General features: G+C 36.8%; 1 protein-coding gene and 1 long non-coding RNA gene across 5 annotated transcripts; one reads left to right on the plus strand and one right to left on the minus strand.

Annotated features, from left to right (window-relative positions):
* Nucleotides 1-3,984: 3,984 nt before the first annotated feature.
* Nucleotides 3,985-53,494, plus strand: MDFIC (MyoD family inhibitor domain containing). Of its 4 annotated transcripts, none has more exons than XM_048301203.1 (5): nucleotides 3,985-4,085; nucleotides 6,185-6,340; nucleotides 17,617-17,748; nucleotides 39,787-40,062; nucleotides 52,407-53,494. In XM_048301203.1, the coding sequence occupies exons 2-5, from the start codon at nucleotides 6,250-6,252 to the stop codon at nucleotides 52,652-52,654; spliced, it is 747 nt and encodes a 248-aa protein (XP_048157160.1). In that variant the 5' UTR covers nucleotides 3,985-4,085; nucleotides 6,185-6,249; the 3' UTR covers nucleotides 52,655-53,494. The 4 variants fall into 4 exon arrangements, with proteins under 4 accessions (XP_048157160.1, XP_048157161.1, XP_048157162.1 ...); XM_048301204.1 differs by lacking the exon at nucleotides 3,985-4,085 and adding an exon at nucleotides 5,603-5,748; XM_048301205.1 differs by lacking the exon at nucleotides 3,985-4,085 and adding an exon at nucleotides 5,603-5,737.
* Nucleotides 31,325-34,969, minus strand: LOC125324813. The gene is made up of 3 exons (XR_007203133.1): nucleotides 34,905-34,969; nucleotides 34,533-34,696; nucleotides 31,325-32,326 (listed from the first exon to the last, which is right to left on the minus strand). It is a non-coding gene; the product is annotated as an uncharacterized LOC125324813 (long non-coding RNA).
* Nucleotides 53,495-72,089: the final 18,595 nt, after the last annotated feature.

The following is a 72,089-nucleotide window of genomic DNA, read 5'->3' on the forward strand; positions in this document are numbered from 1 at the left end:
AGGAGTAATACACAATATGTAAGAGCATTCTATATTATGAAAATATAAGATAGAATGCACAATATTTTTAATACCCATTCACAGAGTACTCTCTTGCAGCTCAAAACGAGCATCTGTAGTCCGTATTATGAACTCCTATTAAAGATGTCCAGAATTAACTAAATTTTTATAGAATGTGTTATTGTGATCTCAAACAGCAATATAACATACACTATTCTGTTCCACTGCATTATTTATTCTATTTGTAAAACATATTTGATTTAGTATTTTCAGTTTTTAAATTTTTGGGAACAGATGATTAGATATTCTTTTCACATGGAAATACTTTTGGTTTCGTAGAATTCTAGAAAAGGTATTTTTTTAAACATCATTTGATATTGGCGATTAGTTTGATACTGCTGAGAAAAGGTAATGTAAATTTCATGAATACTCACAATTGTAAGGAATGTGCATGAAATACTAATGTAGAATATTGCCAGATCCAGATACTTCTTGGGCTGCAAAAGCATAAGGAGCCTCATTAACCTGAAAAGCATCAGAAATATTTGAATTTTTTTTTTGGATGCTATAAATACAGCCTCTAGGATTATTAGGACTAAATGTTTCAGGTAAATTCATTATGTGATTATAAATTTACTAAGTCTCTATATAGCTCCTATTACAATATTCTGTGTTAAGATAGCTACACTTTTTAATCACTATTCCCTTAAAATTCCTGCCTGGTTAACTCAAAAGATGCTGCTGTCCATCACTTGCCTTTGCTGCGATGATCTTTTATGTCAAGACAAGTTCCAAATAACCTTCAATGCCTTAAAAATCAGTGCAGAATTTGAAAAATTAATTTTTTTTGAATTTTAAGTTTCTTCTGATGCCCTAAATAAGTTTTTTATTAATGCAGGTGCAATTATTAACTGTAAAGTGAAAAGCTGAATAACTGAAGGAATATATGCAAATTAATTTAACTGTTGCAATCCTGTACAGCTGTAATTGTATACCGAACACTTCTTGACTTATTTGTAGGAATGTAGTGAATGACTAGTTGACATTTTGTTGTGATAAAACATCATTTTGCATGCCTCAATATATTATCTCTTATTTTTCATGAGATCTATTACCTGCTTGAGTGAGCTACTTGCTTGAGCTTGCTAAGGAATAGCTGAAACTACCATAAGCCAGGCCATGTGACGTGCTTCGCCCTAAGCAGGACAAAGCTTGTTCAGCTGAATTCATCTCCATGCAACTCCTTGAACTTCATTAGAGTTACATCAGAACTAATTAACCACAGAGAATCTTCTTTGTTTTAGTTATTAATTTATCAATTTTACTGAAATCTTTACCACCTGTGTAGACAACTTTTTACAGAAACAAACTATTTCTTATACTAGTATATTTCTTATATTTAGTATAAACAGAAAAACAAAATGGAGAAAAATACCTCGAGCCAGCAGAAAGCATTAAGCCTCATATTCCCTTTCCCCCCACTGTGGAGTCCATCCCATGGTAGAAAAACATCAAACCTGGATAAGGATTGTTTATGGTAGAAAAACACCTTGCTGCCAGGTACAGTATTACTGGAATGAGTTGCTTCTCTAAAAAATAATGGATATCTTTATTCCAGTTATGGTTACGGAAGGAGTTAAACCGGCATGTCTCTAGTTTCATTTTAGACATTCAACTGTTTATTTGTTTCTATGTTAGTGCTCTTTCGAGGTGGATTTCCTTGGCCTAAAAGGGGTTGGTTGCCCTGTTAGGACCATCTGGTGTCTAAGGCACCATCAATCCCACAGCACTTCATGCTTTATGAAGTACAAATCCTTATCTACAACACAGCTGCAACCAGCTTTGCCCCGGCACCTGACAATTTACATGGCTTTATACAGGGTGCTTTGCAGAGGGGTAATGTACAAGCTAGGTCGTGAACACCAGAGACCGAAAGTACTCCAAACCAAGCAAGACAGTGATTTTCAAGTTCTCTTTTACTGTCCTTTTATACATACATTGTGGGTATTTCTGCTTTTAATCTATATTAAAAAAAAAAAGTTAAAACCCCCCAAATTGTGTCACTTGTAATTGTTATTTTACAATATAATTTGGTTTTAACTCCAAATTTAGTTTATTATTATTTAGTCCTTTATACTATAACTGTCTTTCCATTTCAGCATTGCTGCACTATAAAATATTTAGGACAGAGATCCTGCCATGATCCTAATACTGGAAAGACTGGTGAAGTTTAGATTAATACATATATGTAGAATTACATATCACAAAGTTCATGTTGTCAGACACAGAAGAAGAATAACTTGAACTCACAGGTACTAAGGTACAAGCAATCAATCACAAAAAGATTCAATAACATTATTGTCCATTATTCAGAGCTATTTAAGGGTGTTAAGAGGGAAGTAAAATGTTTTCATGACAGAAGGAAATCAGCATCAGTAAAAAATAGCCTGGGGAAGGAAAGGGTAGTGTTAGGGTGTAGGAAAATTTGACTACCTAAACTTTAATTGATCCTTAAATAATAGCTACTGACTATATTTTTAATTTGAAGAGTTATGCACAATTTACTACAGCATTTCTGAGATGGGCATCTCTGCTATCCACAACTTCCTCCAACACAAACTATCTGAAATTCAAAAACCTACAAACACTAAAAGTTTGCCTTGGAAAATTCAAGCTAGAAATATAGCTCCAGTTTTTAATAATGTGAGCAAACAACCTCTGCAGCTGTTAATTTTGGAATGATGTGGGTTTACTTTATAAAAACAACTTGCATCTTTCTAGAACACTTTATTTTGTTCAGTGACAAGTCTATTTTGACTGCAGGTAATATCTTTTGTATGGCTTGCATAGGAGCTCAGTCTAGGAAATGATGATAAACAATTCTGTCCTGAAGAAATATGATTATATTCTACATTTTGTGCACTTTTAATATAAGTGTGCTTTAAAGAATCTTTTTTAATAGAGAAAGAAACTTGGAGGGCTTTTTCATGGTGACAGTGGTGTATGGGTTTTTTTACGGGGTGTGGTTTTGTGTCTTTGTTTTGTGTTTTTTTTTTTTTTTTTTTTGGTTGGGTTTTTTGTGGATTTTTTTTTTAGGTTGTTTTAGTTAAGGCTTTTTTGGTGATTTTTTTCTTCCATGAAATTTTAACTTGCCTACAAACTGTATTTATTTTCTATTTACAAGGCTTTTGAATTTCTCTTCACATCAATCCCAAAATCTGCCATTAATTGCCTACAAGACCTGAATTTTATGGTTTAGCAATGGAAGACTATATTGGAACACATATCTGCAACAGTCTGTAACTCAGTTGCGATAGTAAGATACAGTATATCTCAAATTTGAAGCCTACTTGAAAGGCTGCTGGTGTTAGTATCTGAACTGCCCACTTCCTAAGAATTTTTAATAATATTTTAGAATGACACGTATTTTACAGAAAAGTAATACAACATTTATTTTAGATTTGCTGAGTATTTGTTAGAAGTATGTTGTACTGTCAGAAGTGCTTATGCCAATGAGCTTTGCCTATCTGTGGTATCTCATTAAGAGGCACCGCATCTGGACTCATCTTTTTACAATCACAGCCTTTGGTAGGCAATGTGTTGTGCATTGCACAGTATTTTTAATGTACTGTTTCATGGAATTGTGTTTTTGGTGTATTGAATTCTCTTACCTTTTCTTAATCTGATTTTGTTTAGGACTACCTCTGACTGCATCAGTTGTAATATCTGCTGAAGATCCTGTAAACTCACTTAGTTGCTTTTAACTCTACAACTCAGGCATGTCAGGGTGAGCTCATCCCATCATCTTTTTAAAGAAGATAAACTGAGCGTCATGGAGGTTACCATGTGGGTTTCACAGATAAGGTTAAAAAAACCCACCAAAATACCAACCCTGGGTGGTATTAACTCTTCATAGGCATTTATTATCCAATGAAATATTTTGGAAGCAGGGTGTGGTTGGCTAAATTATCGCTCCTCCCACAGCTCTCTGCTGTGTTTCCAGTTTCAGAGGGAAAAATACAAGCTTGTACGTTGAGAGTGAGTCACAACCTTTCTTCTGCCACTGACTCACTTGGGAGTTTGAGGTAAGTCATGCTACCTTATGTCTTGATCACTCTGCTCCCAGGACAGCAAGGAGGGGACTATGGAAAGTTATGCAATGTTTGCACAGATGAAAAGTGTAGATATTGAGAACAATATTATTATTACACAGTAAAATAATAGCTTTGTGTGCCCCAAATGGATTTTTTTTTATACAGCTGCTTTCCTACATAAAACATCTTTTTTTTTCCCATTTTCCCATATACATGTTTAAAGAAAGACTATGCTGCATCAAAGAACACCTTAGGTTACTAAAATACTTTAAAATTATAGTATTTTTCAGAGTAAAGCATATGCACCTTTCACCACACTTCTCTTCTGCACCACCAATGACAACAATAAAGCTGTACATTGGTGCAAAATTACTGATGACTTCTGAAATAAGTTAGCCCTGAAGGGTGTGGAGTTCACACAGAACTGGCTCCTAGTCAGGTATTTACACTTTATCCTGGTTGTTTTGCAGGCATGTCAGGGAAAGGCTAAACTTTAAAAAGTTAACTTTTAATACCTGAGCATATTCCTTAGCATGTGTGATATCAAAATGAATATCTATCAATTATAGTCTCTTATGCTAGGATGCTGATAGTCTGCAAGTTGCATATTTTATCTTCCTACTTTTGTTTCCCAAAAAATATATCTAAATATCTCACTGTAATGAGACGTACCAGTAAAGCTGGCATATTTACTAAACCATAATAAAAAAATCTGCTTGTAAATTTTAAGGAAAATGCATTTTAAGCCTGGGCACACTTCAGTCGAGAAAGGTGACATACTGTGATAGCGTAAGCAAGGCAAAGCATGTAGCTTATGGACACCAGCACATGTGCAAGCAATAACTGCAGTACCCCATGTCGTGGGCAAGAACAGCGCATGAGACTGATGATCACATCAGACTGTGCCATGGGAAAGAAATGTATTTCCTATATGGAGAAAGTCCAGGTAACACTGCTTGGCGGACGGTAGCAGAGGAAGTAGTTTGCACTTTAGGGTTCTACTTTTAAAAACTGCTTGTTCTATTATTCTTCGTGTTCTTTGAGTATTTCTATGTGCCGGCTGTGAAGCCCTTTTAATGGATATATCTGCATGTTACCAGCCAGGGGCAGGGGTAGCAAGGTCGGCCGCGCCAGCAGGGCCCGGCGGAGCGTGCAAAGGCCGGAGGGCAGCGGGGCCTGCGGCGCTCCACGTGCCGCTCCGCACTCCGAGGCGCAACTGGTGGCGGCCGATCCAGAACACCCCGGCCAACTTGGGAGCCGGCGGCTGCGCCATGCAGCGTGCCCCGCACCGCTGCCAGCGCTGCGGCTGCAAACCCTGCCCAGGCGGGAAAGCCTCACTTTCACATCCTCCAGGGTTTTTTTCCCCTTCTTGCCTACTTCTGTCTGACTGGTTACGATCTCCTGGGGGAATTTCCATGGCTGGAGGCCCGGCTGCGGGCAGCGAGGCGTCCCGCGGCCGGCCGACCCCGCAGACCCGGCCCCACGCAGCCCAGCCCTGCCCAGCCCGCGGGCCCGTCGCTGGCGGGCGGCAGGACCTGCACAACCGCCGCCCCGAGCCGCAGCCGCCGCCAGCCGGAGTGGGACGTTTCGTCGTCCGGAAATGATGGAGAAGGAGTGACTGTGGCGGCGGTGGGACAGCGGGTGTGAGTGCCAGGTTGTGCGCGCCACTGCCGGGGGAAGGCCCGCGGGCGCGGGGCGGGCGGCGCGGCCCGAGAGGAGGCGGCTGCCGGGACAGGCGGCGCGGCGGCGGCAGAGCGGGAGCGGCGCGAAGGCTCCCGCGGCCGGGGCGCGGCGCAGGGCCGGACGGCGCGGCGGAGCGGGAGGAAATGCGGAGGTAGGCGCGCCGCGCTGCCAGCCGGCTCCGCCGCGGCGGCCGGGCCCCCCCGGACACCCCCCGCGGCCGTTCCCGCCCCGCGGCCGCCGCCCCCCGGCCCCGCGGGTGCTCGCTGCAGGGGGCGGGGGGCGCGCCCGCCGCCGCGCCGCAAAGTTGCCGCCGCTTCCCTACCGTCCCTCTTCAGTCCCTCGCCCCGAGCCGTGAGTTTTCTGCTTAAAATACATTAACGAGTCCTTTCGTTTGCTTGTTCCTTCAGGGTCGCGTGTTAGTTTTGTTGGAGGGGGGTGCAGGCACTCTGTTACTCGGGGAGAGAGCTGGCAGATGTCCCAAGTGAGAGAGCCTCTTCCTCCGGGGCCTGGAGGGCCAGAGCAAGCTCCGACTGAAAACAGCTCTTTGATCTCGCTCCCTCGAGGTAAGTTGCTTTAAAGTTTCTCTGTAATTGTTACGCCTTATATTTGAATGATACATTTACTGATTTGATTTGTGGGTTTTAACCCCTCTTTTCTTTCCCCTCCCCTCTTTAGGGTATCTCTGTAGCACTTTCACTTCACCACTTTATTGTTTTAATCTGAAATTCCCATAAAAAAATGAAAAAGCAAAACAAAACAAAACAAAAAAAAAACAACAACCAAAAAAAAAAAACCAAAAAAAGAAGGAAGAAATGCGCTACTCTCAGCACTGATTTTCAGTACTTGAAAAACTGCAGTGATTCAGAGGCAGATGTTGCTCCTTAAAAATTGCTTTTGTTTTTCTCAGCTTTTGTTTGTGTTTAGAAATTCTTTCCTGTGAAGCTGTCCTTCCAGGTCTTGAAGTAAATTATGGAGGCTTGATCCAATAGCAAGAGCATTGTTGAGGTTGGAGGTCACTTTGCTGGTTTTTTCTTAGATTACTCTGTGACGCTGCAGCTAAAACCAGTTTCTCAGAATATAACTTGTTTCCTATCAGCTGTTCAGAAGGTTGTTTAAGAGTACTTTCATCTTAAAAGTAAATTATTTAAGTTATGTCTTATTTGAACAAAATACATTGATACCCTGGTCACCTTCATGTAGGGAAGTTTGACAAGGTATATTGCAGATTATCCTCAAAACTGAGAAGTCTGTTTGCCTGTCAAGTCCTGGTCTGTGAATATGAGACTTTTTTTGTTTATTCATTTACAGCTATGGTTTTCCAGAATTCTCACAGGAGTTTGAACAGTCTCTGAAAAACAGACAAATAATCTTGTTCAAGAACTGTAACTTTATTCATAACTGGTTAACTGGAGCAGAGCCTGGTAACACAGTTGTGCAACTGTGGATTAAAGATGCAGCCTTGTTTTTGTAACTAGGAAAATCAATAGCTATGTGTAATCAGAGTTGAAGACTCCTTTCAGAAACCAGAAAGTATCTGTAGCTAAGTAAAAAATGTTTTGGCAGGGAGATACAGCAAGTTGGCTTATAGTTATCTTATTGTTGGATGGTTTTTTTGTCCTAGAGAATGACTCATTACTTCTAAACAGTAAAAAATAATAATAAAAAAGATTAAATGCAGAAGATCAAGCATGCGGAACTGAACTGCTGGAATCACATTTTTGCCAGAACCATCAGTACCTGTGATATGTGTTTATTTTCAGTGTGGTGTTTTTACCTTTTAGGTGGTCAGCTGGCCACACTGGTTAAATTCTGCATGTAGGCCATACATCAAAGTTGCTGAAGTTATAAGTCAGTGAACTAATAGCATGGAAAGGGGTCTCGTTCTCACCGTGCCACTTCAAACTGAATTTTCACTGTAAAGTGAAAGTCCTATGTATGATTGTAAATACATGCCCTTTTTTTTAATGAAAAGCAGAGAAATACTGATCTGTCCCTGACAAGTAATGCACAGAAAATCCGAATGACACAATTAAACCTCACAGCTTTCTTAGGGATCAGTAAGGTACAAACAAGCATTATGATTATAGTTTGCGCGCTGGCCACACCTATCAAGGCACATGGTTTTAAAGCTTATATACAGTCCACATATAGACAAAGCTGGTTTGTAACAGAATTCAGCATCCAAATACATAAATTTATTCTAATGAACTTAGATTTAAGGATAATATGGATTCTTAATGTGGATATTTGTTGCTTTTTTCTAGTCTAAGTCTGTTGGGGAAGTGGGGGTGGAAAGAGGAAAAGGTGAGTTCATAACATTTCCAGTCTATATTCCAGCATTTCTGTTGTCAGCTTTGCAGTGTGTGGTTACAGGGTAAGGTAATTCAGATATTCCAGGGCTGAGGAACTAAGACAGTATGTCTGGGACTTTCAACAGCCCCTATCCTTCTATTCTACCCCCAGGACATCCAAAATGACATTGACTTCTCTAGAATTTGGTGATAATTTTAAAAGCTTTGATTGAAGTTCATATTATTGACCTATAAATGACTTCATCTATTTACAGTGAGATACTTGAAATCTGGGTTGACCTAGAATTAAAGATTCCTTAATCAGGAAAAGATGGCTTATCTTCTATGTATAATAAAGTATTAAGTGCAGCCTAATGAGAAGGAATTTCTCATTTTTAACAACATACTTTAATGTGCTTTGTATATTTGTTTAACTGATACAGATACCTTATACCCTGGGAACAAACTTTCACTCTTCTGTAGTTCTGTGAGGTACCATCAAGAAATCCAGATATACAAAGTGCTCCTTTTGCTTGCTGTCATATACATGCAGATGCTGAAGATTAATTGTATTTTTCCATGAAAGGAAAAGAAATTTCAGTTGAATTTTGCATATTCAAAAATGGCTATCCTACAACTTAGTTAAAGACCAGACAAACTCAATAAAGCTTAGGCAGTATGCAGGGATATTCATCAGTTGTGGACATGGTGAAAACTGGGTTGAGGCATAATTTGGCCTACAGATGTTGTGTGCTCTGGCTTTCATGATTTAAAAGAATTTTTCTGTGTTACTTTGACCAATATGTTCTCTCAACATCTCCCCCATCACTGTTCTTCCTTGTTAGTTCATTTTTGAATAAATGCATAAATATTAGTGAGAATCTGGACACCACCCCTATACAATTAGTGTGCTGTGAGAAGAGAGCAGATGAAATCCTAGCATTTTCTTTTTTGACAATGTCAAAATTCAACTTCAGTCTTTAAACCATTATCTGTGTCAGTGGGGTCTGCTGCTCTAAGAGACGCTGCAGGGTGGAAGGTTTAACCATTTCTGTGATCATGTTAATTTCTGCCACATCCTTCCAAAAGTGTAGCTCTACTTGTGCAGCCTTGTTCAAGATCCTGGTGATGCCCTCTTTCTTGTCCTATAGCTCATGGACCTTGGAACCAAATTATGATTACATCTAGTTGTATTATGTAGTCAGTAAATAGTGTCATGCCTCTGCTCAGACCACTTTAATTTGGTTGTGATCAGGTATTTCTCAACTCGTAGCTACCAAAATAATGTCCCTGAGGAAGGAATGTGTCAATTCATGACCATTGGACTGTTTGCTTTAAGGAAAATATTTCATATATCAGAGGCTATGGTGTGATTAGTGCCTGGACTATGGGTAGACTTTTTTGATTAAATCCTCTGCATTTGAATAAACTATGGAATACAAGAGAGAAATTCAGTGGACATGGAACTACATTTAGAGAATCAGGCCACATTTTAGAAAATGCAGGACTGTCATCTATAAATTATTTGGAATGCTTTTATCTTTGCTTTTTGGTAACTAACTGTAACCTAGAATAACAAAGGAATAATGTTTAGCTTTCTCAATTAAGAAAGAAAATCAAAACAATAATTATTATGATAATTAACTTATTATGAAATTGAGACTGATAATTTCACTATGATTACTCTTTACATGATGGAAATCCACATTAATTTTTTATTTTAGTGGGGTGGGGAGGATGGAGAAATCTAGTAGAAATATCAAGGGTCAGATTCCATAAGTGTTCTCTCTGGTGCAAATCATCTCACTGTTGCTGGATGGAGATGCAGTTCTGATTTGCTATCTCAAGAAACCATATGCAGCAACTAATACTTCCATTCAGAAAATGTACAAAGTACTCCTCTTCAAGAATGTGATTCTAATCTCATCATGTTTTCTGTGCTTAACTGTTTTCATGATGAGGAGCACTATAGGAATCTGATGGCTACATGAGATTGGGTGACAAAAGACTTAATGCAGGGAATGTTTGGACGTTCTTGGGGCAACAATGATTGCTATCACAATAATTATTCCACTTTACCAGCAACGCCTCAGTGTTATGAGTAATGTATTTTTATTTTAGTGTTTAACCAGTGTGCTCAGATTGCTCAAACTTACCAAATATTTCCTCTGTAATTGTGTTGTCTCTTGCTATTTGACAAGAGTTGAGAGAATCTGTGTTGTTTCATTGCTGTGTGGCAGTACTGAGGCATTTATTTAATATTACTGGCTAAAATATCTAAGACTTTGGTAAATAGGTGTCTGACTCTAGTTGTCATGAAAGTATATGTCTGCTTTCAGTTTCACGTGCATACCGTTCCAGTGAAGTGATTCATGCCCACATGGGTGTGATAGACTTGTATTTCATAGAGTTGACTGTAAAGGTCTTGTGTCGAGTTTGAAATATTTTTGTTCCATCTTGTATCACAGGTTTATTTTATATCACAGTTCAGCTGTGATTCTTCTTCAGTTCAGCTCTGGGCTCTCAGAAGTTAGATTTCTCTTTGCTTCATAACGCTTCTTTTTTTTTTCCTAATAAGTAACATCCAGCAATGAGTGTGTTGTCCTTCTGTTTTTATTTGGATCAGCCATGCAGTTTTGAAGTAAATCTGTTCGCCTCTACTTTGATTTGCGTTGTGGAGTGATCCTAGGGCGTGACCTGGATGGGATTCCTTTTGCACAAAATAATCTGAAAGCTGCAGGAATGTGCCCAGTACACTCCAGCCACTAGTAAGCCTTCAATCTTTGAGATTAAATCTGAGAACTAGTTCAAAGTAGAAAGCCCCTGGAACATGTATAATATGGAATATCCTTAAAGTTAACTCTTGCTGTACAGGCCCAGTTTTATTGGCCCATGCTTTTACTAATACAGCCGCAGCTGCCAAGTGTTGCTTAGCACTTCCATGAAACTGGTTTTGTATACATGTGAAACTTCTTTGGATGAATGGCATACATTCATAACTGACTGCATAATTAGTGTGATTATTTTTGAAAAGTTTTCACTTATGTGTTTGACCTTCATAACACTTAAAATAATGCAGAATACCTATTTTCACATTGCTGTTCATTTTTACTTTATCATGACTCAAATTTGTTCAGAGCTGTCGAACTTCTAGTACTTTCATAGTTATACCATAGCTTGCACCTGCAAAATTCTTTGTAAGTTTCCCAAAAAACTGCTCAGTTAAATTGCTCTAATTTTGAGAAACTAATTTTTTCTGTGGCACTTCTGAAGCCATTGAAAGTTGCAACAAGACATTTAAGGGAAAGCCACTGAAATTAAATTGAATCCAAATAATTTTTTTTTTAGTTTTAAAACAATCAAACATCTAATTGGATGCAAATCCATAATTTGTGGATTATCAGTGTTTATTAGATGTTCTTAATGAAGTGAGATTGTTTCAGGCAAATGCTGGAATAGGCATTCTGTTACACAAACTGTTGAACTTATTTGTTATGTAAAATGCCTAAAACTTTTAGGCATTTCATGAAGTAGATGGTAGGTGTTACTGTTAACAATTACATTGTAAAATGTGGTATTATTAGGATTTCTTTGTGTTATTGTTGTGAACAGTGGAATTTTCAGCAGGAAGTAGCATTCCTTGCCAGCAAGGTTATTAATGAACAGAGGAAGTGTTAGAAGTGCAGTGTTTGCCACATGCTCTTCAATCCCTCCCAACAACTGTAGGCTTCAGACAGAGAACTGATTGTTACATTTCCTTTTGGAAACATTCTTTGACTTTTTTATTCCTCATAGATCTTCTTATGCGTTTGTGTTTATGTTTTGTGACAATTGTTTTTCTTTTGTAATTTTTCTCTTCTTTGAAGGACAAAATTTCATTTGGGATGATTTGAACTTTGCACATGTATTTTTAAATCTGCATCTGCTTGTTATAGGATAAACGCAGGCCTTCTGAGGATTCATCCCAACAACTGGGTCAACTTTAGGTGCCTAAGTAAACTTTGCCCCATGCTTCCAAATTTTTCCTCCGCCCCTAAGCCATAAACTGTCGAACTGTTTGTGAGTGCAGTTTTCGAGATCACAGTGACCACCGTGTCAGTGCATTTTGCTTATTTCTCTCTCCTTGATGGGAATGATGCACTCAGGTTTCCAGAAACCTTTCTCAGCAGTTGTTTTTTCTTTACTATTTGGAGTCCAAATGCAGTCCACCACATTGCTGGTGAACAGAAAATGGATGTGTCATAGCAGCAAAGCCTTCAGTTGTTGCAACAGAATTCATTAAATTCATTTTATGTACAAACTCGTACATTTTATAGACAAGCTCTAAACCTGTTTCTCAAGTCCAGTTTGTCATTTTGCTAGTCATGCACTCTTATGATTCACATTCTTGGAAGTGATGACTGAGTCAATGTGTAGGGTTATATGTCATCTAAAGAACAGAAATCAGCTGCCAATCACATTCTGGGGACATGCAATCCACTTATTGTGGGAACTTGTTTGCATTTTTGTTTTGTGTATGTTACTTACTTCATGATACATGATACCATCTGTATGAACACACAGAGACCCATTTCTGAATAAGAAGATGTGGTGGAGCTCTTGGGGGCAGCTGGAGTATGGATGTACAAATGGATGAGCACTTGAAGAAGAGGAGTTGGTTATTTGTCAAATACTTGAGCTCTTTGAAGTGTGTCTTGCAAATACGCATCCATTACTTATCTTTTTTGTACTTTCTATCAGTTTTGTATATTAATTTCACCTCCACTTTATATCCTCTACATTATAGAGAAAGATACATAAATATAGCTGTGAAAAGAGAGATAAGTCACTGGGATGGTCTAAGAATTTTTCAGGAATTAGTTTGACGTATGTTCCAGCAACTTCCCAAAGACATAGAATTGGAAGAAATTGGGGGAGATTGCCCAGTATACCCTTTTTGCCTAATTTACAGAGGTCTTTCTTGACAGCTTTGACTACTTGTTAAGTTTTCTTTTTGGTAGGGCTGTTGTAATAGTAGCCTTGTTGCTAATCCAGACTGCTGACATTCAGTTGGTGGAGTCCTGCAGAATGTATTTGTCACGTTGCAAAGAAGTGTGTGTAACCAGAGGCATATTATCCAAACTCAAACAAAAGTTAACTTTCAATATTACAATAGTCTCAAAGGTGAAAACAAGTCTCTACTCTATGGAATATATATATATTGCTGTGTATTTAAAAAATAAATATAACACGATTATGGTAAAATGAATGTATGTACTATAAAAATGATTTATGTATACTTAAGTAATTCTGTAGAGAAAAAGCAATAATTCACTTTATTCACTTATTTAATGAAGCAATAATTTTGAGATGTGATTAAAATTTTAATTTTTTTTCACTAAGTGGCTTACCAGTTGTCTGTATCATAGATATTATTTGGCTGTTAGTCATCTCAATTCTATACTTTGTTAGCATGTCATATCTCTTACTTATTTAAATCTTAAACTTGCATTAATCTCTGGACAAGTAGAGTTTCTGTCTATGCTTACCTTCAGGATAAACCACAGGGTGTTTTGTGTGGGTGTCACTCCCTGGGGCTTTTGACTAGAAGCTCTTCAGTCCTGGCACTGCTGTTAGTTTAGGGGAAGTGCAGAGCCACACAAGTTGCTGATTTGGGGCTGAACTGTGGTAGGTAAGAAGTCTGTGTTTCTTTTGTGGCATGACCTAGAGTAACTTACTGTGGTTTTGAAGAGAGATTGGATTTATACTTTAGCACTGCCAGACTCAGAACATAATGAGTCTTTTCTTTCCATTATTTGAACTGTTAAGAGGAGCATCTCTTTTTCTTCTTGGCTGTCAGTATTGGAGGTTAGCCACATGAGAGTGGAAGGGTGTGCTAAAGGAAGCAGAAGCTGAAATACTAAGGAAGTTTTACAAAAAGAATTCTTAAAGGTAAGCTTGATTGAAACAGAAAAGTGTTACAAATTTACTTGAAGATGCAGTGGAAAAAAGTCATACTTGTCTATGGCCAGATCCATTAGTATTTCTGTCAGACTAAGGTCTTTGTGTTGATTCTTCATAAACTACTGTTGTGACTATTCTTAGGCACCTAATGTAAAAGTAATGGCATCAACAAAAGATGGGAATGTTCTTGAGGCTGTCTTCGTGTGTGACTGGGTGTAATTGGTATGTTTTAGGGGGACCTCTAGTATTAAAGAAAATACGATCCCATTATCAACTGTGTATTATAAGGGAATAATCAGTTAATTCCTTTGTACAAAAACTGAGATGTGGTACGTATTCAAGAAAAAGCAACTGAATCAAGACACCAGTGTTTGTCTGTTTTCAGTGGTCTGATGCATCAGAAACGATTTATGAAAAAATGGTCAAATAAAGAGATCGTAAGATCTACTATTTCTAAAGCCCCATTGTACTAAGTCTGGGTGTGATGGGTTTAATTTTCTTCAGTGCAACCTCTGTGGTGCTGTGTTTGGGATCAGTGAGTCAAACAGGCTTGATAGCACACCAGTGGGTTGGCTATTGCTGAGCAGCAGTTGCACAGCATCAGTCAAGGTTCTCTCTTTTCCCACTTTTCTCTACAGTGACTAGACTGTGGGTAGGCATGGGGTTGGGAGGGGACATAATCCAGGCAGCTGGCTCAGGTTGACAAGAGGGCTATTCCATGCCATAGAATGTCATGCTCTGCAATAAAATCAGAGGGGGAGGTTTATGGGGAGGTAGCCATTGCTTAGAGACTGGCTTGGGCATCGGTCTACTTGTGGGAGATGGTGGGTGATTGCCTTTGCATCTCCTGTTCTACTTTTCCTTCCTCTTTTCTTCACTTACAAACTGTATCTTGACGCATGAGTTTCCTCCCTTGGGTCTTTCTGTTCTCTCCCTTTGTCCTGCTGGGGGCTGGGGAAGGAAGGAGAGGCTGGGTGGTCCTTAGCTGGTGCCCAGGGTGAGCTCACCGCACCACAGAGCAGCTTCTACCAGGATCAGCTGCTCCAGTGGGCAATTCTGGCATGCAAAGAAGGATACCAAACACATGATTAATGGTGCAGGTTTCTGTTGTGCACATTTACAGGGAAGTCTTCATGTGAATTCAATAGATCAAAGAAGAGATAATTAATGTTGTTTCGAACGTCCTATAAAAATTGTTTGGTGTTTAATTGCAACATTGTTTCTTTTAAACTTTTTAATATTACTTCTTCTTTCTTGTTAACTGCTACTATTGTTTACATGGTCTTGACTGGCCGTTTACTATATCCAGTTAGAATAATAGAAGTGCACATGAAAAATACACATACAGCCTACATAGTGAGAAAAAAATAAAAAAATACTCAACTGAAAACAAGCAGAGGGATGAAAAATAAATTTGTATGAATAATGATGACTGATTGTATTCTGCACTCCTTCAGATTTCTTAGATAAAAATGTAATCTGGAACACTGAGGGCCCCATAATATTAGCATTATTGTTTCCTTACAGCCGTTCGTTGTTTACTACATGAAATAATAGGGTTCTGCAAAGTCATATCCTATACAAGAGAATTCTATACAGCTACTCTGCGGGTCTGTACTAGCACTGCTGGGTACATATTATAATTTTGGTGTCATTGCTGTAGTAAAGTAATTTAAGAGCAAAATCTCCTAAAATAGGTCATTTAAGCTTAGTGTTTGTGGAAAGTAGACTGCTTTTACACTAGCTCTGTCAGGACACAACTTATTTTTATTCAGTCCCTTCCAGAACACTTTTCAAACCCTTTTGAAACACATTTGCACCTAATACTTAACTGCAGAGGCTAAATCATCATACTTCAATATGGTCAATTTGTATTTGATAGATACCAGGCAGAAATGATTTGTATCTGATGTCTGTCAAAGAGGTTGAAAAACTCTGTGTTTTGGTTTGGTTTTGTTGTTGTTTTTGGTTTGGTTTGGTGTTGTTTTTTTGAGGGTTTTTTTGGGGGAGGGGTTGGTTTTTTTTGTCGGGGGTTTTGTGGTTTTGGTTTTGTTTTCTTAATGTTAATAGGATGAGTATCTAGGTAAGATTAAGTCATCAGTGCAAGGGGCAAAACTCATTAAAGTCAATATCTTCCCATTCATTTCAATAACTATGCCAATCCCAGAGAAACAGTTCCTCTCAGGATGGGCTTGAGGAAATATGGACAAGTGGTTGGGAGGGAGGACTGAGGACGACGTACCATGGAGGTAGCTAGGTCAGACATTTCAGAGGTAGAAACTGATAGAAGGGGAGCAGCAGCGCTTGAAGGCATATGCTACTATGCACACAAGATGGCATATATTATTTTGAGTGATGTTCAGTGCCTCAGTTTAATAGGGTGGATAACAAAGGCAGAAAGTTAGGATTTAAAATCAAAGTGCTGTGGGTTACATGAAAAACTAACCTTTACTATGTCATAGTAGCAAAAAGTGATTTTTCTGTGTCTCAGGACTGGAATAATTGCTTTACTGGAGGATACAGTATGATTCATTGTAATATGGGATTTATAAACATGTTCTTGTTTGAAACAAATAAATAGAGCTAACAGACTTTTCAGCAGTTGCTCATTTAGATTTACTGTAAATAATAAATGTAGGTATACTAAAAAGAAATACATGAGACTGAAAACATTTAGTGTTTTACAGATCCCTTGAGTAAGATAATATAAACTGATAATCTGTTGCTGTGAATAATGAACAAAGTAATGCCAGATTTGAAAATGTTTCCTTGAATGCCACTAGGAAAAATCTGTGGCAATCAAGAACAAAAAGATCTCTGTGTGTGGCTTTGATTATTAAAACATTAATGACAGTGAAGATGTAAACTGTCACTTACCTTGGTTTGAGGAAATTCTGGTCTGCTTGTGATAACTGGCAAAATCATCAAAACAACAATATCTGTTACATTGTGAAATAAGCTGAAGAATCTCTCAAATAACCTTACTATGGAATTTTCCTTGCATCTTATGTATACTTGGAGAGAAGAAATACTTTTCATTAATGGCTAAATGTTGACTTTTAATCAGCAGTGGCTTTTAAAAACTATTTTTTAAAATGAAAAATAGGTAATTGTGTTATAATAATTTTTTCTGATTTTTTGTACTAATCACTTTTGAAATTCCAACTATATTTGTCTTTGATTATGTGTATAATTATAAAAAAATAGAGAACAAAATTTTGTAAAATTACTATGTGGGTAAAAAATAATGGTTTTTTTGTGTGTGACAAAGCTATTCAAATTTTTATATGAAAATTTCGTGGAAGCTAACTAAATAAGAAAACACCCCCCCCCCCCCACTATAATTCCTTACAGAAGCTGCTATTATTTTGCACAGTTGGGTACAATATGACTAAAAGTCTTTCTTAAAGAGAAATTATATTGATCTAGGCCAGAAAACAAATGGAAAATCAACTTTATTGTAAGTTAATTCTAAGGAAACAAAAGGGGATGCTAGGACAAGTTATATTTTATGCCCTCTTACTTTTAATTTTCAAAAATTCATTTTGCTGACATAGAGAAAAAGTACTGTAGAAACTAATATCTTGACATTTCTTTTGACTTAGGAAAAACTGACCAAGAGACTACTGTGACAGGAGATAAAGACATAAACCAGCCTTGCAGTAATCAAAGTATACAAGCAGAGATACAAGAGCAGTCCATCTGGGGAAATCGCACTGATGGTGACCTCATCAGAAGTAAGTATTTCCAGAGCAAATTGCTGCCATTGAGGCTTGCTTTCACAGTGTAATGGGATACTGCCTGTTGACTCTGTTAAATGTGTGTCAAATGCAATTGTGTTGCAACCGTAATGCACATCTACTGAATTTATTTCCCAGATTGACTCCTGTCAGGATGCACAAGCAACGAGTATAAAGAAAGGTGTGATTCGAGTGGTGCAGTGTGGTAAAGACCTCTGTAGCATCTACGCTTTCAAAGCCTTAGTGTTGCATTCTTCTCTTATCATTAATAGTACTATAGTTAGTACTGCATGCATGCAGCTGTGCTAGGTGTCATCACCCTCAATTTCCCAGGTTATACATAGATGTAAGCAGTAGAGTAAACTATGCTGAAAGCAGTTGCTTCCAGATGCACTGAGTACTGGTCAGCTGTAGGTTTTTTAAGAGTTTTGAATCCTAAAGTAGTTATTCTTTTCAAAACTAGAAGAATGCTGTAAGATAAGGTTTTAGACCTATGCTGTAAAACTGTGGAGTTTTTAAATTAGTTTTTATGGGTCCACATTTCTAGTGTATGTCCTGTATGCTTTAAAACATAAAAAGGTATGCAAGATTATTCCTATTGTCCTGTGTTGGACTGAAGATCATATGCTATCCATTGAACTCTCCTAAGGCAAAAATATTTCTGTCCACTGCCTGAGGTATTATTGCTCTAAAATTCTGTGAGTGCGTGAACGTTAGTTGCTCAAGGGAGGGGCAGCATGAGGAACTGTTCTCTAATTATAGGGTGTATTCAGAAAGAAAATGGACTAAATGCAGAGTGGTGCTCCAGCTCTCTTGAGGGCATCTGATCACACATTTCAGGGTTAGTCTCTCTTTACAGTGCACACTATACTGTAGAAAGTGGGGTAAATTCATATTTCTGAGCCTGCTGTTGTCAAAACTGGTGATTTTTGGCTGCAGTTATCTGTTTCTTTTTAGGTTGTTTTTTCGTTAGTTTTATTAGTTTACATAGTTGTTTTTTAGTCTTATCTTTACATTCAACTTCTCTGGAACTTTGTGTTAGCATTTAAAATTCTTTCCAAATCTTCATTAATCCTTTTTTTTCTAAGTAATTAATCCCAGTAAATACTTACACCTCTAATGTATTGAATAGTTACCTAGATCCTTACCAGATATTTATCTGACAATTTAAAATAATTTTTAAAGGACCACAAACAGGGAGAATTGTCCTGCACACCTTGAGAGTTTACTTAGTTCCAAAAGATTATTATTTTAGACCTAACTGTCCCTCGACAAACAATTGCTTTGTGGTTATGTTGAGGATATGGAAAGGTGTGTGTGGCATCTTCTGCTTCTGGAATGGCCTCCTTCTCATTCCTTCTTCCTATAGAAGCTTCTTTATTCCCAAACCCATGAGAAAGCAGATTTATTTCATAGCAGTTAGCAGCATGCCTGAGCTATGGAGGGAAGGACCAAGGACTGCAGAGTGATGCTGTACATCCTCTAATCTGTTCCTCACCAAGACATACTGCAGTGGCTGCACTGGGGAGTGTGAGGAAATGATATCTTTTTTTCAACATATAGTAGAAATTGCAGCAGATAGTGGAAACCCCTGGTAAAGTGACTTGATGATTATATGCAGTTATATCTCTGTGATGGGAGGGTTATTTGCTGCTGAATTATATATAAAAAAAGGAACAGGGAGCAGGGCAAAGATCGGATAAAATGTAGAGGTAAAAGGTACTGTTCCAGTGTGCATGACCGTCCTTAGCCTGGAGCCACGAGTAGCTTTACCTCTGAGTTTGTGAAAAGCAAGTTTAGCTGAAAGCTGTAAGTTTCTTAAACACTTAGTCTTAATAAGTGTGTAGTAGAGGCTTTATTAGGAGTCATATTTGATTAGATGCTATGATGCAAACCTCTCTTTGCTTCAGGTAACTTTTACATATATATATATAGTATAAAGTCTTCCAGATGGAAGAAACAAAAATTATGAAATCAAAAATCAAAGTGGGTTTTTTTGGTGTTTTTTTTTTTGGGGGGGGAGGGACTTATGAGTAGGGAAGTTTGTTCTTTTAAAAATTGAGGAACAGTGCTTGACTCAGTTATACGTCTTGTAGTTTGCAGACGTTTTACAACACAATATACCTAGTAATGTAAGTTTGAAAACTAGAACAAGTGCAGCAAAGAGAAGCTTTCTTATCAGAAACATTACTTAGGTATTTCATGTAAAAAATAAGTATTGTAGCTCAGAATGGTCTTGATTCAACCAGATCTGTTACCCCACCAAACTAAAGTTTGCAGACTGTTGCATAGTGAAAGAAGTTTGAGGTTGGAATAAACAGTGTTTTGATTATTACACTATATTTTAAAACTCTTTCTTAAAATTGTTTTAGACAGCGTGTACTTCACAACTGTTCACCACTATCTTAGTGATTCAGTTTCCTTTTTTCCCATACAGATTGTTTTCCATCCCCACAGCTGATACATACTCCATTTGTCTTACCATTAGCTTTTACTTTATAAATGTTTCCAGCATTTAATTTCCAAGGTTTTCCTTGTTTGCAGCTGTTTTATCCTGCTGTTATATGGAATTAGATTAATCAGTCAGTTCTACTGGCACACTAACAACGAAGTCCACTGTTAGAGCCCCTGGTAATGACTTCATTATGTATGATTTCTCATTTGCACTTGTGAACTCAGTTTACCAGGCAACATCAATAAACTAAAACACTGCCCCCGTTTTCCACAGTAAGATGTTTTACATTCACCTTGCTTTGCCCTTTCAGTCCTTTTTGCAAGCTCCCTTTTTTAACCTCCAGAGATTTTCTCCGAATTAGCCTTTTCCCCACCTCCTTTGGAGCATCCCTTCTCCCCATTAATGAAAATGTTCATAATATCCTGGCTAAGTGGTTAATCTTACGGGAAGCCTCAACCAAGGAATTTATTGTTTTTGAAGACAGCTTGAGAATCAAAAGATTACTGTATACTGACATACAAACAAAGAAGGGCTATAGAAGAAGAAAGCAGTTGTATTACCTTTCTGTCGTAATTGTGAATACACTTGCATAACTGTTAACTGGAAGACTGTTCAGTTGGAGAAGGGTCAGGGGAGAACCACAAATATCTCAGGAATGACTGGAGTAGTTGAAAACATGCCTTATTGTGGAAAACCTCCTGGAATTCAATCTGTTTAGTGTTAACAAGGGGAGTAAAGAGGGGCTTTGCCTAGTCCCTAAGAAGCATACCACAACAAACAGAAATTTGGTAAGACAGTTCTTCAACTATAGCAAGACAAAGGGAGAACTCAATATAATGTCCAGAAGTTCAGTTAGACTAGGAATAAGGTGTACATTTTTTAACAGAGTATTTGAGAACAGGAAAAACTGCCAATTACTTGCTGATTTTATGTGTGTTAAATTGGTTTTAGTCATCACAAGGTGGCAACTGCTATCCATATCCTTCAGTTTTAGGATCTGAGTGAGAGTCTTTCCATAGTGGTTCCCCCAGTTGGAAATACATCTATTTTTCAGTACAGTTATTCTTCAAGAAAATATTGAGACCTGTTCCCTTCCCTTCACAGATGCACACATATTTTTTATTTTATTTCTGACTGCAGAGGTTCTGCTTTTCAAAAGAGCTTTAGAATAACCCCATCTGCTGTCTTTTTTGGCAGTGCATTTTAAATAGCTGCAAACACCTTCTGCTTATTTTCATTGTATGGTCTGGTGGCTCATAATGGAGTGGTTCTGCTTCTGTTATCACTCACTGTTGGCAAGTGAGGAGGAGTGCATGTTAAAACATGCATCAGGGTAACCTGTAGCTGTGGGAATGAAGCCATAGCAGTTTTTGCTGCTCTGTGTTACTACAATGCTCTGCTTTGTTCTCTGGAAGAGGTATGGGATATTTTTTGCCTCTTAGAGAAAAAAAGGCTGTAAAGATGGATTTTAGAATATTTAGGCAGGATTTTTGCAGGGGGTACTAGGTTATCTTCAATGTGTGTTGCTATGCAGGGAAAGGAATGTTTAGGAGGGAATAAAATGCCAGTCTTCAACACTATTTGCTTGTGAGGATTTAATCTCCTTTCTGGTTCTCAAGCAGAACCTTAGCTATGTGATATTTAAGAAAACAAAAAACATCTACCATAGATTCAAATTGTCATGAATAATTGATTAATAATAATCCAATTCTCAAGATTAAATACCTAAAATATGCCCATGTTTTACAGATAGAAAGGTCATTGCTATCCATCATTTTCTAGCTTCAATTGCCTCTTTCTTGTCCATGGAACACCCTCCTGATAAGAGTGGTTCTTCAGAGAAAGGGATGCTTCTTTCAGCTCTGTGGGGATCAAACAATTTTATGTGTTCTTGTGGCAACTATTTTATTTACTATATTCTTCTGAAATATAAACCTAGATTTTTTATCTTTTTGTTTTCTATATTTTTATGTTGACCTTTTCACTTTACATTATTATTTATTTAATTTTAAGGTTTGGAGATTCCTTTCTTTGTCTGGCTAAGTGAGTGATTTCTATAGTTTAAGTTACGCTGTTTGTGTTTGGAACTGGTTTTTTTTTTTCCAACAAGAAGTAGATAATCTGCTGTTAGAATTCTTTGTTTTGTTTTATATTAATCCAGATACCTTTTCTTGTCTGTTCTATGATGCACAGTCATCTTACAATTGCTGTGATTTCAAATGGTCCTGTTTATTCTGTCTATAAAATAGTGCAAAGTGCTTGAGTTAACTGCAATGGTTCTTTTCAAAGCTAGAAAGTATGACAAATACAGTCTTCTTGCAGCATAACAATGTGTGACTACAGAAATTGTGCAGAATAGATTAATGGAAATTATGCAAAATATATTACTGAGTTTGAAAAGTGTATTCTATTAGTTAAAGAAGTGATTTATGCACAGTGTTCCAAACACACCCAAGTATAAAAATCTGTTAACCTATGAATGAACAAAACTTAATCAGTTCAATATTTATACAGCAGCACAGTATTTGATATTTAGAACCTTCTTTTAAAAAAGATTAATCTTTGAGAAATCTGGCTAGTAGAAGTAATAGAGGAGTAGAGGTCTTCCCTGAGAACTCTTGTCCCAGAGATTTTCTAATCCTCTCCCCAGCAGAGAACTAGCCTGTGTTGCTTCGGTTTCTCCCCTGACCTGGCAGTTCTCTTACTACAGCTGCTCCAAAAGTCTTTGAAAAATTTCTCAGGCCTGTTTAGGGGCCTGGTGAGTTGCACAACCAAAGCCTTTCCCTTTGATTTTCATTTTACCCTCTCCTGGGCAGAGAGGGATTTTCACAGATACCTGTACCATTACAGTTACGGTCTTCGGAGTCTGACTGAGTCTTTGGTGTTAGCCTGGAGAAAAGGAGGCTCAGGGGAGACCTTATCACTCTCTGCAACTACCTGAAAGGAGGTGGTGGCCAAGTGGGGGTTGGTCTCTTCTCCCACGATAACAGGACAGAGTCTCAAGCTGCACCAGGGCAGGTTTAGATTGGTCATCAGGAAGAATTTCTTCACAGAAACTATGATCAGATGTTGGAATGGACTGCCCAGGGAGGTGGTGGAATCACCATCCCTGGAGATGTTTAAGGAAAGACTGGACATGGCACTTAGTGCCATGATCTAGTTGATATAGTGGTGTTCTGTCATATGTTGGACTCAATGATCTCAGAAGTCTTTTCCAACCTAATTGGTCCTGTGAATTCTGTGTTTACAGATGTCACTGTGAAATGATGCGAGTGTTGCTGAAATTAGTAGTCCCTTGTAAACAGAGCTGGTGCGAGGTGCAAGTGTTTTCTGTGTAGCGTCTTCCCTTCAACTCTACGTTGATTGCTCTAAGGAAATACAGCTAATGATGGACTGAGATAGATCAGGAATTTTTATATTCTGTTGTCACTCCATGTCAAGAAATGAACTTCTTGCTGCTGTTGATCCATTTACAGTACAGTAGTCAAACTTCAGTGAGAACTTTAAACTATTCCAGATGGCCGTAAGATAGGTGTATGTATTCTGCGTATCACTAATAGCCAGAATTACTTGCAGCCTTTTAGTTTCTGTTTTATTTTACTTCTGACTCTCAAAACATTATCTGAATTTATGGTCTGAGGCTGAGGAAGTTTGGATGGCAGTAATCATCAGTACCAGACAAAGGTGAAATTCTTTAAGTAATGTGAAGATTGCTCTGCTTGCTGTGTTTGGGCCTGAAGTAAATTGTATCTTAATTTCAGAATATTTTCCTGTGTTGTATTGGTACTGTCTCAGAATTAATCATGCTGTTATGCCTATATGGGAAAGAACAGTTACATTCTTTTTCTGATTAGTTCCTCATATAGGGGAAAAAGTAGAATATGCTTGTAGTAGTTCCTTAAAGAGGAAGAATAATAAAACTCGACTGCATTGTATGTGAAATACTATACTACCAAACCAATGAGTCAGTATTGTTTCAGTCTTCTGTTTTCAGTACTAACAGGATTTAGTTAGCCATATTTAGCAAAGAAAACACTAAATTACAAAGTGTGAGAAAGTATCATCATCTAAGACATACTTTTAGGAACCTGTCCGCTGGCAAAAATGTCATGAACTTAAACCATGGCAAAAGTTCTCTTTTTCCCATTTTAGATTTAATTTTGTATTTATTGTCATGGGTGTGAAAAGCACGGAGTAGGTTTATAGAGCTCAAAAGTAGTACTGTATATTGTGTTTACATCAAAACAATTAAATGAATTCTTCAAAATTTAAGAGTCAAAATAGTTTTAAAATCTTTTTGAATTTTTTATTTACTGATAAAAAAGTGAAAGAGGAGGAGGGACTCATGGTCACAGGAGCAGCCTTAGCTAAGTAATCATGGTTAAACATTTTTCTTCTTTATATAGCTACACAGGAGGAAAGAGAGGTCTGAATACTGCTTCCTTCTTATGCATTCTGACAATATGATATCTATAGTGCAAAAGTACCCACAAGTACCTTTCCCTGAAGGAATTTTTATAAAAGACAAGGAAAGACAGGAGCTTATGACCTATTGGTATGTTGCGTAGTGTGGTTTGCTGTTTTCCCCTAAAAAATTATTCATAATCCAAACCCAGAGGACCCTTTTGAAAAACATTAAAATGTCAAACAGCTGTGGTCACTCAGGCTATTTCTAATACCAATTTTGTTAAATCATTTTACTGATGAAGTAGGCCTCCAGATATATTGAAGCTTGATTTAAGAGAATGATTAATTATTTACTACCTGAGCCTTAACTCTTTTTGAATGAACTGTAGTGTTCTGGCATGTGAGAAACATATTTTTGGGTGGAGACTGCTCTTGAAGTTTGTGATTATAAAATGCAAACTCATGCATTCTAACCCAACAACTTTTGAAATTCTGAGTTTGTCTGGACCCATGAATTTTAGAGGCTTAAATTTTGCTTCTAAACTATCTTCCCTCAAGTGCTATGCAGTATCTCAATTATCATGTTTTCGCTTTGAACTATAAATATTATGACACTTGTTTGGAGAAAATTTAGCAATGCTAATGTTAGTTACAGAAGAATTTCAACTAAGAGGCTATTTCCTCTTGCAGAGGTTCCTCAAGTTTAAGTGAGTTTTATTGATTTATAGCTCAGACTTAAGGTTGTATAATGTTTGCATAAAATGTTAAGAAGTTTGCTTTTGAGACAAGCCAAGTAGAGCAAACTGTTAGGCAAACCTGTAAAAAATGGCCTATGAGTCAGATTTGACCTTCAGGGCAAGTTTTTGCTACTGAGAGACAGCATAAACTATTTGCCCATTCTTTGACAGATCACGGGCAAGCCTGTCTTCAGGTATGGGTAACTCTGAAATACAGCTTCAAAAATCAAACCTCTTAGCCAGTTAGAAGATATCTACATTTTCCCATCTCCTTTTGTAGGACAGGTGCATATTTTGACCGTATTCCATAAGTTGCGAGTTGAAATAAAATGCACGTTTTGACAGAAGAGCAGTGAAAGATTATTATGCTGACCAGAATTGTCTGTAAGGGCAGTGTCAAACCAGAATGGAACATCTTTTAGGTCTGTACAATTCAGGAATACAGGAGATCAGTGAACAATGCTCTTTTTGCTAAAATTTCAAAATGAAGGAAATCAAGTTTTGGTGGAAAATTTGGATTAACCTGCCTGGAAAAGCTTGTCTGAGGGATCAAACTCAGTTTTTCACAGAGGTGATGCAGAAAAGTATTTGGATGGTGAGGTGGGATACAGAGCTAGCTTTGAATAATGTACATTTAGTTTTCTTACAGGTGATTTTATCAAATTACACCATCTCATTTAGTATTTCCCATGTCACTTTGTAACTATTACTTTGTGAAGTACTTCCCTACCTCAATATATATTCTTTTTAATGTGTGATGACTTTTTAGTGATGAGTCACTATCATATTTATAATGTAAAATCAGTATTGGTAAATATTTTTGTATAGTAATAGATCATTCAGCTAATCACACTATGAAGTAACTGGCAGTGTACATTAAGGCAGCTGAAGTAGCTGTAAAGATCTCCGTGCTTCATGAGACTCTTCTGTACAGCCCTTCTGTAAGCTGTTCTGTGCTGGATCAAATCCTGGAAACTTGCAACTAGTGTGAGTTTTGTATTTACAACAAATAAGACAGTGTTTAACTTTGGAAATATGGAAGGGGAAAAAAGACAACACTTCTTAAAGGAGGAATTCTAGTAAAAGGTACCTTTTTTTATCTGTTACTTCTCTTGTTCCACTCCTTTGACTGTTACTTGATGTACTTCTTCTTGATGTACTTCTGACTGTCTTCTTGATGTCCCTGTCTCTGTCCACTTGATTTTCTGATTCTCATTTGTAGCATAGTGTTTTGCCTGAGGAATCTTTTACTTACAATTTAGTTGACAGACTCAATTTTAAGTAAATCACTATTTGGTTTTGACTGTTTGCATTATTACAGAGCATCTGCTACTCTAACATTTTGAGAAGAACAGCAAGATCCCATTTGCTGTGCTATGCTCCCTCCTTGAACAAGAGAAAACAGCCTGGCAAAAGCTTTTGTTTGTTATCACATCTGCATCCACACCAGGGATTCTGCTGTGATAGCTGGAATAGGGCAAGAAGTTCAGGTCTCATTATTAATATTTGGTTGAGTATTTCTGGAACAGGTCCTTATGGAAAAGGAGAGAAGGCATGTTTGATAGAATAGGGAGGGTTTTGATAGAATAATACACTTTGCTTTCAAAACTTAGAAGTGCATTTCATGATGGCTATAATGGAATGGCACTTCAAAGTATTGATTTAAAAAAAATTCTTTAGAATTTAGGGTACTTTTGGAAGAAAGTAAAGGGTGTGTATCAGTGATATGGTGGAGTCAAAGTTGGAAGAATGCTGACGGTTTGTTCCCATTTTTAATAAATTATTCTGTATCCTCTTTCCCATATTTGTCTTATAAAGCAAAAGACTGACTAAAGAAAAGACTGACCCATCCCTATAATAATTCTGACGCCAAGCCATTTTTATTTTTTCTGTTAGCATCATTTTCTCTGGTGCCCCCTTTTCCTATTTTTCTTATGTTTGTTGAACAGTCCTTTTTTTCCCTGCTTCTTTCTCCATTACAATGACATACCTGTAAGCAATGAGTAAGGTTGTGCTTAGAGGCTGACTGGAAATATTTTAAAGTGCTTCAGTACAAAAGCCTGTTTCAGCATCCATGTGTTAACATCAACATTTAAGCTGGTTTTTAAGTAGCAATGAACCTTCTTGTTAGCATGAGTAATCTGACTATTGGAGAATTAACAGTGAATTAAACATTTTGTAAAGATGCTGTGCAATTCAGGCAAAAACCCCAGCTGTTAAATTTTACAACACACTATGAAAATCAGCTTCTAGAGCCACGTGATTATGTGATTTAAATTTTCATAAAATAAAAAAAATTAACCTGTGTTAGTTTGTAGCTACCGACAAAAGCAAAAAGTTAAAGACTGAAAATTGGGAATGCCAATAAAAAGGATGTATTTAAAAATAAAATATTGATGATTTTCAAGTAGTCTGGCTACTCAGTACCTCACTGTACAGAAACAGGGAATTCTGACTAGATTATCGTAATGCTAATTAAATAAAAGGTGGTAGGGAAATATTCCCATTGTGAGTTGTTAGTTCTACCAGCCTCAGAAAACATTATGGCACAGTAAAATGTAGCTAGTTATACTGAAGGAACATGACAGAAAAGGGTGCTGGAATTAACTCCAAATGGCAAATAAAATGGCAGATTGGCAGGCTTTTCAGCAGAGTGGATAAGGTAGTATTAAAAACAGTGTCGTTCTGTCCCTGTAGCTGTTGTTTAAGTTGTTTGGTTTCCTAAGTGTTTTTGTTTGGGGCCAAGAAATGCAAGAAGTGAGGCCAAGATGTTTACCCTGCAGGGAATGGCTGCATAGCACAGGGGGATGGAGGCAGCAGTTTGGCTCACCCATCACCAGCTTGGTCAGGTGCTGCTGTGGCTGCTGATGCCATGAGTGCTTTTGTGTGGCTGAAGGCTTACATAAGCAGCAAGGATTGTGTTTGATGTAGTTGCTATCTATGCTATGCTCTATGTTGGATCTTTTTGGGTAAGAGAAGCTTGCTGTCTCAGCTGTGACTTTTTAAAGCTCCTGAACTGTAAAATGACAAAAAAAAGTAGATAAATTCTAATGCTTTCACTTAAAATGCTGTTTCTTTTCTGTGAAATCCTTCAGCTTGTTGCAAAACCTTGTAACAAAACGTTTTTAAAATCAATAAATGGGCATTTTTCAGTATTGTGAATAATACTGACATAGCACAGATTTCACTGCTGTCTCTGCACTCCATTAAAAAAAGTAATTGTGATTAGTGGGCAGAAGGATTTTTTTTTTTTTTCTGTGAATAAAGAGAAGTATGCCTTCTAAATAAGACAAAACAAATGGTTTAAAAAAAAAAAATCTGTGTTGCAAGAAGCAACGATTCAAAGCATGGAGCTAATTCTAATTCAAATGCTACTTAAAAATATTTTTAAACAAAAGGTGAACCAATTAAACTTCAGCGGGTCAAATTGCATAGTTTTGTAAGTTGAAAGAAATATTTTTAATAGAGAATGAAAATAATTCCACAGGTAATGCTGAATGCTTTTAAACATGTTGGAATGAGAATAATCCCTATCTGCATGTTAGAGATAAAAACTAGTATTTTACTGTTAATATCATTTGGACGCAACAGTTTCATAGGGAATTATATCTTGCTTCATGAACAGAGTGGAGAATCAGAATTTTAGCTCAGTTGTGGAATGAAAGAAAAATGTTTTACAGGTAATTTCATCCCATTAAGACAATTTATCTATTTCTTCAGCTAATCTGATGCTTTCTCCTTTGAGTTAGTGCATTTGTTTCTCTGAATTTTTGTGCCTGTAGTTGTTGGTCAATGATGTGGCACTGTATTTTTCTAACAGGACAGATTTGTAACTGTGTCACTCAGATATCAGAGCTTTCTTGTCTATTGTTTGAGCAGCTTATGCTTTGCTTCCTTTCAGGAAACCAAGTGCACCATTTTTACAGGAAGTTCGGTCTTCAGGGCATGGTCAGCAGTCTGACTTTTGTGCTACTCTAAGGGATGTACCCATGAGCAACAGGCAAAAGTTCATTTAGCTTTTTTTTTTAATAACGATGTTGAATTCCTGTAATGGAGGTCATTATGAAAACTTGGCCAGGGTGTGTGGGTTTTTCCAGCCAAGTCAGAAAGAGGTCTTCCTAGATAATTTTGGTAGAATATGGTAAATAAGCAGTTAACTAAAAAATATTTGCCTTTTTTGCTTAGTATTGGTGACAATGATTGCATGTTGAGTACATTCAGTTTTGAATTTAACACACAAACTTCTCAGTTGAAAAAGGTTTATATTCTGAAATATTCCTTTTCCCTTAGCATATAAAACAACCGTTTTTGAGTCAAAGTTAAACTGCTGGTGGGGTGGGGTGAGGAAGGGAAAAGACAGTTCTGATACAGAGGTTCAGCCTTTTAGTCCATGGTTGCTTGTGGCTTTGAATCTAGCGAAGAAAAAAAGAGAATTTAGCTTTTTCAAGGACTCTGATAAGAACACTTTTCAAAGCATATGCTCAAGAATGTTACTTGTACAGCTTGCACAAAAACATTTTGGGTTAGATGGTGCCTTATCACTTCAAGGCACAGCAAAACAGTTCAAAAGAGGAAAAAGAGCTCTCATTTCCGGGTCGTCCTGATGTCGAGCTGGTCCATTAGTGGCATACAGCAGCCCATGAGACAGCACTGGTGATGGTAGCTCTGCCTGGACTTTCCGTGTGTGACCTGGGGTGACCTGGGGTACCTAGAGTGCTTTAGGGTGGGGAAGCCCCACTCATCCAGCCCATGGGCATGGGAGCCAGGTGGATTGGTCCTGTACCCATCTGCTAGACCCTGCATGCCATAAGGGAATTCTTGCAGCTGAAGAACATCCATAACAGAGACTAAATCTTCTCAGTGTGTTTAGTGTTGTCTGTGCAGATAGATGCTGTTTCTCTTTCTCCTCACGCTTTGCTTTTTCAGGATCAGGAAATAGGTGGACATTTGCTGCTCTCTCTACCATGTTTACACATCTTTTTTCTCCTACTGGCAGTCTCTCTGTTAACTATGCAGTCTGCAGTTATGAAAAGCTGGATCATGAAGAGTTATTGTTGTGGACCTCAAGCCCTCACCCTGCTTTCTGACACAGAATTTCCATTTTCCATTATGCTGCTGTTACTGAAATGGCTGATTTTTGGCCTGGGCTCCAGGATCCTCTCTGACCTCGAGCAGAAGGGGAGCTATTGCTTCAGTGCTAGATCATTGTATAAGTATGAAGTGTTTATCTTTGTTATATTTCACTGATTATCAACTAATAATCTATCATTTAATTCTCCTCTTACTTGTTAAATCTGTAGCAAATACTTCAGATCTACTGGGATTTTACTTGTGAATTTTTTTGTTTCTTCTCCCATACTCTTTTCTGCCCTCACAGAAGTGAAGTGGCTCAGCTCACAATGTATTTTTTCTCTTTATCTCCTTCCCCTCCAGTGCTGTCTTCTTCTGGGCAGTTCCTACCTGCTCCTTTTTCTTTTGATGTTTTTGCCCTGCTATTGTTTTAATAATGTAAAATCCCAAGTTTTAGCTTGTTATTTGTAGTTACTGTCCATTTGCTTCCTCTGTTACATTTTTCTTGCAGCTGTGCTTTTTTTCTTTTTTTCTTTGGTTTTCTGGGGTATTTTGTATCAGCTGATGCCAAGCTTAGCATCAGCTATAGGTTGTGAGAAAGAATAGCAGAGAGAAAGTAAGTGCAGCAATGGAATCAAAAACTTGGTTATCAATGTATATATTGCTATATTTATACTCATGTTCTGTGTTTCCCAGCCATCTTTTTAAATAATCCTCTTTATTGCTGTTACTATGTTTTCACTCCTATTTTTGATTTCTGCAATTAGTTAGTATTGTTAATAGTAGTTAAGTAATTGGTTATTACTTAAAATGGTAGAGATTACAAAAGATAGTGCACTGAGAGCAGGCAATCACATTTGAGGTGGAACACTTTCTAGAAGCTTCTGAAATCCTGTCACATGAGTTGAGGGCTAGAAATCAAGGGAGCAGTGAACATTAACGGAATTGCTCATTCCAAGCATTTCCCTTCAAGTTCTTTTTAAAACCCAGTGCAGCCAGTTTGTATACATTTTTTTGTATGAGTTTAGCTGAGTTTAGTTTAGTTTAATTTCTGGGCATACGGCAGCGATATAGGATATACATCATAAAGTCACCCAAGACACCACTGTAATCTTGACATCTGGACACTTGTTATATATGGTCAGTGGAAAATAAACCTGACCTCCGAATATCTTCTCACTGAGAGGTGAATGCTGAATTGGCTTGGCCGAGAAGCTGTTGCCTCACCATCCCACATTCTTTCCTGCAGTGAAACACAGTCTAGTTTGTCAGTGGTTGCTGGGGTTTTGAGGAAGGGAGCGGGAGGTGCTGGAGGCAAGAGGACCTGTTTGTGCACTTGCTCAGGTTACGGCTTTTAATGACATTGAGGTTATCTCTCCTGTCTGGTGCATCCTGCTGTGCTGCTTATGAGGCGATACCCAGCAAGCGATGTCCTGTTGTTTGTAGCTTCTCTTTGATGTTTTTTATTTTATTTGGGAGCAAGTAACACAATGGTGAGTGGCATCAAAACTGTTTCAAATATTTGAAACTTAATGTCTCAAATTCCATGGGACACCAGTGTGTCTTTATGCATTGGTATAACTATATGTTGTAGCAGGTATGAATACCATAACTATTGTAATGTCATGCCAACAGTTTGAATTACCTTTAGTGGTTGATAAACTTTCTTTTAAAATTGGAGCTCCAGAAGCAAAGCATTCTGTTCCTCAGTGAGATGGATTGTATTGCACTCCTAGTGCCCTTCATCATTTCAGGGACTGTCTTCACATTTAGGAAATTGCTAATTATTTGTGTTGAAGAAATAGGTTGATTTCATTACTTAAAGAATTAGCAAAAAGCTAATTCTCTGATTCTTAATGCATTGATCATTTAGTTCTCAGATCCAGTTTTTACAAGCCACTGTGCCCTATAAAGGAAAAATTAATAATAACCAATCAAACAAAAAACCCCCCAAGCAGATGAAGATGCCTCTTAACAAATTATGTCTGTAGAAAACACAGGACAAAATAACTAAACATCTCACCTTAAGTAAAGAAAAAAAATCTTAAAGAAAACCCCAACCGAATAAGCAAACAAAAACAACCAAAAAAACCACCAACCCACCAAACAACAAACTAGCTGCAGTAGTAATTAATGAATCTATTAAATTCCATAAATATGCCCTAGGAGTCTTGGAATGGTGACCATGAGGAAACCTGCCATTCCATGTCTGTGCAACTGTTACCACTTCAGTACATAGTTGTAACGCTATGAAACATAAGAGCAAATACAGTACAATTCTCTTCTCGTCCTAGCAGAATGTGTGAGAAGAAAAATGGATACAGAAATGTTACAAGTGGAAAGCTTGCAGTAAAATTTCCTGCTTTTGAATGAAATTTTATATAGGGATTTATTCCCCAGGTGTATGGGTGTCTCTTACCTAGAATGCCCTGGTTTGTGTTTGGCTCTTGGTATTTTGTGTACCAAGAAGTGTCCATTCTCAAGAAGTGACAAACTATGCTACAGTAAGGACTATATTCAGCTTTATGTAGGTGTAGTTTAACAATCATTGCATTATGTGAATTATTTTTATTTTTAATTATATTGTGATCTACCAAGAATTGCCAGATCATCTGCAAAGTTCATCATAGATGACAATGTTTGCATTCTCAGAAAAAACACTGCTAATGTCACAAGATGTGTGTTTGATAAAGAAGAATAATTTACAGACAGTCTAATGGTAATTAGAAGCCAAAGGGTATTTTGATTCTGAGATAATTGTTACAAGATAGGTAACTAAAAATGTTAGGGATTTGCTCAGTTTAGCAAAGGCTTAAAATTTGCTGTTGTGATTGTTAAAGAAAAGCAGTGAGCATTTTTTCATTTTCCAAAATCATATCAGGATAAAGGATTTGTAAATAGAGAAATTTACTCCATATTTTCAGTTGGAATGGTTATCAACTCTGTAAACCCTGGCTACCAGCCGTGTTCATGCTTCCCTGTGGTAACTGCGTCTTTCTGGGTATGTCAAAGACATCTTTATACAATTCCTGCAACCCTTCAAACAGTGTGTAAAGCCCTGCAGTGCTTCCAAAGGAAGGCACTGCAGGTGTCTTTGCACAGGTGTAAGAGTACTTTGGGCAGTGTCTTGTTCACTTTTGTTGCTTCTCAACCCATTACCACACATGCACACATGTGTTTGCCATTCTTGTCCACCCTTCACCAAGTGAAAGCTGACAGGATAAAATGTCTTTTCCTTTTGTCCCCTGGCAGCCTCGTTTCTGTTATACCAGGTGTTCCCTGGATGTGCTCTCAGACGTACTCTAACAAAGTGTTCTCAGTGTGGATCCTGTAAAACTCGTACCAGCAGTTTCACTACAGTATTTTCATTACAAAGGATATCCTGTTTCATAATAATGTATTGTATTCATTTTGAAGATGTCCTCACTTCTTACAAGAAGCAGTTCTAAAAAGGTGGTTGATGCTGTTAGTTGATACTTTGTTTTCCTTGTAAAGTCAGCATGGTATAAAAAATTCAGTGTAAAAAAATGATTTTAAAAGATAGATGGTGTCTTGATGGTACCTTGTTATTTAGTTAATGTATGCCTTCTCTGATATGGTAGCTGCAGTATATGCTATTTATGTCCCAGAAAATATTCAAAAATAATTGCTGACAAAAGCCACTTCACAGGTTGACTCAGAGGTACATCTTGTAATCTGAATGTTAATATTCTGGATAGCTAGACAGAGAAAACTATTGATGTAGTTAGAAGATCATATTGGAGACTAGTCAGGATTTTAGTTAGAAAGTGGGGATGGAGGAGGATTGAGATACTTGAGTTCTCCCAGTTTCACTAAAATGTTATTCTTATTGAGCGTATAACACGTACAATATATAATACCTTTGAAAAGTTAAGATTTTTTGCTAGTCAGTGGGAAATATTGCCTTTTATATCTAAAGAATTTATGTTTTCTCCAGAAGTAATTTAGAATCGCCTTAATTTTACTCTAGAATTCAGGCAGCCCCTGGCTTTACTGTGCAATTCTTGACTGTCATCTGCTTTATTTTCTCCCTTAAGCTTAAATTGTTGTTACGAAGAAGCACTGATAAAAACCGGAGGCCTGATTCTTACCCTCCTTATGTATGGTCCATGTGATCCACGCAGAGGGAGCAGTGACCACTGAGATCAAACAGTTCTTCCTGCTCAAATCACCATGTAAATCTTGGCTTTCAGTGTTAGAGGACCCGATCAGGACTTCTGTATTTCTGAAAAAGCTCATCTTACTGTATTTGGAACTGTTTTGGGAAGAGAGAAGTGTTAAGAATACTGTCAAGTGAAACAATATGTTGCATTTTCTCAATATTTGAAAATACCATTACAGTTTTTACAACCAGGAGTTGTGCGTTTTATTCTTCCCACATCCACCTGCAAAATACTGTTACTGTGGCCTGATTTGTCATCATAAACTATTGTGTCATACATAAAGAAAAAAATAGTTCTTACCTCTCTGGGTGTGTAGTCATAACCCAGGCTGTAAACTGGAAAGTATTTTTTCCATCACTCTCATTGGCCAGCATAGCGAACTCCACGGGTGTCTGTATCAGCTGCCTTGGAATTGCTTTTGATGTGATTAGGCTACTAATTAACTGTCTCAATTCTTCTCTCCCTCCTGATGTTTTCTTTTGATTCACTTTGACTCAGAGGAGTCTGCATTCAGTGTGTGTTTGGTTTTGTGTTTTGTCTAAAATCCCTAATGATAGCTTAGGCTGTCCTCTTTTGGTTGAGAGTTTCCCTCTGTTGACATACATTTTTCTGCTAAATGCATGCATCAGGATTTTTCTTTTAACAATAGCTAGGACTTTGCAAGGTGTAAAAACAGTGTACGGTCAGAGTGCATATATACATGCATATTCGTTTAAAGTGTGCTAGGGCTTTTACAGGCTGAAAGAGAATGTGCATAGTTACTTCAAAACCATCAAAAACCATAATAAATATTTACTACTTGAATTCACCAGATAGTAACCTTACAATTAAATTATTCTGTAAAGTCAGTTAAATAACAGCAGAAGTTATTGTATTAAGGCCCACTTTGCAGGGAAACCAACTACAAGGAAGTGTGAAACACGCTAATAGATTATATGCTATAGCAATATATTGCCTTTTTATTGCTTTTCCACAGGCAGCAGATTCATGTGCAGTTATTACTACCTATATTATCTGCTAGTTTTCTATCAAAAAAGATTCAGTCTATTGAATCATTAATCTAATATTTATCATTCTTATTGAAAATCCACTAGTGTTAGCACTGTATAAAATATTGACTTAAATCTACTGGTTTTGCTAAAGATTAAAAACATATTAACCTGAAAAGCAGTTTCTTAGGACATTTTGAAACTACTCATTGTAGATGTTTGAAATGACAATTTTTCTATGTTGTCTGAGGAATGATTTTTTTCTTAAATCTTTAACATATAGTAAGTGACCAGTACCATCCTGATTTGATGATGCTGAATGTTCATCCAACACACATTTGAAATTTTGATGTGCATTGCATTAGTTAGTGAATATCAAGAATAACATTTTTGCTCATACATGGAGTGTAAAATGGGATCTTTTGTAGCAGCACATGGCCTGTTTAGAATGATATAACAGGCGCTGAATGTTCACATATCAAACAAAATGCCATCTTTCTGTAGAAAAGAGGTGTCAAAAAGTTTCTTTGTACCTTTAACGCATGTGATTATGTAGTACAAAATGCAGAGTTTGTAAAATTTCTTGAATATACAGGCAAAAAATGAATAATTCAAAACAACTCATAAGTTCTACATTCTATTGTATCTTTTATAACGCAGGCAGAAGATAGCATTGTGTTCCCAGTAGAGCTGAATTTGCACAAGTTACACCTCGGAAAATGCCAGATGGTCTATGGTCTACTTTTGAGAGCTGTCACATATGTAAAGATTTGAAAAAAGAAAGACAGCTGAATGAGAGCAGTGGATCATTAAAGAGAGAGTGAGAGTCCCTGGGTATCACTGTGTTTTAAGAAGCATTGTGTCGTTCTCCATATTACACCTTTTTTTTCTTTTTTTTTTTTTTTTTAAGATATACACAACCTTTAAAAAATAAGGTAAAAATATTTCTGTTACAAACTGAGTGGTGTGGTTTAATCTTGTAACTGTCAATTGCTTTTGTTCTTTATGCTAGAATGCGGTCATATGGTTCCTAATTGGTTTCAAGTGTGTTTTAACTATAAGATTCAAGTCTCCCTAGTGCAAAATTATCAATAAAGTTAAAATAAATTTAAATTGAGATAACTAATCCATTTGGGGTTTTATTCCATTTTGATTTGACCTGGGTATCACATGTGAATACTGTAAAGCCAGTCAGCTAAAAAGTTGTATGTTAATGCTAAAAGACTCAAGTAAGAGTACTTTGGGAACAGGATTACTTAATAAAAAATTAAAATTAAAAAACCATAGAAAAGTCCCTAAACCCTTACTAAAAATAATAATAAAAGCAAAAACATAAACATCTTGTTTAGATTTCCAAGACTTTCCATTTACCCCTAGTTTGACAGAAACACACCTAATTTTGAAAATTGAATTTTGGATATTTTATCAAGTTACTGTATTGTAGCAAAGCCTCAAAAATATACAAACAATTTGTAATCTGCCACCACCAATTTAACTGGCTTAGAAAAGGTCATAACTGTCAGTTTTATAAACTGGCATCCAGACATAGAGAATTTTTTTAATAGTGTATTGCTTGTGTTTATTGAGGAAGGTTAACTGCTCCCCAGCAATTCTAGTTCATTGGTACAACTGCACTGCTCTACAGCAGGGAATCATAGGCAGTGCAGGGTGAGGAAACTTCATTACATGAAACATGAAAAACACTGTTCCTTAATTACAAAATGTATACTTAAGTGGGCGAATGAAGATAAAATTATGAGGTGCTGTGGACATAAACACTGAATTTTTAGAGAGTAAATTTTAATTTCTGACATAGGCAAAGATTTTTGACTGTGGTTACGTCTACATTGACTATTTTTGAAATGGAAGGAATTTCTTGATTTTTAATGAAATTAATTTTGCACGTACATGGAAAGCAAATCTACGCAAAGGGTTCCTGGTAATATACTTACAATAATACTTATTCAGATAGGAGAGAGTTCACTAAAAATTTGTTTTGGGACCTTTATGAGAGTTTGGAAATGTTAACCAAATGCATAGCACAAATTGAATTCCAAAGTGAAGAAAGGGCCTTGCTTATTCTTCTGTTCTCAGATTTTGCAAACACTAATACAAAATTGAAGGAGAAGAAGTTTCAGCATTGTCAATAAAAAAGTCTTTGGGCAACAGTTAGTTCTTCAGGTCTCAGATAACGTGCTCCCGTTTTCTTGGCTTGGAGGTTTCTGAGCAGTTACTACTGGTAATGGAAGGGAATGATCTTTGATCTTTCTCTTCCGTGTAACATCTTTGGGGAGTCTAAAACAAATGTTTCCCCCAACCTGTCGTTTCTTTCCTGCAACAGAAAATTACCACTTTGGTCAAGTAGGTTCAAGCAGGGTTACGCTGACCTAGATAGGTGTGGGCAGTCAAAGCTATCTTCCAAAAACCTTAGTGGCAGTGACTAAAATATCAAGTGGCAAGAAAAGCATGAACCAGTTGATATTTAAATTATTACGAAAAAGAATCCTTTGTTGCCTGTGAGCGTGACCAGGATATAAAGTTTAAGATTTGTGTGAAGTTTAATCTGGAAAAGTTTATGATAGTGGAGAAAGCAGTCTGAGAATGGTGTTAGTGTTCTGAATAAAAGGAAAGCATTGAGGATTCGTTAGGCAAATTTAGAACTGAGTCCTTTTAGAGACCATGTTGGTCTGTGTCTCCCAGTAGTATTTGTTGCAAAATTTGTTAACTTGCACCTGAAGTGATCAGAGGAGATGTTTCTTTTAGAGCAAGCTAACCATAATTATCTATGTGTATTTTTACCTTGTAAACAGTTTAATCTATATGTGAATCTATACTGTGAAATCATCAGAAAATTGATATGAGCCATCTGAAAAGAGAATGAACTGCAGCAATGTTTTTCCTTACTGCTGGGGCTAATTCCTTGTCCACTGAGTATCTAATAGACTCTGAACTTTTTCTTTGACATAACATTTTCAAATAGTTGAAGATTGGACTGTCTGAAAACCTCTTTTTGTCCAAGCATGATGCAGTAGTGTTTTGATTAGGAGAGGTGATTGGGCTGATGCTTTTTGATTGTGAAATCCTGTTGTGTTACTGTGTGTACAGTTTAATTAGTTTTCCGCCACAAAATCTGCATTTTTTTTTCTAAATAAGAATTGTTAAATTGAGACCACTTTTTTTTAATTACAAAGATTTACATTAAAAAATCATGCATCTTTTCTTTAGTTACAGACTAAAGAATACATGGGAAATCCCTTTTCCATGTTGTTACAAATATTCTCCTTTATGATACAGTAGCTCAACACAGAATGGTCAAGTTTCATGCTTACTCATTAGAATGAGTTTAGAACACGTACTCTCAGGGACTTAGTCAGATCACTGCAGATTCTTGCCTTGATGGGGTTGGTTTTTTTTTTTCCTTTGACCATTTTAGCATTGCCATTAATCCCTAACTGGCCTATTACAGCCATTTCTAAAACTGTGGTTCTGAGTTGAAGAATATGGAGGGGGGACTCTGGCTTGCCATAGGTGTTTGAATGCATGCTCCTTCTGGTTACTTCCTCCACAGAACCACATTTTGATAGGTTTTGTACTTCTCAGTAATCCATGATCTTTATGAATTTAAGCTCCAACTTGTTAGTTTATTATTAGATATTCCTGTTCTTCTCTAATATACTGGTCTGTGACTGCTGAGTGTCAGGGGGACACTGGGTTATTTTCTGAAGGCTGGCAGGTTGGCCAGCCTGCATCTTAGCCTGTTACTAGTATGCATGTTTACTCCTACACTTTTTCTCTCGTTTGGGTATATTTCACACATTTTTCATCAATACATCATTCCCTCAATACAAGTTTGTCTCAGTTTTGTTCATTTGTTCCCACTCTTGACTTTTTCCCTTTCTTCAAATTGCTTGCATTATTCTCTCTGTGTAGTTCACAGAGCCTTGCAAGCCTTTCCTTGCACTGCTGAATGGGCAATCTAGGCCTCATGCAGAAGTGAGGTGCTTTTTGAATACCTAATAGTTATTGTTAATCTAGAGATATTTTTTTGCTTTGTTGTCTTAATGGGGGAAGGTTAAATTGTCAGTCTGTTTTTAGATCAATAAGAGCCAGGAAAGTTGCATTCCCAGTCTAGCCTAAAGTGTTCAGTTATCAATTTACAATTTAAATTAACTCTTTCTTTCTTGCACTTTAAGCACAACCTCAACGTTTGCCTCAACCAAATACTTCAGCACTGGAAAGGAGTGAGGAAGAAAGTGGCAAAATCCAAAATGGCCATGTGGGTCTGAGTAAGGGAAGTGGAATTCACAACGGGGTCAAGCACATGCCTGCAGACAACAGAAAGCTTTCGGCTCCCGTTTCAGAAAAAATGCACAGGAAAATTCAGTCCACCTTGTCTGTCAACAGCAACAGCAGCAAGAAGAGTAAAATAAGCTCTGCATTTTCTCAAAAGCCAGGTACTTCACCAGAAGGTAAGCTGATATTCTTATTAAAAAACCCAAACCGAATAAAGACCAACCAAACCTCAGTAAAAATTATGCAATCAACTGAAAATAATTGAAAAGCATGACTCATGCTCCAGAAGCAAATAGAAGTTACTAAGATAAAAGACAAGCTTCTTTCCCAAAGAAAAATGTTAAGTATTTGAAGGAAAGGGAAGGAATGGGAGAGTTCTTGCTTTCAAATGTTTGGCCAACATGATCTGATAATGTCTTAGTCTCTGTACTTAGTATCCTGAACTGAGAAACTCCTGTCAACATTGTCACACATGCACCAGAAAAAAAAAACATTAAAGTACTACTAGTTCAAAGCATAGTAAATATTTAAATCCAGTAATGGCAGGCTCTGTGAGGGTAGGCTTTGCTTTTGAAATGTTCTGTTAGCTGATATCCTTTTTAGCCATGAGGTCTGGACACTAGATAATAAAACATCGACCTGTGCTTCAGTGTGCCTTATGCTATATTTGGGATGTAGATAATGTGCATGAAAAAGCTTTGTACTCCTTCTGCATAGCTTAAATAAGCAAAAGTAAATAATTTCTCTTATGTTTTAGCTGTGTCTCTGTGCTCTCATTGCTTGCATTTACACTCAGGGTTCCAGAGCTCCATGGCCTTCCCATTAGCACTAATATACTCAATGGATTTTGCTACTGCCCTTAACAAGAAGAGTGTAGAGGCACCAGAAATTTTATTGGTTTGAGGCAAGCATAGATGTGACTGGTTAAAAAAACACCTCCAGAGGGAGGGGACAGACAGATTCTTAGAGAAATGGGAGACAGTAAGTGTTCAGTGAAATGGGGAGGATTGTCAGTCTAGATGAAAGGAAGAGGGATCAGAAGGACCGCGTGTAGCGGCCTGAACGAAGACTACTGATGTCAGTGGAGTGACTCCTTTTGACTTCAACTACTTTAGTCAAACTTACTCAGTGAATATGTGTAGTAATATCAAGAACAGCTTCACTCAGACCCTTCCATGGGCTGGTCCCCCTTGCTATTGTTTATTTTCATATTTGTCTTCAAGAATCTACTGTTATTTTTCTGTTGCACTTTTAGTCCTCTAACATTTCTTTCCAAAATCACAACTTCATGTATGCCCTTTTCTGTTATGTGAAATATTCTTATATGGTTCTCCTTAGTGCATTTCGGCAAGACTCTATCTGAAGTCTTAGATCTGTTCATGTGACTGAAGGAAAGTGCAGGCCTCTGAATTTTAAAAAATTCAACCTCTGAATAAAAAAAAAAAATGTAGTTTCAAAGAGGCAGTGCCTGCCCTGTTCATTCCCCTATATCATTAATTATGGCAAACATTTCCTTTTTCTTCTAAAATTATCCTGTAATAAATACAGTTGTTGAGGGTTTTTTTGTTTAATAACTGAATATAATTATGTCAAATGACTAAATGATTGAGGAGAAAGTTAATGATACCTTCAGATTTAGCTTTAAATTCTAATGTTTGATTTTAATATCCAACACAATTGTTAGTAGCCTGAAACTGCCGTTATATAATATTTTTATATACAGTCAGAAATGTTATTATTCTTAAATGCATGTCTGATTAGAATTTAGATAATTAAATAGTGTTGTCACATTGTATAACTTGCATTCTTTCAAAGCACAGAAATACAGGGTAGTCCTATTGTCACATGCTGTTTCTCCAGTCACCTAATAGCTAAGGTTAAATATAGTCAACATTGTACATCTGATACATTGTAATGTTCTCATTTTGAATGTGAGAACTTGGATATATGCTCTGAATAGCGTGTCCCGTTTTGCAAATGTCTGCAGCTCTGCAGTTTGCTGTTACCCAGTCCCAGTGAAGCACAGGTTTTATCGTGCAGTGATTAAAGTATGTCTGGTGTACTGGAATATGCCCGTAAGGGAGTATTTGTTTGTAAAAGTGATTTTCTGGTTTTGAAATTTATTTTGCTTTACAGTTTTCTGACAGACATGTTTCATATTTGTGTAAACACATCTACATGCACACATGTACAAGCCTTCTGACAGCTTCTTCTGCTTTTCAGCAAGGTACCCTATGGGGCTGCATGACAGAACTATAAACTATAAGTAGTATTCTTATCAAGCTGTTGCCTTTCAGGAAGTATCAATACATACTTTATTTGTTCTATCAGCCCAGTTTTTTGGAAGATGCACAATCAGAAAGTCTGGCAACAGTCACTTGAAATATCTAAATTAACACAATGAAGAGCTCTCTATTTAAGGGAAAAATGATTTGCTGATAACTTAAAAATAATTGTGTTATTACTACAAGTTATGTTAACCCCTTATGACTACTTCTGGAAGGCTGCACTATAAAAACCTGATAAAATTAGCCCAGTTACTTGTTCAAAGGACTGTAATTGCATTTAAATCAGGAATATATGCATATATATGCATATATATATATATATATGCGCTTGATAAATACATCTGACTATACTGTCAGAAGAGTATATTAATTGCATATACACCCTTTCAAAATGGTATACACAATTTGATTTGAACCTAACTTCTACAGCTTCTTTGTATAATAAACATTTTTTGGCAAGGAGGTGTTTTTCTGAGCAGTTGCCTCTTCTGATTCAATGACATTTCTGTAGAGGCTATTGACAAGGCTTACAGGAAGATGGAAACTATTATGGAAACTATTGAAAATTATTTGCAACATTGCTCAACTACTTGGCTTTGCTTTAACTTGTACCGTGTTAACCTCATAAGCCAGTAGTTACTGCTGAAGAATGGCTGGGTTTGAATTTACTTGAAGATGTGTATTTGTATTTGAGCACATCTATGTAGTGTACTAATATGAATTCTAGGCAGTTTTTTAAAGGGTCTTATGCAGAAAGAGACAAACTATATTTATTTTGTACTGTGAGTAATGAATCACCTGAATTAACTCACCTACTTTGTTTACTATAGCATCCAGAAAGTTTTAGTAGAAAGAAATAAGGTAAACTTGTACACTTTCAGATATTTCAATTCACTTTAATTTTGCTATTCCTTATGTAGTCCCTTGGATTTTATAATCTAGTTGCTAGCCTTGTTTGTTTTTTCACACCTGAAAATACACACCTTGTATTTTTACTTCATCTGCCTTGTCTTCCTCCTTAAGTGTTCTGTTCTTTTGTCAGTCAGGAGACTAACTGAATTAAGTGAAGGAAAGTGGCCAGAGAAAAGAAAAAAGGAAGAGAAGTGAAAATTCTGTCTGTCAAGCTGAGTTTAAACTACAGAAAAGAGAAAAATACTTTTCATTTTTTTCTTATTCCCTCTCAAAAGCTGCCTTCTTCTTGATTCTTCCTAAAAGACAAGATATGAATATTTGGACCACCACACTTGGTTGTAATGCAAAGTTTGTTCAGGTCTGGTAATTTGCTCTAGAATATTGTATCTGTTGACAGAACAGAGAACCTGGAAAGGCTTGAAGCAGGATAGAATCAAGAAACATGATGGGCTTGCCCGCCATCCTGCCCAGGAATATATTCATGCTCATGCTTATTTGAAATGTAGCATGCTGCTTCATATACAGCAGATTCCAGTATATTTAATAGAAAGCTAAATGAAGCTCAGTATTACTTTACCCTGGGTAACATGTCTTCCCATGACGGTCAGTACTGCTCCAAGCTACTAGGCAATCCTAACACAAGCTATGAAGCCTCCCGGTCTGCCACCCCTCAAAAATCCACCCACCACAGTTAAGAACTCTTCTATCAATTGTTCCAGCAGCAAATTTCACTTGTTCTGTGGGTCACACGTTGTGAGCTTTCAGAACTGAATATGTGTAGGAAATGCTTAAAATGTAACAGACATTTTGGTAGCAGTAGTATAAAAGCTTTAAAAACTTCTTTTTTAAATGAGTCTGTAGTACATGTAGTCGTGTCAGCATTCCAGAATATGCTGGTTAGAAATACTTTCACATCCAGTGAGACTTAGGAGGGTGTGAGTGCACTCACCAGTTCTGCTTTTCCTCCACATCTATTATTAATCCATATTGTCCCTGAAGAAATCTTACTCAGCTCCATAACTTACACTACAAAAAACCAAAGGAATTATGAAATAGTTGGAGTGTCACTCCTAAAAAGCAGTTTTTAAACACTGTTTCAGTTCTAAAGATTTTTCAAAGGGATTGGATAGGTTTCAGTGAATATTGGGAATAAAAAATTTTTTAGCTCAAAGAAATTTTAATAATATTTTGAATTATTTATGCCAGAGGTGTCACAGTACTTCCAAAACTCTGGTTGGTAGGCCACTAGCAAAGAGAATTGTTACTGTCTTGCACCTGTTTGTTATGAGCAGTGGAGAAAAACACCTTGGAAACATGAAAAAGCAATGTAAATGAGTAAAAAGGAAGGCAGTCTAGCTGCTGTGATCAGATGCATCGGTACCTGTCCAGAGCAACTTAAAAGAGAGGTGGTCTAAGGGAGACAGCAGTGAGGCAGCAGAACAGTAGATCTAGATGTCAGGAAATGAAGACAGATGAGTAACTGAATACATACATACATTCATACATACATACGTGTATCAGAGTGGTGGAAGGTAAGTAATAATGACATGCAGAGTTGGAGGAGGAAAGGAAAGAAGTTGGACGGGGGAAGGGTGGAAGAGGAATTTAATTAAAGGAGTGAAGGGCCAAGGTATGTGCTTATTATTTTCTAAAATACAAACCAAGTTTTCCTACCAAATCTTTATGAAGCTTGATGTTACGCATTTTTTGAATCAAAGCAATCATTTATGAAAAGTTAAGGATGGAGAGAGGGAATACGGGTTTTAATTAATTTTTAACATGGAGCTCTCGCTTCTGGTCAAGTTGTGACCTCAGAAGTTACTGTGTTTGGCAGGGAAGTTCCCACAACTCCAATGACTCGATAATTTGAGTTTAATGTCGTACTTCACATACTCAAAAGGCTTTGAGCACACACAATTGCTGTATTCATTTGGAAACAGTAGATATGGTGAACAGATCATGAGCCTGCCTCCTGTATGGACAGTGAGATCTACTCTTTATTCCTTCCTTCCCAGGATCTCTAAACCAGAAAGGCATGTTTTTTCAATGGGTTTCTTTCAGGAGAGGTCTTTAGGAAGTGTAGGAAGGCTAGATGCAGCAGTGAGCTAGATAATGAAAGCCTGTGGCATGGGGACAAGACTCTGGGGAAGGACAGTCAGTGCAGACTTGCCACCACATTTAGGTTACCACTCATACTTTTCCAGAAGCAAAGCCTGAAGCAGCCTTCCTCAGCTTTCTGGACTGTGCTTCTTGTGGTACTGAGCTTAGAGATGCGATGAACTATTTCACCCAAAGTGTGGGTGTTCTTTTAAATTCAATGTTTGAATTTAACATTTCAGGGTGCATTTAAATGAGATATCCCTCTCCCCCTCCCCCTTTTTAGTATAATGCAACTTCATCTGTTCTAGATTTTGAGTCAACGCATGGGGTTGGTGGACACTATTTAACTGATGCTGCTGACTACATTAATTTATTAGAATATCCCAAGTGATACCGATGGCTTAACTGAAGACAAAGCAAGTCCAACAAATAGCCTTTGTGTTAAGCCAGGGTCTTAAGAGCCACTAGGTGCATATATACATGGGAAATAGTGAGTGAATAGTTGTCTTAGATGCTAGCAGACTTCTGTTTAAAGTAGGAGTGTTTTACTTTGGTTTATATAACTTAATATATGGAAAATGGTTTCCAGGAAACTTTCCTTTAGTGTACATGATTTTCAATAGGATTGTGTTGGGTTTTTTTCCTCTTGAGGGACACCAGAGCAGCAGTAAGTTTTCTTTTGTATAGTGTTCAGTCATTTGATCAGTATTATTTCCTGAAATTCAGTAAGAGTGTGCATCAATAGACTAACACTGCAGAAATATGTTCGCCATCTCTCAACCAGGCTTTTTTTTTTTTAAGCATACATACACTTCTGAAATCCATCCCCTAGTGTTAGGTAGTATTTAGGCAGCTACTTGTTAATATCCTGCAATCTTTGTACTTTAGCCACCATTTTATTTGTTGTGTTTTAGAAATTGGTTCAAAGTGGATTTGTGTCTGAGCATGAAGTGCTAAACAGGGGGTTTTGTTAGACAAGGTTGTATCAGGACACAGTTGTCAATCAGGCAGTGGGCAAATAACTATCATATGGTCAAATGTGTGTTTTTTAAGAATGCATTTTGAAGCATGATGTGTTTTAAGCATGGTTTACATCTTTTTTTGTACAGAAGTCTTGAAAGGTAATTTACATGTTCTTTAACTGGATTGAGTGGAAAGCAGGGCCTGTAACAAAAATAAGGGCCTTCCAACAGCATCTGTTTTATAAGGACATGGGCTAACTAGCAGCTAACTTGTCTCAGTGTTTGCAATGATGAGCAGTGCAATGAAGGCTTCATAGTCTAAGGAAGTCTTAGGTATTGGAAATTAGCATATTTCTTAGTATATCTGTATGTTTGAAATGGATCATTTTACTCTGAGGTTATATCTGTATTGAGAGCTGAGAATCTAAGCTTTGATGAAAATTTCCATGTGTTCAGTGTGATTTGCCTGTGCAGGCAACATTTTCATTTTCTTGTTCAATAGAGATAATAGTTTTATTTTTTAAATGGTGAAATATCACATATGCTAGGCTTTGTAACTATGTTTTCCCCCGTCTAAATAAATGTCACTCTATATTTAGAAATAACCATACTCCATACGTGTCAGTTTGTTCTTTCTGCCTTTTCTTATTTTCCTGTGAGCATTTTCCTGGGTGCAGTGGGTTTTCTCAAAAGAAAGGGAATGGGTCACAGAGGCCGCCCATGGGCCCCGTGCGTTGCAGAGCGGTGGGAGGTGTGATGGCGTCTGTGCCTCTGCTTGGGAATTTTGCTCCTTGCCTCTGCAGCTGTTTAAGAACCTTGTGCTGGAGTGGTTTCTGGCTGGTGCTGTGCCGCTCTGGCTGTGGGCTGTGTGTTCATTCCTGCCACTGCCAGCCCGCGCTGCCGGACTGTGGGACGCCTGTAGCACCTGCTGGGGCTTCTGTTCAGGGCTCTGCGGGGGCCCGCAGTAAACCCCTGCTGAAGACCTCAGCTGTCACTTTGATTGTGGGTTTGCCCTTTTTGATTCTCTCTGTGAGACAGCAGAGTGCCTGGAGATGTGTTTTGAGTTGTCTGAACTTGGTGAATATAGTTAGTAAGAAGCTGACCAAGGTCACCGTCCTGTAAGTGAGCTTATTTACCGCTGTAGACATGAAAAACTTTTATCATATATGACCTGCCTGCTTGGTATGAAAGCTTTTTGAGTCAGTTTGTGACAGGTTAGTGTCAAACATTATAAAAGCAGGATATACCAGCCTACACATGCATTTCTCTGTACATTTTTCAGTTCACCTTCTGCATTTCCTGTACAGTTTTGATGGTTTATAGCTCTCTTAAAAATCTGTTTCTTAAGTAGAGTGGCACCTTTTCATAAAAATGAAGAGGAGATGATACAAGGGAAGTTGAAGTAAAATAAATATATATTTCAGTATTTGAAAGGAATTGGATACCATGGTAATATCTGTATGCAGAGCTTTTAGAAGTAAAAAGTGGTGTGCAGATGTTTAAAGACATGGACAAACATTAAAAGAGTTTTATTGTTGATATTGTTTCTTTTCCTTTAATGAGCATAGCTGTTATAACTGGGGTAAGTTAGAAGGGGGGCCTTCTGGGCTTTGAATAACAGTGTGTAAACAGTTTGAAGGGATCTTAAGCCTATTTCTTGTCTGGATACTGTCTGTGGTAACATTTAGAGTCCAGTTAAAGTAGATGTTACGTGTACTGTACACACTCTTTGGTTAAATCAGCACATAGTGGGGGAGGGGTGTGTGTGTGATATAAAGCAGCAAAAACTTGAACATGTTGGTTGGGTTCTACTTGCCTTGGCATTGTTTAACAGTTTTGATGAAGTTCTGTAACAAATCTTTGCCTTTTGGGGACATGCCAAAGGATTAAGGAAACACCTTTACTTAAATTGGTTTTAAAAAATGTCAGATGGAATGACCCTTTTAACTTGAGGTCTAGCTTTCATCCCAGACAAAATGAGAGAATAATTGAAGATAAGCTTGAGTATCTGAAAGTTCATCTTTTTTCCCCAAATGCGAGTTGGTCTAATAAAATGTACTAGCACTGCTGACAGACCAAGACTGTTGTAATTTATGCCACTCAGCCTAGCTTATGGGAGCTTGGATCCAGTCAACAAATGTGATATAGTGCTTCAGTGAAATCAGGAGCATTTGGTAGAAGAACTAAGGTAGATGTACTGGTTTGGAATATTTATTTTTTCTTTTAAAGTATGCCTCTAGAGAATGTTTGTACCTCACATCCTCACTTTTGTATAGTGACAGTCTCTACTGCAGCATTTTTCAATTAGAGAAGTGTGTAATGTAAAAATTGAAAAGCAATGGAAATTTGAGATTGGTGTGGAGTAGTATAGAAGTCCTAAGAAAAAGTTTATCTTCATTAATGATTTGCCTGTGTGATGAGACTTAAATACTTCCACAGAGAGGGAAATTGGTTTAATGAAAACTTAAACCTCAAGGAACTTGGGAGTTAACTTACTATCAACAGTAGTGCATCATGAACGTCAAGGCTGATGGAGTTTTGTCCACAATAAAGACATGCCCCTAATTCTTGATTGCATTAATGTATCTAATGGAAAAAGAAGAATGAGAACCTCTAATTCTCAAAAAAAACAAACAAACAAAAAAGAGCCAGTGTCATAACTGGTATTACTGTATCATTTCCTTATTAGAAAGACTAGAATATACTAAAAGTTGCCAGAAAACACATTATCAGACATTAAAATCACCGACTTTACAAATACACAAAATATGTTTAGTTCTAGTTGGATTAAAGTGTTCCACTCCTCAATCATCTGAAAAAAAAATTAGGCTTTTGATGGGGTAAGGTTAAAGAGTGGAGGTTAAGTATAGTCTTTATTCTTAATATACTAAAAAGTTTTGAAATTTAGAATAATATGTAACTTAAAATAGTCTCCTTGATCTTATAAGCAGGAAAAAATTACTGGGGTGTCTTGTGCAAGCAATGAAATATATTGTAGTGGTCTCCAACATGGTAATGAAAAACTTGTGGTCCTCTCTTTTGGAGTGAGCTTTGTATAGCACCTTCACGGCTGCATTCCACTGATCGTAACAGCAGTCAAAGGAAGTCAGTTTTAGCTGTATAATGTTTGCTGTGGAATGGACAGGTTGCTGTAGGAATGTAGATACTGGAGAAGGATGAGTTTTGTGTGGCATGTAGGTTTGTTATTACTACAAAAATACAGTGTAACTATCTTTTTCCTATAATTGCATCTGTAGATAAGAAGCCAGGAAATGGGGGTCATACGTGGAAGAAATTATTCTTCCACCTGTTTTATCGAAATGTATTACAGCCTTTTAGAGTCACGATTCTGAATTCAGCAAGTTAGGTAGGACTAGGTAACAGCATGCTTTGTCATGTGTTGAATAATTGCTACCTGGATAGCTATTAAAAGTCAATAACATGAAGAACATAAAAGCATGATTATTTCAGGTTTGTCCTTGAAATGTGGATCAAAGTATATGTTCATTGTACAAATGAGTCATTGCAAGAATGAACAGAGCACTAAAGGGTATCTCTGCTTTCTGTTAATTGTTTGTGGAGGTTAAGTAAATTTGTTATATAAAGATTTTCTGAATCGAGTATTAGGTTTGCCATCTGGGGAGAAGGAAATAAAAATAAAGAGTAGGTAAATAAATCCTTTTAGTGTTTCAGTCAGGGAAGAAGAGATGAAAAGAAAGACCCTCTACAGAGTTTCCATAATAACACTAATGGCCAAAATTTATTACAGTGTCTTGGACCATTTTTGATAGCTTTTACCTTTGAAATACCTTTATTTAAACCAACACAGCCTCTTCTTTTAAGTCTTGATTTGGTGGGTTTTTTAGATTAGGAGGGGAAAGTTCTTTTGTGGGTCCTGAAAATGCTTTCTGAGTACAGTTCCTTTTTTTTAACCTATGAACTCTGTTCCTTGTCCATGAATAAAAACATATTATAATGTCTGTGAATGTGTATTTCTCTCCCTGCAGTTTTACATATCCCTGCATGAAGCAAGAAAGATTTTTTGAACATCTTACTCACAATACCTATACACACAAAGTTTTATTATGTTTTGTACTAAAAAAAAATTGTAGAACAACATTTGTTGTTGTATTAGCTTCTTCAAGCTGTATTTTAAAGATACAATATACTAAAACCTTAGTTCCTCAAATATGAAGGTTTCTTAGATAAAACTCTTAGCTTCTTTATCTTTTTCCTTCATATTCAAAGAAAATCTGAAAGGAGATTTTACCTGAGCATATTTAACACCATCTCCATGACAACCAGCTAATTAATCACTATCAGTCTGGCTTTGGTCCTCTTCAGTGAATTGATACTCCCCAGCTTTTTTTCACATACCTTCTGTGTTTTCTATGAAGGTCATTTATTTAGCGACATTATGTCATTGGGAAAAGAAACCTTTTAATACAAGAAACAACTTTCTTTAAAGCACCCTAAATGTACCTGTGGTTTCCTCTCAGTTTTGCTTCCTGCACAGTAGTAGGGAAATTTTAAGGTTAGGGTTTTGGGATTTTTTTCCCCCATCTTGCTTTTCCTGATGTTTCCATTTTTTCCTTTTAGGCATAAGGGTTCATTAGTAGATTATGACTGTGGCCACATTTCAGTACAGGAATGTGCATGCTAAGTTTGTGTCTAAGTACTATAGTAAGTAGGAATGCCCTAAGAGTTCAAGTAATTCCTTGGCTTCTTGGAACAGATTTGGCAGGTCTGAGCTTCTGTCGCTGCACTGCTGTAAGTATTCACTCTTGCTTGTGTAAGTCATTGCTGCACTATCATGCAGTCAGAGTTTCTGCAATGGTAGAGGTATTTGGAATCAATCAAGATACTTGCCATGGCTACTGCATAATTTTTTACATTTATAAATTTGTTTAGAAAGCCTGATAATAGTATTACTGTTGCAAGTAATTGCAAATTTTTCCCTATGAAAACAAACTTCAGCCTGTGAACTGTAAGAACATAACATGTAGAGAACATAATGTCTGTAGGTGGTCAGACCAGTTGTCCATATTGCTCAATATCCTGTCATTCCTAGCAGCCTCTCATAGAGGATACTTGTGATAGACTGTAGCGAGAGGGAAAGGGTGAGGTTGTGCAGGATGTTTTCCCCAGAACATTTTCCCTATCTTCACCTGTCTGTGGCTCAAGAGTTCAAAGATTGCAAGCAGTAAAAAGAAAGAAAGCTGGGGCTAGGAAAGAAAAATATTTCTCCATCCTGAACACTTCTTGCATTTTTAAGTTTTCATTTTGTTTCTGAATGACTATTCACTGCCTCTTACAAATTAAATATGTTTATACATATTATGTACAATTGAGTACATCCCTCACTCCTGTAGCCTCCTTTTCACTGGCACATGTTTAGTTCCAATCTTTGTTTTCCTGTCATGTCTCATGGATGTATTAATTGTTTGAAGTTATTCTATTTATTTACTCTTTGGGTGCCGTATTTTTTGCAGATCGTTTGTGCGACACCTTAATTATCTCATATAATTTAATAGTACTTCTAAAAGCTGGATATTGATGTTCAGGTGTAGTTATGAACTCTCTTGAAGTGGTACATTAAAAGGATTGCCCGTAGATTTGTGTAGAAAAGCAGTAGAAAAAAATCTGTGTTTTGACTGAATATCTTACATATTGTTGAAAGTAAGAAGTGCATATAAGATGCTGTTAAGCTGGTTTTAACATGTGCGTAAAACAATAAAGAAAGCAACAATGCTGAGGCAACTCCTTTACTTTTCCTCATAAGTATCAAGCCAACAAAACAGATTCAAAAAGGTGTGATGAATTGGGAAAGGCTGGGAATAATTTTAGGTAATTTCCCTGATTAGTTGTTTGTTTGGTTGTTTTTTTTTTTTAATCAGTTTGTGTAGGAATGTATAACTGAAAATAATACATATGGATATTTTGCATAATAAATGACTGAGGAGATTGATCTAAGCAGATCTGAGCAGTTAGTACTTAGGATTTGCATGAAGTGGTGACGGGAAACTTGCACTGAGTTGGAGATGAGTTAAGCTGCAGAAGTGACTGTGAAGATGGGAAACACATTTTTTGTGGAAGATTATGTCAACTCTGAACCATTTTCCTCTAGCTACTTATTTGCCATTGTGATATATCTGGATTTAGAAAGACACATTAATGATTTTCTCTTTTCTTCTTTGCTTTTTTTTTTTTGTTTGTTTTGTTTGTTCCTGACATGCTACTGAACTATTACATATGAAGATTGCTGTGTTCACTGTATCCTGGCTTGCTTGTTCTGTGAATTTCTCACCCTCTGTAACATTGTTCTGGGACAAGCATCCTGTGGCATCTGCACGTCAGAAGCCTGCTGCTGTTGCTGCGGGGATGAGATGGGGGATGACTGTAACTGCCCGTGTGATATGGACTGTGGCATAATGGACGCATGTTGTGAATCTTCAGATTGCTTGGAGATCTGCATGGAATGCTGTGGGATCTGCTTCCCATCATGAAATATTTATCCCTTTCTATTTTATTCTCTATAAAACTGGAGAGCTTTTCTTTAAATACATTTGAAGAAAGACAAGGTAAGATTTTCACACTTGCACTGTTAATTCCCTTTATATAAATATTTTTTTAAAAAGCAATCCTCAAATCTGTATTCTAACACCAAATGTATAGTTTTGTATGTGAGACTAAAGCTACATTCCATCTTCCTTTTGGCTTTGCAAATGGAAGAGTTTATTGAAAGTGAATTATAGGCCTGATACTGCAGGCCATATGAAGGCAAAATTGCTGTTTGAATCAAGTGATAGGTTTTGGCCAGAGAACAGACTGCAAGGCAAAGCCTTAAGTATTTGCCTTTACCTACTTTAGTGTTTAAACACTCAAATGCCTGCACACATTTACAGGCATTCTGAAAATCAAAATGTCTTTATTTCTCTCTCTTTGGGCTGAAAGCAACTTTGCTCTATTGTTTTAAACTTAATTCAAAAGCCAGCATCAGAAATCTACCATTGGTTTTGCTACAGTGGTCATGTTGGCAATATGTCCTTTGTTTTGAATATGTAATTGATTAGAGAGCAATTCCTGGTATTCCATTGCTGAGATTATCTGACAAACTAAAGTGAAATATAATTTTTGCCCTGGACTAGAAGAGTACCAGGATTTCTTTGTTATCAATCAAGACAGAATAGAGAACTTATCATTTTACTTCAGTACTATTATTACTTGAAATGCTTCGTCTCAGAAAGAGACTTTGGAAATCTGTGTAGACATGAAATATATCCTTAGAGTAACAAACTGATAGACTAACAAATCTTCAAAGTTTGTCTATAACAGGAAAATTATTAGAAGTTTACTCAAGAATCTAAACCTGTACATTAAGTGGTCTGGTCAGTGTTACGTGGCAGAGCCAGTGCACATAACCTAGAATTTGTTTCTTTACGGTGTGAGAAAGATCTGCAGAGGGTAGCAGAATTTAAACAGGGTATAAAAACCAAATTAGAACCGACTTGACCGAGGAATTCTGTCATTAAATGCAAAAAGTAAATGAAAAAATGTTTATTCTCAGATACATTTTAAGTGTTATTTTTAAATAACTGTGTAAAAAAAGATCATTTAAAAAGTATATGATATGCTTTAAAAATAAAAGGATTGGGGTTTAAAATGTTTGAAAAATACAGTTAGGATCTGTTGGACCTAACTGTATTCCCTGTTACGCCATTAAGGTTTTCCAAGAAATACGTCTCTTCTGTAATTGTAATTGTGGAACACATAGGGGTTTATGGCATTCCCAGATTTAGGGAATCAAAGTACCAATTTTCTTCTTTACCATGTGCTAATTTCTCCCCTCCATGTCTGTAGCTCATGAAGTTTTCTGTGTAAACCATCTACACATCTGATCTCACATACTTAAACTTTCCTGTTTACCCAGGATATCCCATTTGTAGATTGTACATTTGTAGATCTCCTAAATCTAGTCCTTGTTACAAGAGTCATCAATAGCCAATAGCATGTGTTGAGTGACTTGGCCATAAATGTCTCTTTCTACTACAGTGAATTCAGTTTATGCAAATGTGACAAGCTAAAGATCACAGGAGTGTGAAGCTAAGTCAACAAATGGTCTGATATTAACCAAAGCTTCTTCTTGTGAACACTGATTAGTAGTGCCTACTACTGCAAGTTATCACTGAAGCCAAATCCTTAACTATAGGAGCTGGGAAGTGTTTTGCTTTAACATATGCAATATTGTGGTGTATTCTGATGCAATGCAGATTCACCCTCAGAGGGTTTCCTAATCTGTTTTCTGATAACTATCAGAAAAGTTTTATTCTTTATTCTACAAGTATTATTCTTATTATGTTTTTTTTTTTTTTCCATAAATTGGGCCAGATTCTGATCTGTGTTGCGTAAACTGAGCGCATTTCCATTCATGTCAGAATTTTCCTTTGGTTAATTTCCAGTTAGAGAGCACAAAAATATTATGGTAATAGGCAGGTTAATAAGGAATCATATAGTTAAAATGATAAATTCCCAGTGCTCAGAATCAGGCCCATGGGGCTCAATTATGACTCCTAAAAGGCTGAACCACATTGGGAAGGGGGAAGAAGTGCCTTGGTTGAGTGGCATTGCCTGGAGGCATTTTGTCTTTGTAAGGCATAATGCCTCTGGGGAAACTGGGGGCATCACATTGAGCATTGGGACTCAATGCACCTTGGAAAAAGTCTAGACAGTGCTTTGTCCATTGTGGGTCTATGGTTGACACCATGGTTGTGGGAACATGTTCTCTGGGGCTAGACAGCACCATGAACTGTCTTTCCTCATGTCCTTCTGGTCACAGAGAGGTGAATTATGGCTGTTCCTTATCTGATTGTGCTTTTGGGACAGAGAAGATGACTTTCAGTCTCTTGTCCTGCCCCAATATCCATGACCTGCTGGAACAGTTCCAGTTCTGTGCTTGGAAAACTGCACATTTATATATCATGCTTTTAGTGAATGCTAGATCTTACTAAAAATTACTTTTACCACAGGTTGATATGGTTTAAAAAAAACCAACTAAAACAAAAAACCAATCTAGGGAGTTCTCTTCCTGTGTAAAAGTTATCTATACAGTTTCCCCTGTGCAAGCCCTTGTTTCTACTTATTGGAACTCAGTGGGTTTTTGATTTATTGAAATTATGAAAACAATAATTACAAGAACTTTGTTCATGCATATATGCATATGTGTATATACCTTTTCTCACACACATGGACACACAGGTATGTCTTTTCCCTCTTTATTTGTGAAATACTAAGAAGTGAAAATAGTGTTATTAAACCTCATATTGATTAGATGTATCAAAGTATTACAGACAATTGAAAAAATAAAAACTTGTGTATTTTGTTTGACATTTAAATGTAATCTGCTACTGTTTGACATAGAGATATTAGCACTTTTGAAAAATGTATCTTTGTAGCAGAGAATTTTAGCATGTAGTTTAAGGAATTCCTTTTTATATTCTTAAATTCTGTTTTGTAATTTTCACTCTATAAGCAATCTTGTAAGCACCTTGTGTAATGAAAACAAGCAGAATTAGAAGTCAAATGTGAAAGTAGAGTTTAAATGAAATTAAAACATTAGAGCTTAACTGTCTATTTTATAATAGTTCTTCTGAACTTGTACAGTGTTTCAGTTTATAGTTCTGCAAACTGGTCCATTTAAAAAACATGCTGTTTGTATTTTATATCAATTGGATGTACTACTTGCGAACACTATTTTGAAATAAAGATCTTTATTTTGAAACTTTGGGATATCATTGTCCTCTAGTCTTGCCCTGTTACTCCTCTGAAGAATAATTTCATGTCTTTTTGTGTTTTTTCTTCTTCTTTAACAATTCCGAAAGGTGTTGGCCTTTGGGTGATTTACACAGAGGGTGAACCAGTGTACCAAGTTGTCCTACAGATAGAGCTAAGCCAGTTTCGGCACTAGAAGCTGTGCTAGCATGAACCTCCAGCAGTAAAATGTTTGTTATTAAGAGGGCAAATCCGTTCCTTGGTGAAATTGGATTAATTAGGTGAAATTCCAGTAATGATTAAATTTTATCAATATGAAAATTATTTTAATATATCCACAGCAAGTCTTCAGTTTACTAAAAACAAGCTGATCTAAGAGTGTAATTGGCTTTTAGTATTCAATTTTTTTTTTTTCATGTTGGCCTAAGCTAAGTATGAATCCTTATACTACTTTAAAACTGCAGAAACTGCATGTCTACAGTCTTTCACACTAATTTTTCTACATCTATACCCCTGTAGAGGGTAAAATAAAATTGCTTTTCTGGCCATTACAGAGGAAAGATGTTAAAACCGGCAGAAATTGTGTTTGAGTGGGTATAATGAAGTCTTGCATTGAGACTGTGCATGAAAATAATTGTTTTAGTAAAAGAACTTATAAACACAGACAAATAGCACCATTTGACACCTATTTTAGTTGGTTTAGCCAGTATCCATAATACATATTTCTAGAAAAAATGGCTCCTGTGAAGAAGGATCAGGAACATTCAGGAGCTTTTGGATTGAATGATGGCTCTATTTCAGCCATAGTCCTCATGTTAAAAACTGTTTGTTGACTTTGATGAATCACTGATTTTATAACATTCTAAATGAGAAACTTTTCTGAGCTCTTCACACATTTAGGCTTTTTTCACATTATCTTAATGGTTGCAATATTTGATGTATGTTCTTGGAGAGCAATGCCAGTTGTATTGATGTATCTCGATGATAAAGCTCTTATTGTCTCCAGTCTTGTAACTTTCTTAAAGGCAACAGATAGATCATAGAATGAATCATGTAGCTGAAATCTTACTCTTGGCACCAAAATTAAGTTAAACAGATGATTAAAATATTAAAGAAATACTGCCCTAGTCTTAGTCTTTCATTGAGTGCATACACTATGTACTGGAAAACCCCACATGGTGTTGATGGTGACAGTAGTAACTCTAGAATCCTACAGACATTAACCTTACTTTTTTCCTTACCTTCCAAACTTTTTGCCAGTTCTTCGCACTTCCAAAGAGAGTAGGGAGACCTTAACTCAATTTTAACATTGAAAGAAGTTCAGTAAAAATAATACTCTGCACTCACTTCCAAGAAGCACTTGCTGAGTGTGCTCAGTGCACTTGATGTGAAGTTGGTTGCTTGTACGAAGTTTAGCCTTCTCTTAAACACTTGCTTATGCTATTTACCAGTGATTTGGTGCTAGTGTCATAGAAGGATGGGTTTTCTCTCCCATAGAAATCTTTAATATGCTGGGCTGTTTCTGGTATAGTTGGAAAGAGAATGTTCTCTGAATTACCATTCTGCCAAACAGGCAGATGTTGAATTTGATTAGAAGTTCTTAATGTTTTTATGGGTTTTAACCAAAGGTTCATAGAATGGCTTGGGTTGGGAGGGACCTTAACCCACTTGCCATGGGCAGGGACAACTTCAACTAGATCATGTTGCTCAGAGCCCCATCCAACCTGGCTTTGAACACTTCCAGGATGGGGCATCCACAACTTCTCTGGACAACCTTTTTCTAGTGCCTCATCACCCTCATACTGGGAATTGCTTCCCAATATCTAATCTAAGCCTCCCCTCTTTCAGCTTAAAGCCATTCTCCCTTGTCCTATCACTACATGACCTTTTTCCTTTTAGGCTCCCTTCAGGTAACTGGAAAGCTTCAGTTAGGCCACCCAAAAGGTCTTTTTTCCAGGCTGAACAATTCCAATTCTCCTATTGGTTCACCACGCTCAATAAAACACTGCGTACAATCCTGTTTGCTTATTTTATAGATGCATATTATAGCAATTGTTAGTACATTACCATTCAGTACTCATAAAAATGGAATGTAAGATGAAAGACTGTATAATACCTTTTATACATTTAATAGTACCTTACTGATTTTTATTCAGGTATGCGTATGCTATTTTAACTGACAAAATACTCCACTATAATTGGGGCTCTTTATATCATCTCAGTAGGGTATGTAATTGGTGCCCAAGCACTACACAATTCCTCTTCAATCACTGATGTAGGATTCAGAAATTTGTCTCATCTCCAAGTTGCACAAAGTGACCACACTGTGAATGTGCTGTACTCCACTACGTTTCATGTTACAATCCTACTTTTTTAGGCACCAGATTCACAGCGCCTACCTTTGTTTCCTTAGCTTTATTGCAAGGTAGTATGTTTGGTTTTGTTTTGCTTTTAAATTTTGGTTCAAAGAGAATTGAAAAGGTCTTCATTACGGCGGTCTGGGACAATACCAAGATATATGTTACATTGTAAGTTATTTCTTCATCTTTTTATGTGCTCTGCTATATGCAACTTCTAGTCAAAGAGACTTGTAAGAATGATGTCTTTGGAACTTTGAACTTAGCATCTAAATAACTGAAGCTCAACAGTGTTGAAATATTTGAAAATGAAAACGTATTGGTCATGTCTTTCTTGCTCAAATAAAGCACCAGAAGTTCTATCAAGATGGATTCTGCAGAATCTTGCAAACTGGCAACCTTCAAAATAGTTCTGCTTACAAGAATAAGATTAGCACATTAGTTTCAAATTAGTACATTTTACAGTAGCATATATATATGTGTGTGTGTGTACATATGTATATATATATGCACCAGTTTTTTGATTCTGAGCTACTTTGAGTTACTGAGGACTAATAAGAACAAGCTGGGGAGAATAAATGTATTAAACAACGCGGATTTCCTTTCTTCCCTAGGAAATGCAACTCCATGTGTCTGTTTCTTCACATAAGGAGGAGACACCTTGATTACATATTTAATGTAGACTAACAGCAGTGGCTTAGAATCCACAATAACTTCAAGGTCATTAGAAGTAGTGTGTGAAGGATAAAGGGAAATGTGTTGCAAGGATCCCACTACTCTTGACAACTGCTGTCCCTGCCTGCCTAATCTGCTTTGCAACTACCAAGCTTTCATGGGGTTAAGTTTAAGAAAATTAAGGTATCCATGACTGAAATTTTATATTCACGCTTGTTTCTTCAGAAAGAGTAATTAGACATATTTACACAATTGGATTGTAGTAAACTATTATGTCAGCTTAACTGTAACACATATTCTGGTAAAAGTACATTAAACAGCAATCCAGAAGTAATTTAGCTGCTGAAGGCATTATTTTCTATCTAATTATTTGCAAATTAATGAATAAAATTAAATTCCAACCACTGAAAAAATGAAGCAATGGTAAGAATCAGAACTACTGATTAGTTAAAGCCATGCAATGCATAACAGAATTAAAGCCGCCTTTTATTCAAATTCAATGCTTAAAAAAGAACAAATCCATCATCTTGAAATTTGACTTGTAGCTTGACATTAAAAATAATATGAGTAGAATTTTCAGTGGGGTAAGCACAAAACTAGTTCAAGTAGTGTCACTCTCAATTAATGTACTCAGGTGGTGTGCCCATTAAAATTCCCACTTGTGGGTTCAGCTCTCTATGCAAATGGGGTCATTACCTGGAGAATTTAATTGGGTATGACACTGGGAGTAGGAATTTTCCTTTCAAAATAAACCTTCTTGCACACATTTTCACTAGAAATTTGATTGTTACATATACTTCATATTGTTTGGCTCTATAAATATTTACCAAAATTGAGACTGTCCTCACTTACTTATTTTACAGGTGATTCATAATGCATCAAAATGATTTTTAAATTGTTCCATGTATAGCATATGCAAGTCTTGTTACAAAAGTCTGTGGTGAAAATTTACTTTTTGGTGTTAAAATGGTATTTTTACATGTATCACATCCTTTTGAAGCTGATACTAATTTTTATAACATCTGAAAGCAGAACCATAATATTTTTGTAGTATATGGACTTGTAAATGAAAAAAAGGTTATTTCGTACTGAATTCCTATCTTACACGTTGTTTGGAAAGGACAAAATTATATTGTGTTTCTGAGTAATATTAACTTACAACTTTTCGGGACATTACTTTGCATAATCACTTGTATAAATAAGGCTAATGCTGAAAGATATTAATCCCAAAATGTGCATACAAATCTTGTGGAAACACAGAAGTACATGATTGGAAGAAACTTCTAGAGAACTTTGAGTTCAGCAGTCTAAGCTGAAATGGTGTCTAAAAACATGTTCTTGGAAACCTCTGATGAAGGGAGTTTTGGACACCAGAGATGGTTCTCACTGGTGCTACAGTAGAGTCTTACAGATAGAAAGCTTTTTTCTTTCATCCCATTTAATCTCATTTTCATTTCTGCAAATAAAACTGATGTACCCATGTTCTATTCCCAGTGGATGTGTAGAACAATCACCATTCTCTTGTCATAACCTTTCCTGTATTAACCTTTCATATAGCTTGTATGCCCCTGCCTAGTTTCTCTTGCCTAGTCCAATCAAATCTGGTCTCAACTTGTTGTTTTCAGTGCAACATTCATTTCAGGTGTTATAAACTGTATGAGCTGTGCTTCTCATTTCAAAGTATGACAAGACTGAGGGAGCAACTCATGAAGGAATTTTTTTTTCTGCTAATAAGAAACACAGATGTTGGAAAGTGTATTGAGGTAAGAGATACATTCATGTCTATAATATGCATGGATTTCTGTAGCATGAAAGTTGAGAGCATTTCACTTGCACCTTAACTTCTGTAAAGGAAATGGTCCAAAGAATCAGCATTATGATCATCTACATAATCCCTTGAAAGATTTCCATGGGATTTGCAGAACACTTTTTAAAATTTCCAGGATGGAGACCTGCAAGTGTTGTATTAGCAGACAAACTGAGAAGATGAATTGACCATGTCATTAACGCATATCTATGTTTGTTAGTTCTGTGTTTTCACTCCATCTCAGCTTTCAGCTTCTTGCCACTCTTTTGGGCACTTGGTTTACTAATCCAGCATCCTCTGTTTTCACTGAAACTTCCTGTCCAGTTCTGTTGGGTCTCATTGCTTCTTTGATGCTTAATACATATTTATGAAGGAAAAACTACTGAAGAGTGATGTTTTTTCTTATTGAACTTACCTGTAATCTTGTAGTAACCTATCAATTTGTTTTTAAGATCATAGGTGAGAGTGGATTTTAACATAAACAAACTGTTTCAAAAGGTTGGTGCTCCCTTACTACTCTTCATGTTCAAAAATAGTAATTGGAATCATTTTATTCACAGAGAAAATATAATTTTCAGTGTAGTTTTATGGAAAATACTTCTCGATTATTATTCACTAATGAGAATAAAAGTTTTATAAAAATAATTATGTAGCCATAATATATCTGAGTTCTTAACACTTGATTTAGGACTTATATGACATCCTGATTTGCAATATTATTCTTTAATATGTACAGGTGATGTAGACTGAAACCACGTAACTGAAAGGTCTCAAAACAGTAGTTGTCAAATGAAAACATATTAAAAGGGTGATTTTAGAGAGGTTCTGAGGAAATTGGCACTGTGCCTGCCACTCTTCAACATTTTAACCAATGATCTGGAAACATTTCTAGCGGAATTTGTAGATGAGTCAATAGTTGATGGAACAGTAAATTAAATACATACAGTTACAAGGTGCTTATTTAGAGCAAACTGAGCCCGATAGGATGGATCTCTTCTGAAAAAATGTTTTTCCATGCTATGAAAGGGAAAGGAAATATTCAGAATATACTTCATATAAAAAAGATTAATTTTAAACACTTTGAAAAGACTTGAGCATCATGGTGAAGAAGGTACTGAACAATGAGTTTCAGCTGAAATCCTGCAGCCTTTCATGGCGACCTTTCAGTATTTCAAAGGATAATGCAGTGAGTAGAAGCAAGGAAGAGTGAGTGTGCTAAGGAAATCAGTTTCAGAACATGCTTTCAGTCTTTCACATTTTGAAAAACAGAAAGTTCAAAACAGAACATCAGAAATCACTTACAGATATAAAATCACTTTAAAAAGAGAGAATTTCAGAGCTTATTCTACTCAAGTTTATCCAGCAGAAGACTGAGCTGTGACTTCATCATGCTGTACTGGTATCTTCACAGGCACAAATTACAGTGCTTTGAAACTTTTCTTATTTGCCAGAGAGATACAGAAAGAACTAAACTCTAAAGGCAAACAAAAATTGATGTCCAATTTCCCACCTGAATGTAGCTGTGAAGATAGTAATGAGTTGAACAAACCATCTAACCCAGCATTTGATTACCCACCTCCTGGTAGTCTTGGTCCAAAACGGATGCTTTTCTCAGAGACAGGCTTACCTTTAAAAGGCTGTGTGAGTATATGAATGCATATTTATATGTATAGCGTATACAGAGAAAAAATGTAGTCGATAAATGCTGAACTGGACAGAATTTTATTTCCTTTCATCTTAGAGAGGTTAGATGAGATGGCACAGTACTACCTCATGGATTTGTCTAGTGGCAGGAATAAATTACCCTGTGTGAATGGGGTTTATAGCATTCTTACTTTTGTCAAACATTAAAATAAAAGACATATGTTTTTAACCACTGCAGGATCTCCACAACACAAATATGTATGTCCTCTCTCACAGTAGTTGTCTGAGATAATACGTGGTCACAGATGATTCCCATACCAGCATTCAAATATGGTGAATGTAGGTTATAGTTCTGGACTAATAATTCAAATAAAGATTAATTTCTATTTCAAAAATGTAAAACACATTAAATGTTAATTTCAAGGGCAAAATGAAATTGGAGTCCCTAAGATAATACCTTAAATTGGATGAATTACCTGTAAAACAAACATCATAGATAAAAAGTGAATTTGCTTAATATAAAAAAATTTAATAAAATGGGCTGTGAAAGCAAGATAAGCAGCAGTGTTAAGATAAATAGTTCACTCATGGTGAAATAAAGCATCGAAGTTCATCTATGATATAGAAGTTTATGGAAAATTTACAAGACAAAATGCATTCCAGTGTATTAAACAAAGGACCAATGGGATTCATGTGTTGTGAGCTGCCAGTAGGCTCATCATAACCATTACAAATCTACTCTGAAATGTTAAAAGAGCAAAAATACAGAGCTACAAGGTCCAGTTCCTCTGGGCTGAGAAAAGGAAGTGGATACTGACTGTTCTTTGTACACTATCCTTCCACACCTTGCAATGCAGGAAATTATGGAGCAGGTGGAGAGGTCAGGCGTGTGTAGAGACTTTACTGCATATTTCACTTCCCTACTCCTTAGTTGCAGGTTAATAAAATGCTGTGTTACATTGATTCAGCTATAATTTTGCATTCCTCTACTCCAGGAGAAATTTAGCTCGCAAACTATACCATTAGGTTTATTTATTTATTTATTTCCCTTAGGCTTCCTTGGTCCTGTGTTATTCTTAAGGGAGTCAAATGATAAAATGAAAATTGACCCCTATGGAAATCATTAGTAGTTTGTAAGACTGTATTATGTGACAAGGGGATTTCTCCAATGACCAAATGAATTTTACCCTTTTCTTTTCCTGGTTTCTAGAGAGAAAAGGGTTTAATAATCTACTGTGATGTATATGCCTGCATGTGTGTTTATCCATTTTCTTACTCCCTACTAAGAACTTTTAAGCCTTTTGGTCTCATTTAAATGAAATGAAAAGTTAGAGCAATTTTAAAAAGCCAAACAAAAACAAAGGAGACAGATCTTTTTCTTACCCCAGTGAGAGGACACTGGCAGAATTTGGTCAGCTCCTGTAAGCTGTCAAGGAATCCACAGAAGGGAGACTTACTAAAAATGTTTAATAGTGGAAAAACCTACAGTTAAAGTTCCCATTTTATTAAATGCATGGAACTCAAGCTGAGAAACTGAAATCACACAAATGAAAATTAATTCTTCTGCTCATGGAACTAGATATTTGGCATGGTTTAAGCTTGACTCTCATACATATGAATAGTTTAAATTACTTTCAAAATAAATCCTACTTCTTTGTCTCCTGTTTTGTAAGGTTTACTTTTGGAAAAGTTATGGTATTCCCCTTTAATGATTCAGGGTTCCCCCCCCTTCCCCCTATATAGCTTTCTAAATCCATTGCTCCAAGGAAGTCTTGAGGAAGAAAACTAGAAATGACTGAAAAAGTAATTTGCTAGTAGCCAAGAAAGAAAAGACTGAAAGATTGAAAAAGAATCTCTGTTATTATTAACATATTTGCTTATTTCCTTTTTACCAATAACAGTTTTTGACTCAAGACTAAATTTTAAAAATTTTTTATCCATATAACATGCTGAAGCAAGTTTTTGAAATAAATATTTCCTAATTAAAACAATAAATAATATACTGCATAATCGTACTCCAAGTTATCATTAATAAAGTGTTATATGTGTAATTTTTACAACTAGAAGTATCTCTGTGGTTGTCATATTTTACTGTACACATAGCTTGATTGTTGCAGAGCAGACATCTGCCAGAAACATTTCAGTTTAGCATGATGAATTTACTGTAACCCTGTCAAAAATTACATAGCAATGCCAAAGTATTGCTTTGAATATAGGTTGAAAACCAGAAATAAGTGTGTTGAGGAAGGTTTTCAAATTCTCTCAGAATCCAGTCATTACTGCTGTTACGGCCAGGCACATAGGAATGCTGCTGCTCCATGGGGGATTCCTGGAAAGTGAACATTACTTACTTAATCAGGGTAGTGAAAGGCAAAGTCGTGTTGACTGTAGGTGCCCTGTGTAGGTTATCAGCGTCCCAGCGAGGACAGTGCTGCACAAAGGGCAGGCAATTTGCGCAAAAGTGTAAGGGCTTTTTGAGGCCTCTTGTTAAAATTAAAATGGGAAGGGCACACTTGTTTGCAATATCCTCCGTGGTGATTGTATTTCAGATGTCTGATTTTTACTAATTATGTATGAAACACTCTATCCAGCGCTGCTTGGGTTAATATGCTTGTTGAAATCTTGTGTCTGAATGATTTGGGCCAAATTTGAGCTCAGATAAACAATAGAAGAGACAATAAGGAAAAGTACATGTCCTCTGGAGGCTTAATGGTAATTCTCCAGGATCCTGACATTTTCAAGAAATAGTCTATCAGGAAAGGTAAGTACTCCTGCATCTTTGATAAAAGATTCTTCGGTGTCTTATGTGGTTTAAATAAATGTAGGATATCTTACTTTTTTCTCAGGTCTTTTGTATTTTCAATAGAGGCCAAAGGTATTCTAGCATATTTCAAATAGAAGCTAAGATACGATACTGGGATGTTCTCAAACACCATATTTATATATTTTATAAAACTATTATTTATGAAAGAGAATTATAAATCTGCATCTGCACAGGCCTACTGTCTGCCTACCTGTATGAATATTACTATAACCTTCAGGTAAGTCCCGGAATTAAGGGTATTATATCAATACATAGTCTTCTTTAATGGACTTTTAAACCCTAGACAGCAGAACTGATTGTTCATATGTAGATACAATTAGCGTAAATGATTATTTCCTGACATTAATATACTAAACAGTGGACATGCATTGCTTGCTCTGTTATCATTTTCTATTGTTTAGGTGATTTCAAACACCATGTATAAAGGCCTGACAGAAGTGTAGCAAGGGGTCCTTCTGTCTTTGCTGATACCTATAAAAAAACTTCACCATTGAAATGAATATTAAATGAAGGAACCTGCATTTCCCTCTTACCTTTCCCTTCCCAGAATTGTGCCCCAGAGTTCTAGGACAGATGGAGCCAGGCAGTTTGAGAGCAAAAAAACCCAAAACCAAAGTGAAACCAAAACAAAAACCTCCTGAGAGGCCTGGAAAACTGGAAAGCATGTTCAAAAACAGCCAAAGGGAGAATTTCTTTGTTCCTTCGATGAGCTTTGGTGAGGTATGTGGGAAAGCACCTGTCTGTGAACTTTCCTTTCAATACCTATAATCACTGTATTTATGTCTATAAAATGTATTGCTATGTGGCTATAAATGTTAATATTTTTACATGCACATGAGTTCCTCTATAACTAAATATTCTTGCTTGGATTGCTTATGGCTCACATCCTAATCTGCCTTGCTCCTGTGAATTACCAGCCCAATATGCTGACGGACTGACAAGACACCCTCTTCTGCTACAGCTGAATTAGGGCTGATGCACATTACCCACAGTGCTGACTGACAAATTGAATCATCTGCTCTAAGTGATTTTGCCTGTTTCAGAGTACTGGGGAACTCAAAGGGCATCAAGTCAAATTACACATTGATTGCTGTTTGCCCTGTAGCTTTTGCACACAGAAGAAATCACATACAACACTTAGAAGATTAGTGGAGACTGCATCAAGGGAATATCCCATGTAAGCATGTGCAAGTTGGGCTTCTCTGGTTGGTAGTAGCATTGCAAGTCTAGCCATCCAGGAAAGAGCAAAATTTATGCTAATGTGTGCTTCCCAGTTGACACAGATAGAGACTTCATCATCCTTCCTACAGAGCTTCTAATTCCCAACTGAGCCATACCATAATTCATGTTTGGTTTGGGGTTATTTTTCCTTCATCAAATAAACAAAATGTCAGAATATCACAACTAGAATTATGTCTAGATTTTTTTAATGTAGAAAAACAAATCCATATGTGTTAATGTTCATTAACTACTCTATATTAGAATATCTTAAACAACAGAGATCATTGATCTGTGACTGTATGATCTACAACTATTCAGATTTTGGGTGACAGACTAGCTGGATGCCCGAGAACACAACTTTTATTTTCAATCTTTTCTTTGGAACCCAGAGATTAATACTTCCTTTAAAAGCTGTAGCAAAAATCATTTTAAAGAAAAAGTCAAGAAAACAAAGATTTTCATATGAAAGGAGGTTGTATCCAGGTGGGGATTGGCCTTTTCTGCCAGACAACAAGCGATAGGACGAGGGGACATGGTCTTAAGCTGTGCTGGGGGAGGTTTAGGTTAGACATTAGAAAGAAATCCATCACAGAAAGGGTGATTAGATACTGGAATGGGCTGCCCACCATCCCTAGAGGAGTTTAGGGAAAGACTGGACATTGCACTTAGTGCCATGGTCTAGTTGACATGGTGTTCAGTCATACGTTGGACCTGATGATCTCGAAGTCTTTTTCAGTCTAGACAAAGTCTGTGTTTCTGTGAACCGCTTATTGCAATACCTGACATTTAAAAGACAGTACAAGATACAATACAAATTGCAGTGATATACCAGGCATCAGCACAAAGACTTATCTTTATTTCATTAGCAATGTTTGCACTAGCTGGGGCCTCTTCTTTCTCCTTCTTATGCTGACAAGCAAACTTTGCACAAACTCATAGAATCCTCATGGCTGGAAGAGACCTCTAGGATCACACAGTCCAACCATCCACCCAGCATTATCACTGTAACCCCTAAACCACTGACCAACATCACCCAGTGTCAGATCCAGATGCCTCTTGAACATGATAAACTCACAGCATGCTTCTCAGAGAAGTGTTGTAAATATTGCAAAATAAAAAGCCTCTGTATATCTTAGTTTATTGATTTATAATTCATGTAGAGTAGGATAAAGTTCAGCATGGATCTCCATGTTTCAGCTTTTCTGAAAGGTCTTCCAAGTCATTTAGTCCACTAAATGACCATGAAGATTTCTGATTTCTCTCTGTTGCTTTGAAAATTCCTCAATTGTTCCAGTTTTCTTACAGTTAGCTATTAAGAGCACTAACACAATTTCTCTAAAATTTTATTTCTATTTCTGAGAAACCAGTCACTTCCTTTCTATTTTCGGTGTTCTCTCTTACAGTCATGGAAATAGATATGATATGTAAACATATCACAAAAATATATTCTATCACTACTTCTATGAACTGAGGTTGCCAGTCAGAGGTGAGAGCAAAGGAAACTGAGGGATTAATATTGTTGTGTATGTACAAATTTCAGTGTTGTTTCCTGTCACATTCTATGTTTTGAACAGATCCTTAAGTTCTTTCCCCTATCGTATATTACTCTGTCATGATTGACACTTTAGGAAGAATATGCTTCTCAGAACTCTTCCTAACACAATTTCACTTTGTTTGCTTAGGCTGAAAGCCTTTTGTTTGGTTTGTTGTTTCAGTGAATTCCTTCCAAAAAAGCAAAGAAAACTTTCATTTTTAGTAGCTTTCTTCACCAGATATGAAAGTGGTTTGGATTCAAGGACTGATAGTCTTTTGACTTGACTTAAAAATCTACTGTATCTGTTATTTAAGGTCAAATGTCTCAGTAAAACCTTCCACAAAAGTGACTCATTAACTTGTACTTTTATCAGGTCCCTCCTGCAATTTTTTTCCTCCAGCTTTCTTGATTTCAGAAATGAGAATTACGATGTTTGAGATTTCTGGGAATTTCTGCATTGTGATGCAAGTTGTGAACAGAGGTTTTTTTTCTAGTTCTGCTTCTGGGCTGCCTCTGATCTTTGTAATGTACAGTGCAGTGCTGTCTTCCCTAGGCATTTCTCTTGACATTTTCTTAACTTGCTCTTCTATTCCTTGTATGAGGGTAGTTTGTGGAGCTATGTAAAGGAATCATTCACAATAGTAGCTAAACTGCAGAAAAACATTTCTAAGGATTCAACAGAAATGAAGAATTATGAATATTTGTCTTTTTTTTAAGCTCAAAATGAGAAGTGAAGGTCCCACAAGCCTCCAAAAAGCCCTCCACCTTGACCTGTCAAGCCAACAAAACTTGTACCCCTTCTAAATGCAGTGTTCTTCTAGTTCTGTAGAAAATACTTCGCGTAGTAGTTATTAAGGTATTAAGTTATTAAGGTCAAAATGAGTAAACAAAAAGACTTGGACCAAAGCCACATGTTTGTTCATAAACATGTATTTTAAAAACTTGAACACCTTTTCTCCCTCTCCCTGCATGCACCAGCAAATCACCACCCTTAGTAGAAAGCAATACATAGCTGGAGTAAAATGCTCTTCTCCTTGGAAAAAAAAGATATTTAATTTTTGAATGAATATCCAGTTGTGGGGGGTTTAATCTGTTTTTCAGTTACTGGTACTGTGTGAATTGCTGAATTTGGTCCTCTTGATTTAAGTTTTTTGGAGTTTACTCCCTGCCTTAAATCACAGTTGTGGGTACTGGAGCTCCTGTGGGCCAAACATGCCTCCTCATGGGGCTTGCAACATGCATCCTACCAGCTGGCACTCAGAGAAAATGTACTGCTTCTGATCTTCCTCCCATTTTGGCTTCCCTGGTATACATGCTTGTAAATATTTATTTTTTATGTCGCTTTGATTTCTTATTATAGCTACTTTGGGCTTGAGCCAGTGTTCCGTAGCAAAGAAAGAGATATTCCAAGAGGTTATCACATAGATAATATTTCATCTTGAAAAGTAACCAATGCTTATCCTTAAGTATTTGAATCCTGTGCTTGAGGCCACAAAAGACCTTGCAGAAGCAGCTTATGCTCCTACATCTATGTGCAGGGCTGTCACTGTAAGCTTGATCATAAATTGTTCACTTTGTTTTCTGGTTACTAGCAAGTGTTTCCTACTTTTCATGAAATTATTTGACCCTAAAACTAAACCTGCAACATTTTTTTGCTGTTTCTTTTTCTATAGTGTTGTGTTTATATATTACACTGTCTCAATTTGGTAGGACCAAACTGACTGCTACTTCAAGAAGCATTTTCAACCTGCTGCCTGGTGTTTTGTTATGCCTCAAGATGAAGATTTATGTTGTAGAATTACTACAAGAGGCAGTCAAATTACAAATCCATCAAAAACTGTCAAATTGTTCCAATTCTCCTTTTATTTTACAGGTGAATTTAACAGAAATATTTGTGCTATTTTGAAACCAGACAGTTGCAACATTTTACTTGGGGCAGTCAAGTACACCTTCTCCCATAATTGGAAAAGCATGTTTTCCCACAGATGGTTTAACAGTGATTTTGGGATTGCTTTTTCCCAAAAAAAAAAAAAGTGTACCTTTGCTGGGTCTTTATCTTAATTCTCTTTATTTATTTATTTTTCTTTCGCATTTATTACACTGTGTTTAGGCCTGTCTTTTTCATGGCTGTTCATGACAGTCTCCTGTCTTTGTACAGAGCTTCTGCCCTTGCTCTTTTTGTCACAGCATAGCCAGTCAGCCAGTCAGCATAGTCAGTCTTTCACAGAGAAGTTAACTGGGACTTGGGTATTTTTCCAGTTAAAGGACAAAACTGTTCCTGCAACCCATATTTCAATAATGAATAAAGTGACGTATTGTAGTCAACACTAAATAAAAACACATGGTTTCCTGCAGCTGGAGTCTTAGTCTTGCATTAGGCTTCCCACAACCAGAGCTGCAAGAGGCAGCTTTTGAACACTGCTGGTACGCAGTTGCAAAACTCTCCTTTTGGCTAAATTTGAGTTTATGGCTGTTATCACAAAACTACCAAAAGAGTAGTTTGCTACTGTTTTGCTGCATTTCCTTTTGGAAAATGCTGGGCAATCAGTGAAGGCCAGTCTGGTTATTTTATAGGAGATGCAGTTTCTGTACTGAAGGTCAAAAACCACTCAACTTTATTTAGCAGCACTGCTCTCCATATAACTAGACCTTCCATTCCCCTGTCCTGGGATATCTTCCTTTCTGAAATTTGAAGAATTCTCTAATGGTGGAGTTATACAGCTTGTAAAAAATATGTTAATCTTGTTGTTTTACCAGCTGCATGTGTTAGTGTTCACTTACTATGTTGCTCTTGCAGAAAGTGCCATAATCTTAAACCCTCATCTGAAAATGTTATGAGCCTGTCACTTTTTTTTCCTCTTGATTCACATTTCAAAGAGATTTGGTTCTTTTTATCATCCTGTCTGCATTCCCATTACAATTTTACATTATGATATTGAAGCAGTCTTTGATCGTTTTGTAGTTTGCGTAGGTCCTTGTGTAATATGTTCACTTGCTTGTCTAGTAGCATGTTCACTTGCTTGTCTAGAAGGCTGCATGTCAGTGACACAACCTGCACAAGCCTAATCTCATCTGCCTCGGTTTTCTCAATGGCTGCTGTATTTTGTCTATGTCCTGTATAAATTTTCTGAGTGTTTTGCCGAGCAAAACACTTTTGATAATTAATATATTATTCAATGGGGATTTTTATAAATAAATTTCCTCCACCCTTCCCTAGCTTTTCTGAATAACAAGAGTTGGATATACACAGAGTACTGTCACTACATCTTCCCATTTTTTTCCAACCCCATACACTGACATGATTTTGCTGCAATGATAGAAAAATTAGTGTTTGTTATGCTACTGATAGTTAGCATATGATAGTGAAAATTACCGTTGTCAGTAGTATTCACTCTCTTTAAGCACTTGTGTTAAGTTTTGGCATCTCTTTATCTTAGAGATCATATGAAAAAGAAAGCATGCTTGTTATATTGGTAGAGGTCAATTACACTTAAGTTATAAGTTTGACTGAAATGAAGAAGGCTAATGAGTGAGGAACAAGTGTGTGTGTGACAGAATCTTTTTCATTATGTTTTTGGGGAGGTACCACACACTGTCTCCCCATTCCACCCATTCCACTGATCTTTAGAGGTTGTTGACTTGTCAAGTGTATTTTGGAACTATTTTTTATGAGGAATATGTGTGAAGTGAATTTATGTGTATTTGCATGTTTAATCAGAAGAAATTTGAGAGTAATATAAATAAGCATTGCATGCTTCCTGGAAAATTTTATTTTACCAATTATATTTTTATTTTCCTTTTGTTTTTGTTTGCTTTGGTTGTCTTGGTTTTGGTTTTGTTTTATGGTATTGCCTTACAGAAAAAAGGGTAGGATTTCTGCTTGCTGTATAGTACTTGGGACTAGTGATGGGAAACAGGGAGCAGCCAGAAAAGTTCCTGTAGGGAAAGAAAGGGGAAGGAAAGGGACCTAAACTTTCATTTTGGCTGCATTCTACATAGCCTGAAAGCCTCAGGGAAACTTCCAAGTGTTATGGTAGGTAGGCTACAAAGTACTGATCCAGTCTGAAGATAACCAAAGCACAGCTGAGGGTGGGGAGTCTTGAAACTGATT

Source organism: Corvus hawaiiensis, chromosome 4 (assembly GCF_020740725.1).
Source record: "Corvus hawaiiensis isolate bCorHaw1 chromosome 4, bCorHaw1.pri.cur, whole genome shotgun sequence".
In the NCBI taxonomy this organism is placed as follows: Eukaryota; Metazoa; Chordata; class Aves; order Passeriformes; family Corvidae; genus Corvus; species Corvus hawaiiensis.

Coding starts and splice junctions, on each gene's coding strand:
- MDFIC (XM_048301203.1), top strand. CDS start 6,250: ATGTCCCAAGTGAGAGAGCCTCTTCCTCCGGGGCCTGGAGGGCCAGAG. Junction 17,749..39,786: donor TGATGGTGACCTCATCAGAA/GTAAGTATTTCC, acceptor TTGCACTTTAAG/CACAACCTCAACGTTTGCCT. Junction 40,063..52,406: donor GCCAGGTACTTCACCAGAAG/GTAAGCTGATAT, acceptor TTACATATGAAG/ATTGCTGTGTTCACTGTATC.